The 72,089-nt window shown below is 38.3% G+C and overlaps 1 protein-coding gene and 2 pseudogenes across 1 annotated transcript; 1 reads left to right on the forward strand and 2 right to left on the reverse strand.

The window, feature by feature from the left end:
* Positions 1-14,153: 14,153 nt before the first annotated feature.
* Positions 14,154-50,724, reverse strand: DBX2 (developing brain homeobox 2). The gene is made up of 4 exons (XM_023231166.1): positions 49,922-50,724; positions 35,653-35,748; positions 22,312-22,499; positions 14,154-14,820 (listed from the first exon to the last, which is right to left on the reverse strand). The coding sequence occupies exons 1-4, from the start codon at positions 50,322-50,324 to the stop codon at positions 14,488-14,490; spliced, it is 1,020 nt and encodes a 339-aa protein (XP_023086934.1). The 5' UTR covers positions 50,325-50,724; the 3' UTR covers positions 14,154-14,487.
* Positions 50,725-62,956: 12,232 nt separating this feature from the next.
* On the reverse strand, positions 62,957-65,483 carry LOC111555298 (annotated as a pseudogene).
* Positions 65,484-66,520: 1,037 nt separating this feature from the next.
* On the forward strand, positions 66,521-67,692 carry LOC111555297 (annotated as a pseudogene).
* Positions 67,693-72,089: the final 4,397 nt, after the last annotated feature.

Raw genomic sequence — 72,089 nt, forward strand, 5'->3', positions numbered from 1 at the left:
ACTTCACATCAATTTGTTTACAGAAGCCTCCACTGTCTAGTTCCTGTCCTCTCTTTCAGCTGATGATTTCATTGCTATTGGCATTGAGAAATTTTAAGTATTAAGAACTTACCCAGGCTCCTTCTATCACATTTTCCCACTTGCCAACATGTGTACCCATACTCTGCCTCCCCACATGTACTGTAGATAACTACCTGTGCTCCTATGTAAAGCCAGTCCCTGTCCTTGTGCACTAGGTCCCATCATCCCTTCCAGTTTCTTTTCTCTAAGAGGCCTCCTTTCTCTTCTATATTATTCTGCTGGATCATTCCATCAGAATTACTATCAGCTTTTCCCCATCTCCTCTGCAAATATTGTTCATTTCTCTGTTACCCTTTGTAGTAAAAGTGCATGGCTATCCCCCAATACCTGTCTTCTGATGCTCTCAAATCTACTCTAGTTTGGCTTTCACAGCCATTATTCCACTGAAACTGTTCTAGTCAAAGTCTTCTGCACATTGCTAGATCCAGTGGTCATTTCTGAGTCCCCATCTTACAATACTATTATAAACATTGACCCAGTTGATTACTCCCTCCACTTTTATCCACTTTCTAGGATACAAATCCCCCTTGGATTTCTTCCCATCTCAAAGGTTGGTTCTTCTCAGTCTTTTACTGGTTCTTCATCTCTTCTTGGACCTCTTGAAACTGGAGACTCTTAGGGCTAAGCCATTAATCCTTTTCTCTTCTCTTCGCATACTCACTCCCTTGGCAACCTCATACAGTCTTGGGGCTTAAATGCCTCTTATTTGTTCCAAATGTATATCTCCAGACCAGGAATCTCTGGAAATCCAAGTTTGCATATACAACTACCTACTCAACATCTCCTTTTGAACAGCTCGTTGACATCACAAATTCAACTTGTCTAAAACTTAATTTCTAATCTCACGCCCTCCGCCCCTGAAAACCTAAGTCACCCACAAACCTCCCTGTCTCAATTATTGATGATTCTATACATGAACCCAGGCAGAAACTATGGAGTCATCCTTGACCCCTCTGTCTCATACCACCAATATTCTGTCAGGAAATGTTTAGGTCTATCTCTAAAATATATCAAGAATTTGCCCACTTCTCCCTACCTTCACTACTGTTACCATTATCCATGCAACCATTATCTCCTCAATGGATTGCCACAGTATCGTCCTAACTGGACTTCCTGCTTCCATCCTTACCCTTTTAGTCTATTCTAAGCACAATAGCCACAGTGACCCTTTGAAAATCTAAACACATCACATCACTTCACTGCTCTCCCTCTCACTGGGAGTAAAAGCCAAAGACCCTATAATGATCTGCGCCTCTTATTATCTCACCTTATCTCTTACTACACTCTTTTGTTTAACCCCTGCAGTCACACTGCCTCTTTGCTGTCCTATGAACACAACACATAAACTCCCACCTATCAGTATCTGCATCTTTATGCTCTTAGACGCTCTTCAATTCTTCACACTGTTTATTACCTCTGCCTGAAATGCTCTGGACTACTGAGGTGGGTGCAATGAGGGGGAATGAGGTTAGAGGGTTCTTGGCAGAATGAAAAAACATGAGCAAAGACCTTAAAGCAATAGAGAGGGTATAAAGAGCAAAATGTGCTTTAAAAAAAAAAGTTTAGAGGGAAGGGATGATGGTGAATGATGAAGTTGGACTGAGAATTAAGTGGTGACCATCTCATAAATATCCACGTAGTCTCTGTTAAAGAACTTAGACTTCATCATAAAAGCAATGGGATATCTTCCAGTTCCTTGACCTCTTTATCTCCAGTGACGTTTCTCTTATCCCTATCAGCCACCCATCGCCATGGTCCCATCCTAGACTTTAACAACACTAGACATTGCATTAATTCTGAAATATTAATTTCAAATGTTACACATTCTAACTATCAGATCACTTGCTTCTACATTCCCACAGCTAAAAACCTTCACCTTCACCAAGGCCCTCACTATACTAATCCCATCACTTTCTCACTAACAATAAGCCCCTGCCTCCCTCATCTCTTCCCTCATCCACTATACATCCCATGATCTACCACCACCATCACACTCTTTCCAAAGACCCTCAGCTCCATTACTCTTTTACCCCTCCACACTACTGTCCCAGCAAAACCCCAATTGTTAATCTGCCTTTCTCATATATGTACTGACAGCTGAACATTGATAGAGAAATATCATTCATGTAAACTTACTTGTTTCACTTTAAATTAACATCACAGACCACAAATGGGTACTCAATAAGATCCAGAAATCCTGCTCTGTTTTTCTAAGAGACTCACTCCCACACTGCCTCTTTCATTGTATCTCCTTCTTCTAACAACCCATGCCCCTCCTCAGCCTTCACCTTTACTTTCAGTTAATGACTTTGCTTCATACTTCATTGAGAAGCCATAAATGGGAAGACTCATCATCTCACCCTCCACCTACCAACGAACCTGCATTTGCACTGCATTTGTTCTCCAGGGGAGAACATGTTCACTCCTTCTAAGGAAGGTCCCTCCTCCAAACATGGCTTTTGATCCAATCCCTCTTGCTGTCACCAAAACTGGGTCATTCTCTCCCTTTCCTTCATTATCATCACTTCTCAATTAAATCATTCAATTGTTATCCTAATATTCCCTACTAGCTCCCAACATAAAAGAAAAGGTCTCACTTCTTTGCATAAACCTCTCCACATTCCACTCTATCTCTCCACTTTCTTTCACAAAAAAACTGCTTCCAACTTTTTCTATACTCAGCCCGTCCTCTTTCTTACTTTTCATTTTCTCTTCAGTCCACTCCAGTCTGGTTTTCCCTCCTGACCATTCCAATTAAGGCTGTTTTGGTCAATTGCTATCATCCTCTCTCCTGTCAAGTTCAAATAACTTCTCCCTGTCCTTATCTTACCTCTCAGCAGCATTACAGAAGAGACTAACTTCTTTCTTTTAAGAATCTTCTGTTTACTTCCCTGACACAATGTATTCTTACTTTTCCTCCTACCTCGCTTGCTACTCCTGACTCTCTTTTGATATCTCTTCTGCAAACTCTCTTTGTTGGTGCTCCTCAGAATCACTCAGGAGCTCTCTTCTACTCCTTTCTATTTACACTTAAAAAAAATCCCATCCAATAGTTTAAATTACCACCTATATTTTAATGATTCCGAAGTTGGTATCTCCAGCATGGATGTTTCTTCTCAACCCCAGATACCCACCACCAACCTTAACCAATGTCCAGTTGAAAGTTTTACCATCTGAATGAGTCTGAAATTGAATTTCCAATCCAAACCCCCCATACCTCCACCATCTCAGTAGATGCCCTCATTGCTCATCTGATTTGCCTAGCTCAAAAGCCTCAGGATCTTCTTGATCCCTTTATTTCTCTTATCCGTCACATTTATTCCATCAGAAAGACCTACTGAATCTAGCTTCAAAACCTACTTCAATTATGTCCACTTCTTTCCATCTACTATGCTACCAGCTTTGTCCAGGCCACCGTCATTTCCCTTTTTGGTCTCCCTTTTCTATCTTGCCCATCATTTCCCACTCTATTCTCTACATAGCATGTGATTTTTTAAATAAGATTATTCCTTCACCCATCCATGACTGCATAATTCACTTAGACTAAAATCCAACCCACTTACTATACCTTCTGCAGCTGGGCCTGATCTAGCCCTGCTCAAGTCTATATAGACTTAATTCCCCCTTGCTGACCAATACTCATCCCCATAGGTCTTGCCTTAGTTCCTCAGACACAGCATGCTCTTCTGCTTCAAGGCATTTGCACGTGATTTTTTCTCTGCTTGGAGTATTCCTCCCACCACTCTTTGCATATCTAGCTTCTTCTCGTCCTCCAGGATGGACCTGAAATGTTATCATCCAGAGTAAATTTTGCCCCAGTCCAACCTTGTTTTTTCGAGAGCTTGTTATAATTTATACTTTTTTGTGGACTGAGATTGTCTGTTTACTGAAATAGAATACAAGCCCCATGGGCAATGATCACATCCAACTTGTTCACCTTCATATTCCTGTGGTCTATCACAGAGCTGGGCACAGCACATACTTGGTGAATGAATTAAATAAGGAATTATTGAAATAGAAGGAGGGAAGTGACATTATGAAATCAATATTTCAAGGTAGTGATTCCCAACTTGGGGCAATCCTTACTCCCCCAGGGATATTTGACAATGTCTAAAAACATTTTTTCTTGTCACGACTGTGGTAAGGGAGGATTTGCTCGTGGGTAGAGGCCAAGGATGTTACTAAGGATCTAGTGAAGCACAGGACGGCCCTCCACAACAGAGAATTATCTGACCCCAAATGCCACTAAAGCCAAGGTTTAAAAACCTTGTTTTTAAAGTGAAACTCTATCTCTTTAAACAAAAACAAAAACAACCAACTTGCCATACCTCTCTCAGACTCGTTTTTCTCATCTGCAAATGGAGGTAATTATATCTACTTTATAGAGCTACTGTCAGGAATAAAGGAGATAATGTGTGTAAGCAGCTAGGGGGGCAGAATGGATTGTTCCCTACGGCCTCCAGAAGAAGCCAGCCCTGCCAATGGGATCCCTGGTTCTCAGGCCTTGGACTCAGACTGAATTACATTTATATATGTTTATAGAATCATAATATGAAAATATACTCTTGACCAAGGAAAAGTGCTGTTTAAGAAGAAGTCTTAATTGTAACAGACTAGTATATTTTAACTGTTTTTCTTATTATAACCACACTGGGATTGAAATCACTATGAAGAAAAATACTAAGAAAATACATGTTTAATTTCAGATTGAAGTTTATGACTACAGGTAAAGCTTAAACAACGTTTTTTAAATTAAACTATACCTTAGATTCAGCAGAACTCTCCCATCTGCATAAGAAGGTATTCATGGTGTTGAGAACAGCAGTTACATATCAGAGTGACACTTGCATTGATAAATCATCCCTTGCTGTTGCACTCTTCAAATTAGCAAATGAAATAGCATCATCTGGCAATGGGGCAATATTTATAAATTAAATTTATTAACACATGCACAGAAAAATCCCTATTTTAGAGAAATCAGGAGAGAATTTAAATAACAGACTATTGCTAGTTGGTCTCTTCTTTAACTGGCAATGGGGAGGCCAGTTAAAATGTTGTTCCCAGGTGAGAGATGATGGCCTGGAATGACGTAGTGCATGCAGTATAGAAATAAATGAATAAATATTTAGGATGTAGAGTCAACTGTACTTTGTGATAAACTATATAGAGGAGACAGAGAGACACAAATAGACAAAGATATTCAAGATTATTCCCAGGCTTCTGATTTAGATGTCTAGATTAAGGTAGTGCATTTATTGAGTCTAAATGTATAATAAGTGGAGCTCATTTGGAGAGGAAGATGCAATCGATTTTGAATGAAACATGAAGTTAATAAATGACTGTAGAAGTCACAATACAAGCTCAATAAACTCTAAACTTATTGCTAAAGTTAAAAAACTCGATATAAATTTGTAGAGGTAAATCAAGACAAATATTATAAAGGTAAAAACAACGTGGCATGGATAAATACCATACAGAGAGTTACTATAGATATTTCATCAAAGAGAAAAAAAGAATAACATGAAATAACATAAAGAGGAGTAAAATTTCAGAAATGTAATGATTAAAAACACCTATAGAAAATAATTGAAAGGATTAATGTACAATTCCTTTTAGCACAAGCAAGCCAATGAAATGCCCAGTTTCTACTATTTATATGAAAGGAATTTAAAGTTTTACAATATATAGAAAGAAGACAATAATATCTATTAAAACAATGGTATTAGGTCTTCTGGTTTTATTTCTTTATGACTTGATGTTCTTTATCATGAAGAAGATTTATATATGTTTATAGAATCATAATATAAAAATATACTTTTGACCAAGGAAAAGTGTTGTTTGAAAGGAAGTCTTAACTAGCATATTTTAAAACATTATACTAATTGTGGTAGGCTGAAAACATGGCTCCCGAAAGATACCAGGTTCTAATCCCTGAAACCTGTAAATCTTACCTCATTGGGAAAAAGACTCTCTTTACAGATGTGATCAAGTTAAGGATCTTGCGATGGAAATATTATTTTAGATTATCTAACAGGGTCCCAAAGGCAATCTTGTAAGAGGGAGATTTGACACAGAAGGAAGAGAAGGAGGCCATGTCATTGCAGAGACCAATATTGGAGTGATGCAGCCACAAATCAAGGAATACTGGAGCCAGCAAAATCTGGAAGAGGCAAGAAATGGATTGTTCCCTACAGCCTCCAGAAGAAGCCAGCCCTGTCAACGGGATCCCTGGTTCTCAGGCCTTGGACTCAGACTGAATTACATCACTGGCTTTCCTGGTTCTCCATCTTGCAGATGGCATATTGCTCTTCATAATCATGTGAGCCAATTCCCATAATAAATCTCCTCTCACATATCTATACATCTATAGATATAGATAGATCTAACTAGCTAGATAGATATAGACATGTAGATTCTATTGGTTCTGTTTCTCTGGAGAACCCTAATTCAATGAGATTTGCATTTTAGAAGAATCATTCTGACTACAGACTGGGGAAGGAGTTGGAAGGGAGCTAGAAGGAATGCAAGGAGATTTCTAGGAAACAAGAAGCAAGCATAATAATGGTGATCTGGAATGCATTAGTGGCTGTGGTGACAGAAAGAAGAAAATAGATTGAAGAGATGTTAAGGGAAATGCATAGATAAAGCTAAGTAATTCATTGCATATGAGGGGAGAGAGGGAGGAAAGAGTCAAGCTGACTCCCAAGTTTCTGAATTCAGCAACTAGTTGTTTTGCTATTTATTGAGAGAAGGAAATACTGGTGATGATTTAAGGTGAGAAAAGGGCTCATTTGAATTTGAGATGTCTGTGAGACATCCATGTCAAGACATGTTTTCTGATTTTTAAAAGCAATGTGCATTTATAGTGCATTATTCAGAAAACAGAGAACATGGAAAATAAAGCAAACATTACTTTAATTCCACTACCCAGAAATAGCTACAGTTAATATATGGGCCTACAGTCTTTTCTTTAAAGCTGTGTGCACGTGCCTCCACACACACACTCATAAACACACACATATACACATAGGCACGCACAAATATTAGGCTATTAACATTTTGTTGTCTACTTTCCCCTTAACAATGAATCATGACCATTTTTAAAGATATTATTCTTCTACATTATTTTCAATGGCCGCATAGTATTTCATTATATAATTTGCTAAATTTGATTTAACCAAAGCCCTATTGTTACCAAATTATATTATGAGAAGATTTTTGGACAATGAAACTATGCTGTATATTATACATTTGTCAAAACCAATAGAATGAACAACACCAACAGTGAACACTAATTGTAAACTATGGACTTTGGGTGATAATCATGTGTCATATGGGTTTGTTGATTGTGACAAATACACCAATCTGGTTTGAGATGTTGACAGTGAGGGAGGCTGTAAGTATACAGGGGTAAGGGATATACAAGAACTCTCTATGTCCACTCAGTTTTTCCAGGAACCTAAAATTGCTCTAAAAAGAAAATCTACTGTGTGTGTGTGTGTGTGTGTGTGTGCATAGAGAGCGAGCATCCTTGTATATAAAACTGCATATCTATTACTTTAAGATAAATTCCAGTAAATGGCGTTGTCTGTTCAAAGAATATGCTCATTTAACGTGCTTATTGGCCAAGCACATGTTCAATGAGGCATGGTGTCTCCTGCCTGTAATCCCAGCACTTTGAGAAGACTAGGCAGGAGGGTAGAGGATCACTTGAGCCCAGGAGTTCGAGACCAGCCTGGAAAACATAGTGGTATCCCATTTCTAAAAAATAAAAAAATTGTCCAGGCATGGTAGTGCATGCCTATAGTCCCAGCTACTCCAGAGGCTGAGGCAGGAGGATCGCTTGAGCCCGGGAGGTCAAAGCTTTAGTGAGCCATAATCACACCACACTACACTCTAGCCTGGGTGACAGAGTGAGACCCTGTCTCAAAAAAGGCCACATAGGCAAACTCAGGTTGCTTGTGTTGCCAAATTGCCCTCCAGAAAGTATTTAATAACTTACATTTTTACTAAGAGAGTACAGTTGAGTTGATTTTTGATCCCTGACTCAACACAGCCCATTATTGCATTTCACTCTATACTTCCATTTATGCCTTCCTCAAAATGGTAAACATTGTTGATGCTTCTGTCAACAACATCCCATTTTGTTAATCACAATGTAGTACCAAGTTCACCTTGTCTTTTGATTACCAGCTAGTTCCATCTCTGAGAAAACGTGTGCCATGCTGATTTGTCTTTATTTAAAATTTCAAAGAAATTCTCACATGGATCCCAGATGTTGACTTCTTAATGCAAGAAAGTGTTTCCTCATTATACAAATATGGTATGTGCTCAAAATATTGGCATTGTTTAATGAATCACTTAAAATAACTACATCAGAAAAAACAATGGTTCATGTGTGAGTCATAATTTAAACAATGCCAATTTTTTTATGTGTACCACATTTGTATAATAAGGAAACACCTTCTTGGATTAAATGGTCAGCATCTGGAATACATGTGAGGGCTTTGAAAAATTAGCATTGTATTTTCTTAAATTTTCCCAGTATAGAAAGAAATCCACACTGGAGGAAACTTTCACAACAATTTATGTATCCCAGATATTCTTGCAAGTAATGATCAAGTTAAGGATCTTGTTGCATGGTTGGTACAAAAGCCGAAGTCAAAGCAATATTAGTCAAGTTCCATGGCAAGGACTGCCAAGGAAGTCTAAGTCTTTTGCTTTTGTTCATTCTAAGCCTTCTCCTCTGATATTGTAGAATATGATTGTAGGAGGTTGAAGAGTGGTGCCCCCACAAAAAAAAAAAAAAAAAAAAAAAAAAAATATGTCATGTCCTGAGCCCTGGAAGATGTGAATGTAAGCTTATTTGAGAAAAGGGTCTTTGCAGGTGCTATTAAGTAAGCAATCCTGAGACATGATCATCTGGATTTAGGGTTGGTTGTAAATCCGATGCCAGGTGTCCTTTTAAGAGAAAGGCATAGGGACATTTGGGACACAGACACATAGGGAGAACACATAGGAGAGAAAACCATATGGAGACAGAGGTAGACAATGCAGTCATGCAACCCCAGGTCAAAGAATCCCCGGAGCTGGAGCTGGACCTATCAACAACTGGAAAAAGCAGCCTTCTGGATGCATCAGAGGGAGCACAGCCCTCCTGACACCTGATTTTAGGTGTCTTTCCTCTACCACTGTGAGAGAATAAATTACTGTTGTTTGTGGTAGTTGTTGCAACAGACCTAGGAAACTACAAGGCCTATTCAGTATTTGATGGGCATGGCATTCATAGTGAAAGAATTAGATATAGATTATGTATTAATTATATCACTGTATTTTATTCAAATTTGGCATGCCTGGTGTTTGGCTTTTGACTAACAGCAAGGAATGATGTTTCTGCTTTAGGTGTAAATAACATTAAAAGTTTCCCAGCTCCCTTTTAACCTTGGAATGTTCTGATCCTGAAAGACTCTCTCCTTCTGTTATTTAAGCAACTTGGAGAAAAAATCTATAAATTTATAACAAGTGGGAGATTCTAGACTAAATAGGCAAACCAGATTTATCACCTCAGGCTTTGGAGTGGTGACAGATGCCAGATCTCCATTAGTTTGCTTGACTCCTAACCACTTGGTAGACAATAATACATGCTCAAAAAGCTGAATAATGTATCGGTTTGACTACAAAGCACAATAAAACAGAAGAATATTATCCCATATTATTATGTTTGCTGCTGGCTATGGACTCAAATCCAAGTGTGTACACTCTCTTGAATTTTGAACGCATGGGATATGTTTTGATAAGCTTTATGGTGGCTTTTTGGAAGAGGCTCTCCCTTTGGTGTATTTGATACACTATATTTAACACCACTAAAAGTAGGTTTATTCAGTTTTCATTCTAAGTCTTATGTTTGTTGCAGTTTCATTTAGCTCAAATAAATGATAAACATCATATTACTTTTCTTAAGTGTATTATATGGTACAAAAGCCCATGATCATTCTTTATATCACCTGTCATCTCCTAGCCCCACACCCTGGTCCACCTCAAGAAGTGAAAGAGCTACAATGAGATATTACACAGCTATCATAGAGTTTCAAGTAATTTTTAATGACATGGGGCAATGTTCTGTGTACAAAACTGAGTAAAAAAATAGTAGAATCAACTGGATATACACTATGGTCCAAATTTGTTTAGACACACATAGTTACATATATATACATTCAAAAAATGACTGAAAATGTTTCACAAAAGAGTTAAGTTGGCTATCACCAGGTGGAATTATATATGAACTTTACTTTGTTAGCTATATTTTCAAGTGTGCTTCTTTATAACCAGAAATAATAATGTAACAGAACTGAAGTAGTAGCTGGAAGCTAAGGGCCATCTTTGTTAGACTATTGCTATGTCTTTAGGGTAGTTGCTTATTTCAGAAATTGTTTGTAATTAATTCTGCAAAATTTTCCATATGTATTCAAGAACATTCATTCTGACTTCCCCAACTGGCACTATTTGCTTTTTCTTCTCTCGTCCTACTTACCATAGGTATAGGCTGATCTGAGGCTGAGAAGGTGGAAAGAAAAATAGAAATAGGGTACACCTTGAACAAAAGGAAGCTACTGAATTCTTCCCTGGACTCTTTCTGGCTCCTCTTGGGTCCACTGTGGCCTGAAGGGAGGAGGGACAGCACAGAAAAGCAGCAGGGTCAAACAGCTTGCATTTTTCTGCAGGGTGGATCACGGAAGAACCTTGCATTGCAAATGGAAGATGACGTGTTGTAGGATGTCAGAAGCTTATTTTTTGCCCCAAATTCACTGGATCCCATCACCAGCGGAATGAAAAATGTCACAGAATTTCTTCTTGGCAAGAAGACTAGGTTAGAAGCTCCTTGAGGTCAAGAACCATGCTCTTCATCATACTTGTTTACATAGAGCTAGGATAAGGCTTCATACACAGTACTCGGTAAGTGCTTAAATTTAGAGAGAAAAAATATTTTGAGGAATTTCAGATAGCCAAAATGCAGTGTCTAACAAGCTTATGTACACAGTAGAATAGGCTTCATGGAACCATTAGTCATCAAGGGAGGGGTCATGGAGCACACTGGGGGGTATGTAGTTTTTAAAGGAATGTATCAGAAAGTGGAGTGAAGGGGGCCAAAAAAGAACATCTGTGGCTTGGACAAGCATATTTAATTGTGACTTGTATTTGAAAAGTGAACAAGAGTGTGTATTAATGATTCTTGAGAGGTGGGGTGGGTGGCAGGGATTTTGAAGCAGTATGTAAGAAGTGTATGCCCAAATCTGAGCACATATCCAAAACTGGTTGGAAGGTATAGCATGTTCATGGACATGTACTTTTAATGTTTGAGAACCACTGGACTGAATAATTGGGTTCCCCATTCAAACCACCATATTACTAAGAAAATAGAACTGTCCTTTAAACATTAATGATCATGGTTTTCGTTGTCTCAAGAGCCAGTGATCATCCCTAACCTGTTTATATATTTCCAACACTAAGTATTTATCTTTCTGAAAGCTTAGGGGATAATGCTCACCATTTTTTCTCATCTGCTTAAGATCTTTTTGATAATTTTTTTTTAAATTAAAATGTTTCAGCCTCCAGGCTTCTATGGCCCTGGCTCTCACTAGAGCACTATTTGTCTGGAAAGCAGACAACAAATCTACTAACATGTGATCAACTGAAGAAACGGAGTCTGCATCTAGATGGCAGAGAAAAATATATATTTACATGAGGGGAGGAAGGATGGTTAGCAAAGCACAAGAGAGAAGGGAGACCCTTCAACAGGATAGGGGGCTCAGCCACTCTCTCCAGCCATTCAGGCAAGTGAAGGCAAAGTGAAAGCACACCGGGCATATGTATGTGTACTGTGTGTGTGTTTCCTAAGTAGCGGTAATATATCCATCTAAAGCATACTTTTCCTAAGTGTTAACACATTCCAAACTGGAAAACAATTAAAAGCTTGATTTGTCTATTTGAATATCAAGCTAATTTTACAGTGAGATGCCTCTGCTGGGTCTTAGATGCCTCTGCTGGGTTAGGCCCTGAGGGAAGATTATTTAAGAACCAATTAGCCCTACCTGTGTTATCAGATGGCCATGACAGAGGTTTCTCTTATTTGACTTTCAAGTTATTCTCAAGAAACACTGACCACAGATAAGCATTTTATGATTTTAGCAGTGAGTGATATATATATATATGATATATATGTATATCATATATATATGTATATCATATATATATATATATGATAACAGTGATTATGCTTAAACACTCCTATGGGACTATTTTCTATAGAGGCTTCATAGTTAAATGATTTTGCAATTCCTTAATTTTCTTAAAGTTCAAAATCTAATAGAAAAGACAATACTGAAGATAAAATCATTACCCAAGTAAGATGGTAAAGCTTCTGAATTTCTTTAATAAATCTCACTGCAGTCCCCAAAATGTATCTCTTACAATGCATCCCATAGCTGTGTGAATACATAACACTGGTATGCAATCCCCACATGGTTGGTAAGATTCCAAGATTCAAAACTTGAGTGTCAGGGTTCAAATCCCATTTATTAACCTAATGACATTGGATAATTACCCCAACCATACTCTGCCTTAGTGTCCTTGTCTGGGTAACAGGAATCCTGATAGTAATTACCGTCTACATCATAGGGTTATTGCCATGAAGATTAGATGAGCTAATCCACCCTAAATGCTTAGCACAGTCTCTAGCACATAGGAAGTGCCCTATAAATGTAAATGAGGTTAACATTATAAGAATAGAAACCATACTATAAACCATTTTAAGACTGGTTTTAAATTTCAAATTTTTGTCAGCAGATCCGTGCTCCCACTCTCCACAATGAGGCACTGAGACATGCTTCTAAAATGACTTTTAAGTAAAAGATCATGTAGTAAAGACACGGGTTGACATACCAAGTCCAATTCTATTCGTATAAAATAATTTCCTGCTGTTGATTAAAACCATTATCTTCTGAAATATCTTTTCTAAACACTAAATCCTCAAAAGACATTAACTTCTCAGACTAGCGGAGTTCAGCAAATTAGAAGCCACCATCATTATGCAGCTTACTCACTAACAAAATGCCACTTAATGAACTTCTCAGAATGTTTCTTGTCCACAGATTGATAATAGTTCAAGGCAAAACCACATCATTTCCTATTTTTGTTTCATTTCCTTCAAAGTGAAACATAATTTCTTCTTGGTCCTGGAGTAAAAACTTCTGGATTAACTAAGTAGATCGTTACCAGAAATGCAATTTTAGAAAGATACAATTTCAGGGTAGTCATAAAACACAAAACATCTGTGTGGTGTTTGTTAATACATAAAAATAACCTAATATGTAAAGTGTATGCCACCTAAGTGGAAAACTGAGTCTCTAACTAGAAGCGCAAACAGAAATCATCGTTGATTCTATTAGTATTGTGGTTTTAAGTCCAGTTAGAAAAATTTTAAGAACTGTGACAACACAGCTTTCTTTAGTCTTGGCCAGAGATCACAAACTTCTTGGCATAGATATGCTGTTTGGCCAATACAGTATTTGAAAAATTACTTGACTCAAATATCTTTAGGTGAGCCATAGCTTTTATTTACCTGACAGGGTCTTAAAGGCATTTTATTTTACAAACCCTGGTCTAGGCCCATCTTTACAGAGAAAAGATAAAAAAAAACTTATTAGTTAAACGGGCCTCCCGATGGCCCGAGGGTCCAGAGACTTGGAGATTAAGGATACTAATAGTTATATATAGAAATTCTTCTAATTTGCTTGTTGGGTTCATTTTAAATATATATTTTCAGTGTATGTATCTAGCAGCGGCTCATTTGATGAGGACTGCTGAGCTAAGGCGTTAAAATTCACTTACAGCTGTATACCAAAAGGAGTCGGAAAATAGAGAATTTTTTAAAACATGTTTTTGGGGTATGAAAGTTTGCACCAAAGTCCAAATTTTACATTATTTTCAAAAAATTAAAAACATTCTGTCAATGGTATTTTTCTTCACATAAAAAGAAATGAATTTACTCAATGCAATAGTTAAAGAGAAACTAGTTTCTACTAACACATTTTAATGGATATTTATGTATATACACACATAGAGACACACACACATATACACATACTAAGAGCAGAGACAGAGCCAGCTGTTGCTGTCATTCTTTTCAGTTCCATCATACTTCCTGGGAGATTCTACTCCACTTACAAATTAAGCCTGAGCCTAGGGCCAAACAAGAGAACACCGGAGTGGGTTTCCTAAAGCATTAGTTTATATATCGCTCCAAAGTTGTTAGGCTATAAGCACTGATGAGGTACAGGCGAGCTGGCATTAGAGCCCAAATGTTACTATTAAGCGTTCTTTTAAATTAACACGGAGGAATGCTTCCATTCAGACGGCCCCAGTAAGTACACCCTTGCTTCCAGCTTCTTCTTCAGAACATAAATACAAGGCACCTTGCAGTGAATTTGCTTCTGGGGGTGGTGCCCCTGAACTCTCCTGGATTAGTCTTTCTGAGGGTTCTGGAGAATTCTTCCTCCATCTTGGACTTGAGCGCTGTTGGGGGACATCCCATATTGAAGGACACGGAGAAGGGAAACCCAGAGCAGACCGTGAGAGGGGATCCTCTTGAAGACCTACTTCTTGGATACACCTGTTGGAAAGCACTTCCTTTTCTTTGGAATTCCGCCATTTCATCCTTCTGTTCTGAAACCAAATTTTCACCTATTGACAAAATAATTGCACAAAATGATCACTTATTCCAGGTTATTTTACTTCAGCATTTTAAACTGCAATTGCTTCTACTATCCCTTCTATAGAACACCTTATTATGAGAGCCGACCTCAAAAAGTCCTTGTGGCTTTTCACATGAACTCCTTCAAAATATCTTTTTTTTTTTTTTTTTTTTTTTTTTTGACATGGGGTCTCTCTTTGTCACCCTGGTGCGATCTCAGCTCACTGCAACCTCCACCGCCCAGGCTCAAGCAATCCTCCCACCTCAGCTTCCTGAGTAGCTAGGATGACAGGCACACACCACCACAACAGGCTAATCTTTATATTTTTTTTGTAGAGACAGTGTTTTGCCATGTTGCCCAGGCTGGTCTTGAACTCCTGAGCTCAAAGAATCTGCCCACCTTGGCCTCCAAAAGTGGTGTGATTACAGGCATGAGCCACCACATCTTGCCAAAAAATCTTAATCTAATATCCCCATACACACATTTGAAACAAAACAACTGTGATAAATTGGTTACACCCTGTAAGTCTGATAGCTTTCAAAATTCATTTAACTCCTAGATATTTTAAAACATCATCTAGTCTGTGCTGAATTATTTATTCAAAGGAAATGGATGGGCTAGTATTAGCATCTGAGTGTTTATTTTATGCCAGGCATCAGGCTATGCACTCGGGATGGATTTTATAATTTGATCCTCAGAATGGCTGTAAGAAGTCTTCATTTCACATGTTTAAAAAAACTGAAGTTTGGAGAGATTAACTAGCTCATGGTCATACAGCTAGTGAAATGGAAGCACTGAGACTAGAATTCATGACTGTCTGACTCCAGGGCCCAGGCTCTTATAAACATTCAGACCTCATCAGGAGCTTTCTGAGACTAAATTAAGAATGCATTCTGTAATGCTTTGATAAATTGCAGGCTTTATACAGTTTCCAAGTCTTGATTACTCCCAGGATTTATCAAACTGTAAGAATTAGGCTCAATAAATAACAACTAATTGTAATTAAGCCAAAAGTGCTTATGATGGTGGTTCCTAATTTGAACCATACCTTCCCCCAACCCATGGCACTTGAGTCTTTATTACTAACCTCCCTCTTTATACACTGTGTAGTCAACTGTGCCTCAGCTGAAAACTTCACAACTGGTTTCCTGGAAGCTTAAAAGCCAATCACATTCTTTCCTGTGTATTGCATCACATCCTTACACTAACAATTTAGTTGCTTTCTATTTTTAAAACAAAAACTAGAAAATTTTTACCTAAAGAAATAATTATTATATCAACCAAGTATTTCTCTCAGTGAAGAAAAAAATTCTATCTGAGGCTCTCATTCCAGATTGGAAAAACAATTTCTTCTTTCTTTCAACTTGATTGGCAGTGTTCAAAATGGCAACCAAAGAAATCTACCCCAGGCAATTCAGTGCGAAAGACTCTCATCTCAGTTACAACACCATGATTAAGGCTTTTCATATGAAAACAGAACTAATGTGTATATACCACAGCACTTGGTTCTACTCATGAGCTCATTTATTATTTGCAGTGGGCATTTATTCCTAGAAAGCATGCCAAGTATTTCTAATGGGTTTTCACTGAGACAGTTTTTTGTTTTCAATAGTGATTCTTTCCTTTGTCATCACATTCATTATTTCCTCTTCTCTTAGCTTTTCTGTATATCTATAAATAGTTGTTGTTAAGTGATATCTCAAAGAAAAAAAGCATAAAACGAGTTTCCTCACAATCAATCGTGTTGAGACAAATGCATATATGGGGAGTAACACTGAAAGTTCTACCTCTCAAGAAATGCAAAAACAAATTCCAGATAGATTAAACAGCTAAATCTAAAAATAAAACTGCAAAAGTTTTAAAAGAAAATAGAGATTATCGTGATAGTCTTGGGGAGACTAATGTTTTCATAAGCATGACATAAAACAGAGGATACATGGAAAAGATAAAAAGGAGCTGAATACATAAAAATGAGAAATTTCTGTACAAACATATGAACAAGCCAGAAACTACCCAACAAAACTAAAAGCAAGAAATCTAAATGATATTTGTACATCCATGTTCATAGCAGCATTATTCACAATAACCAAAAATGGGAAGCAACCAAGCATCTAGGAACAGATAAATGGATAAATAAAATGTAGTACATACATACAAAGGAATACTATTCAGCCTTGAACAGGAAGGAAATTCTGGCACATGCTACAACAGAAATGAACCTTGAAGATACTATGCTAAGTAAAATAGGCCAGGCATAAAAGTACAAACGCCATATTATTCCACTCATATTAGAGCCTTAGAATAGTCATTAATAGAAACATAAAGTAGAATAGTGGGTGCCAGGAGGTGGGAGAGGGGGAAATGGTGAATTATTGTTTAATGGATACAGAGTTTCAGTTTTACAAGATGAAAAAGTTTCTGGAGATGAATGGTGGTGATGGTTTCACAACAATGTCAATGTACTTAATGTCATTGAACTGAACACTTAAAAAAGGTTAAAATGATAAATTCTGCTATGCATATTTTACCTCAATAAAAAAAGTCACAAACTTAGAAAGGACTTTTGCAACATCTGAAACAGGAAAAATTTCCTAACCATAATATTCCATAATTCTTGACTAACAGCCAAAGTATTGCTACATAACAATAAAAAGACAATATGATAGAAAAAAAAAGATGCAGCCATGAAAAGGCCAATTCACAGACTACAAATGGCCAATAAAACAATTAAAAGCCCCTCACGTTCTGGTAGTTAGAAAAATTCAAATTGAAAAATAACAAATAGCATTGCCCATGAGAGTGGCGACATTTTTCAAATCATAAATGGTAGAGGTTTTGCAAAATGGAACTATTTGTTAGTAAGAATGAAATTTTCATATGTCAGTATCTAATTTGATACAATGTTGTATTTGGAAAGGAATTTTTAATCTGCCACATTTTAAATGTACGTACACTTTTACACATAAATCTCACACTCTCTTCTTACAAAATATTTTTAAAGTGCATAAAAATTTGTGATAGCCGGGTGCGGTGGCTCAAGCCTGTAATCCCAGCACTTTGGGAGGCCGAGACGGGCGGATCACGAGGTCAGGAGATCGAGACCATCCTGGCGAACACGGTGAAACCCCGTCTCTACTAAAAATACAAAAAACTAGCCGGGTGAGGTGGCGGGCGCCTGTAGTCCCAGCTACTCTGGAGGCTGAGGCAGGAGCTTGCAGTGAGCTGAGATCCGGCCACAGCACTCCAGCCCGGGAGACAGAGCAAGACTCCGTCTCAAAAAAAAAAAAAAAAAAATTTGTGATAGTAAAAATTGGAAGTAACTTAAAATTGAGGATGGTGAAATGATGGTCTGTTACGAAACACAAAAAAAGAATGAAGTAGATCAGTATGTACTGACACGGAAGGAAGCAATCCATAATATTCAAAAAGGAAAAAAGCACCAAACAATACACATTATCAGTAGCATTATTCATAATAGCCCAAAACTGGGAACAATACACATGCCCACCATCAGTAAATGGATGAACTGTGGTATACTACATAATGGTAGTACTACACAGCAATGAATACACATGAGCTTTTACTACACACAACATGAAGATTCTCACAAACATACTGTTAAGTAAAAGAAGCATATATGATACTATTTTTTAAAATTTGTTGATAGCTCTATGAGCCCATAATTCACATACAATACAATTCGCCCATTTAAAATGTACAGTTCAAAGGTTTTCATGTATTCACAGATAACGCAACCATCACCAATTTTAGAACATTTTCATCACCTCAAAAGGAAATCCCACATCCTTTGGCTATCTCTTTTCTATTCCCTATTTCCCCCAGCCCTAAGTAGATTCATTTACTTCCTGTCTGTATAGATTTCCCCATTCTGGACCTTCAAATTAATGGAATCATATAATATGTGGTCCTTGTAACTGAGTTATTTCACTCAGTATAATATTTTCAAGGTTCATCCATGTTGTAGTATTATCAGTAAGTACTTCATTCTTTTTTACAGGTAAATAATATTCCACTATATGGATATACCACATTCTGTCTACACACTGAATACTACTACTCATATAAAAGTACAAAAAGAGGCAAAACTAAGAAGTTATAAGTTAGGATAGAGGATACCCTTGGAAGGAGCAAATAGTGAGTGGGAGGGGATACTTGGAGGATCTTCTGGCCTCTAGATCTGTGAGCTGGATATACAGGTGACTTGTAGTGTTCTTTAGAAAATGTCAAAATACATGCACAATATGATTAAATTTTTATGTAAGTATGTATATGTATATATATGTATATATATACACAAACACAATTATCAGCTTCTTCACTTGTAAAATAGAGGTAGTAAAAGTAGTTACTTTATAAAATTTTTGTAAGGATTAATTGACACAAAATGTAAGGGCACATGGTAAGCATGCAAGTGTTTGTGTTACTATATGTTCGTGCATATACAATACACATATACATTTATTTTTAAAATAATACATGATGTGTCAAAAATTCAAACAAGTGCCATTTGTAAATGACAGAAGTAACCAAGGAATTGAATTCGAGGAGAGTAAGATGAGTTTTCACTTTTATCCTTACAGGTTTCCTTTTTAATTGAATTTACCACAATAAATATATGTAATTGATATACTGTAATTGATATATTTACAAATAAGAAAATGTTAAATTACTTCTGCGATGCTGTAATTGATATACTGATATATTTACAAATAAGACTGGTATATTTACAAATTGTAATTGTAATGTTATCATTGATATAATTGTGTAATTCATACATTTGTGTAATGGATATATTTACAAACAAGAAAATGTTAAATTCTGAGATGCTATAACTGATATACTGATACATTTATAAATAAGACTGATATATTTACAAATTGTAATGCTATAATCGATATACTACAATTGTGTAATTGATACATTTGTGTAATGGATAGATTTACAAATAAGAAAATGTTAAATTACTTCTGTGATGCTCCACCAAATTCAGTAAGACAGAAAGTACTCACTCCTTAGGCACCAAATTTTAAACACAGTATAATTAACTGTGTAAAACCATATGCCTATGGATAAGAACAAGATAGCACACAAATAGGAAAATAGTTGTTTTTGAGGCAGGAGGAGAGATTGTGGTTATACCCCATAATTTTTATATATGTCCGTTGCATTCTCTTTTCAGAAGTCTCTTTTTGGGATCACAATATGTACTATCAGAGATTTTCACAATTTCTCAGAGCACTGTCAGATGGAACTTAGCTACTTTCCACTGCTTTCCATCTTTTAACACCTACTTCAAGTTTCAACTCAACCAGAGGCTCTCCAACCTCCCAAACCTGCCTGTTGTCTCCCCTCTGATAATAGGAGCTTCTTACACCAGTGAGATGCAGGCCAGGCCCACTGAGCTCCCCTGATATCCTCTCTCAGGCCCAACAGCTCCTCTGAGATCAGAGAGTTCCATCACTAGACTTTCCGGAAGTCGTATATGGACCCATCACACGGCTGTCCTTTGCAGAGATGGGGATCAACATAAGGCTTCAGAGAGATAAGTAACTCTGAGAACTGATCCCTTTATTGGGCAGTATATCTAACCTACCATGTGATACTGTCTATATTATTATATAGTTTTATCAAACTTTTTATGAGTTTCCATGGGGTGTGGAAGCTTCTGAGGTGCACAGACTGTGTCTTATTCAGTATTAATCAATATTCCCTGTTATTGCCTACCTAGTACAGTGTCTTGCACACAACAGACCATCAAGATCTGGCTGCTGATTTATCTGTTATATACACAAAACTGCTTTGTGACATAGACAGAATTCTTATATTTGTTTCTGTTTTTTTAAGTGAGAAACTGAGGCACAGAACAACCAATTAAGGTTATGGACTCATTAGTACCACACAGCTAGGAGAGCACAGACTGACTAATATAGGCCAATTACCCTCTACTACACCTCGTGCAGCTTCCTACTACTTGACAAAGTTGGGGCAAGCAGCTTGTGAAGACATTTCCCTAGGGTCAAGGAGAGTTTAGTCCAATAATAACTGTGTTTTTTTTTTTTTTTTTTTTTGAGATGGAGTCTCACACTGTCACCCAGGCTGGAGCGCAGTGGCGCGAACTTGATTCACTGCAAACTCTGTGTCCCGAGTTCACATCATTCTCCTGCTCAGCCTCCCAAGTAGCTGGGACTACAGAAGCCCACCACCTCACCCAGCTAATTTTTTTGGTATTTTTAGTAGAGTCAGGGTTTCACCGTGTTAGCCAGGATGGTTTCGATCTCCTGACCTCATGATCCACCAGCCTCAGCCTCCCAAAGTGCTGGGATTACAGGCGTGAGCCACCGCATCCAGCCAACAACTGGTTTTAATAAGATCCAAAATTAACCACCAAGTCATCAGTAGTGAGGAACAACTGTAGAGCATGGTGGTTAGACCAGAGCCTCCTCGAACTCTTTAGTCCCTTTATGTTAATTCAAAAACTCCAAGCAGATGTAGGCCTGCACCAGAAAACTCAACCTGGCAAACAGTGTTCGTGCTGCATTTCAGCTGCCACCATTCCTTTTGGCCAGACGCCTTTGTACAGTGAACTCTATGCACAACTGTACATGGTCTTTTTAGGTTAAAGAGAACACAAACCCCAGAGTTAGGTTGTCTAAGGTGGAAGCCTACCTCCAAAACCTCTTTACTACATGATATAGAACCTATATTCAGTTTCTTCTTTTTTCATTTAGAAAATAGGGATTATTATAGTGTGTATTTCACATGACAATTATAAGGAGGGTTAAATAGGAAACTTCTAGTGCCTTATGATATTGATTATTTGCAACAAGTAGGTCAAATGTTAAATGGAGTATTATACAACTCCAAAAGCCAGAAAGTCCCATTCACAATTATACGAAACCTCAATGAACAAGAAAGCTATGTAAGTGTTGCAAATGTGAAACTGCTTAATTATACTTGACATAAACCTAAAGAACAAAATCATGAAACCCATTAAGAAGTATTCATGAGTCACTCATTCATGCTTTGATTTTGGATTGGAAATGAAAAGAAAGATAGGAAAAGTGGTTCCTGCTTTTTGAAGAATAATTTAACCTGTTTCTCTGAGCACAGAGCAAACGATTTATAATGTAATTACCACATCCTTAGCATTTGTCTTCATTTGAAAAGAACTAAGCAGCCCAATGGCAAAAACCTAGACCTCTCAGCAAATGGATCTGTTTCCAAATAGGAAATGGGACATATATCTCCACCCACTAAAAAATTATGAAAAGCATTTCAAGAACACCTCAGGCTCTAGCACCATGCCTGGTATAAGAAATATTTGCCAAATGAATGGATTCCATTGTGTGCCTTAAGAAATCAGAAGCAGTTGCCTATGGCCCACCACCCTGAACACAACTGATTTCATCTGATCTCACAAGAAATCAGAGGCAGTAGACATCTTCCTGCTCATTAGTACCTGTGATTCCTTTAGTCCCAAGTTCATGGCAAGTTTCTTTCGGTCTGTTTTGCTGATATATTTCTGTTTCTGAAACATTTTCTCCAGAGCCTTTCTCTGGTCCTCAGAAAAGACAGCTCTTCTTAAAATGCCCCTCCGAGCCTTGGAATTAGAGTCCTGTGTCAGGAGAGGCAGCACGCTCTCTTCTCCTAGCGCCGAAGGAAAAAGATACAAAAGCCCAGTTAGCTTCAGAAAGAAGTCAGTCTTTTGTAGGACAATATGGTATCCTCCTACTCTGTACTATGGCCAAATGACCTCAATTCAACTCTGCTCACTTAAAGCAGTACTTCCTAATCTCTTTTTGGCTATGGACTCTGATATGGTCTGGCTCTGTGTCCCCACCCAAATCTCATCTTGAATTGTAATCCCCATGTGCTGAGGGAGGGACCTCGTGGGAGGTAACTGAATCATGGGGGTGGTTCCCCCGTGCTGTTCTCATGAAAGTGAATGAGGTCTCATGAGATCTGACGGTTTTGTGAGGGGCTTTTCCCCACTTTGCTCTGCACTTCTTTCATTCTTTGCCTTCCTGCTGCCATGTGAAGAAGGACATGCTTGCTTCTCCCTCTGCCATGATTGTAAGTTTCCTGAGGCCTTCCAGTCATGCTGAACTGTGAGTCAATTAAACTTCTTTCTTTTATAAATTACCCAGTCTCTGGTATGTCTTAATTAGCAGCATGAGAACAGACTAATATGGACTCCTTCGAGAATCTGATAAATACTCTTTGCTCCCCAGTGCAGGGGAAATGTACATTTGCTCATCCTTCCAATTTTGCATGCCACATCAGACAGCCCAAGGTCCCAGTTACAAAGCCCCAATGTAGATTAAGTAGTAGGTGATTTAAAAACTTCATTTTTCTCTAATTCTTCATTTGTTTATTTACTCATTTTTTCAACAAAATTTTGAACACTTACCATATGCCAGACACTCTGCTCAATATTACACAATGAGAAATAAGACAGATATGTTTAATTGCCCTCATTACCTGTAAAATATTGTAGAAGGGCATTTATTGAACTAGCATCACAAATGTGTTGTATTCCTAAAGAGGGAGATTTGGGAACACAAAACAAGGGGTCTAACATAAACCTGGGACAGGGAAAGCTTGCAAAAGTCAGAGATGTTTAATCTGAGAAGAGAAGAGAGAACTGAAGGGCTCTCAGTCACTCCCCTGCAATTCCACTGATCATCAACTCCTTGAGGTCAAAAAGGCAGAAACTCCTCTTTCAAAAAGGCACAATACTGGTTCCCATGCTCTGAGAGTTTATAGGCTTTCATGGTTCATTCACTCATTCTGCTTCCGAGGTGTGGCAGGCAGAGAAATGGCTCTCAGAGATGTCCATGTCCTAATCCCCAGAACCTGTGAATATGTTATGTTACACGGCAAGGAAAATTAAGGTTGCAAATTGATTAAAGTTGCTAATCAACTGACCTCGAGATGAAGTATCCTGTATTATCCAGGTGGGTCCAATGTAATCATAAGATTCCTTATAATTGGAAGAGGGAGCCAAATTAGGAGATCCTAGTCAGAGAGAGATTTCAAGATGCTACATTCTTGCTTTGAGGTTGGAGAAAGGGGCCAGAAGCCAAGGAATGCAGGCAACCTCAAGAAGCTGGAAAAGACAAGAAAACAGATTCTCCCCAGAGCCTACACAACGAACACAGCCCTGCTTGATTTTAGCCCTGTGAGACCCATTTCAGGGTCTGACCTCTATAACTATAAAATAATAAGTACTTGTTGCTTTAAGACACTCAGTTCATGGTAATTTGTTACAGCAACAATAGAAAACTAATACATTGGGTGTCAGGCTCACAGAGCCAATTGCTGAAGAAAGCAGACAAAGAGCACATGGTTCCCACCCTAAAGGAGCTCACCTTCTTATGGGAGGGGTGACTCATGAACATTAACTCTGTAACATAGCGCCAGGAAGGCAGGCTTACAGTTATAGCTACTATGCATTCTGGTGCTTAATAATTATTTACTGAATAAATAAGTAAATGAATGTCTTAAGTACTAGAATAGAAAGATCTGCAAAGTGCACTGGCATCACAGAGGAGGAAATGATGAATTCAGAGAAAAGAGTCAGGTCAAGTCAAGTCTAAAAGAACAATACCATTAAAGAGAGAAAGAACCAAAGCCAATTCAAACAGTTACTAGTATGTCTGAAAGCACAAGGAATAAAGTCTATGCAAGCAAAAGTAAGCAGTCATCAGGTCTGCAGAAAGGCATAAAGCAGAGGCTGCAAGAGGGCAACCATATCCAGTCTGCAAATGGGCTTTTTTTTGGTCTTAGCATGTTGGTTAAGAATTCTCATTTAGTTATACACATTTAAAAAGCAGGAAGTTCCACATAAAGTCCAGGTTTCTGACACCTCTTCAAAGGTAACCACACTGGGCTTAAAGTGAGTAGCAGGTGCCTCTTTTTTATATGGAACATGTGGCCCCACTTTGCCACAGTCTTGCTTAGCTTGTGTTTTACCTGCCAGGCCTTTGAAGACATTTGGACCTCTAAAGTGGAATGGAGTCAGATAATAGAGAACTGCAAGGGTTTGGGTAGGTAATGAAGATCAATAGAAGTAGGACAGGACATAATAATAAACATACACTGAACACCACCATTAATGACTACTTTGTGTTAAGCCACTGACATGCATTATTTCATTTAATTCTCACATTGAATCTATGGCATGAATGCTACTATTACTCTCTCCATTTTACAGAAATAAAATGAAACTTAGGAAGGTTAAGTAACTTTGTTCAAGGTCACAAAGCTAGGGTTTCAAACCCAGGAGACAGATACCACAATAAATGTACTAACCCTACATAATACTGGCATTATCTGATTCGTATTTTAGAAGGAAAATGACAACAAATCTTGTCAATTTGGCTTCTACAATGTGACAGCTTCCTTTTCTATTTGTCTAAAAGATAACAAACATCTCCTGGCTAAGCCCTAGGTTACATCTCATTACAATTCATCCTCACTCTGCAAAATGAACCACTAACTTCTCCCTCTTTCCTTCCAGCTCTGTAATTCTGTGTCTTCTTTGAATTGCCATAACCTTGAGATGTCATCAAGCCCAATTCTCTATAAAGGTCTACTTTCATTGATGCCCCTCCATTCATCTTCACATAGGATGTTGGTTATTTCCCCTGTTACATCACTAATTCTTTTGGCCTGTCTCATACCAAGATCATATCTTGAAGTCAGACTTTGACAACTAGATTCACTATTCTTTATCAGAGATTTAAGCAGTTTTATGAAATACTGATCAATAATAAAAATATTCTGAATATCTCAACATGTGCATCTTTTCCTAAGTGCGTTTCTTCTCTGAATATTCCTTGGTTTTGATCTCAGCCCTTACACATGTCTTAAAGCGAGTTATTCAGTCTCTTCCAGCTGATTTTATAAGGCTGCTCCCAAGATTCAATGAAATAAGATAGCAAAATTTCAGTGCTTAGCTCACATTAAGGATCCCACAAATCTACTTCGCTTCCCATTGTTGGATTTTATTTGATCTTTACAAGAATCATATGCCACAGATATCCCTCACTATAGATGAAAAGTGTTCAGAGCAGTCAAGGTCCAAAGACACACAAAGGACATGGAACAAAGCTGGCACCAAGATCTTCTGAATTCAAATCAGTGGCTCTTTCCTCTGCACTCTGGCATTCTTAATTTCTAAATGTATCCAACACATAATTATTACAGCAATAAGTATTAAAAATTAGGAGAAAAAATAACTATACACTGGTAAAGAAATGCATATGTAAATTATCCACTTGGTAAAATTTAAATGAATCATTAAAGATGAGAACTATGAAGATTAGGCAGCAGCAAAGAAAGTACCTACACTATGATTTTTAAAAGTATGATATTTAAGATACATATTATGTTCACAACTAAGCAAAAATGCAGAGAAAAAATGGAAAAGACAAAAGTAAACACAAAATTGTGTCATTGCATTATAGAATTCTGGACAAATAATTCATCTCCACTGTCCATGTTTTAAGTGTGGTTCTATTTTCTAATGAAAACAGGCAAGCATTGTAGCAACCTTTTTGGGAATAACCTGTCAGTTACCGAGTTGTTGTTGAGCAATAATCAAAGATGAATCCAAATCCATCCTTAAGGTGTTCACAGTTGATAAGGAAAAGTCCAAAAGGAATACAGCCTGTGGGATGAGACCACAGCACAGAAGGCATTAGTGCACCAGATAAGAAGCCACTGAATTAGGATGGTCAACAAAGTAGGTCCTAAGAGAGAGCAGCACCTAGAAGAACAGCAATTCCTCTTGCTGGCACATGAGGAAAAGGCAGGTAGAGGAATTAGCATTTGTAGAGGCATGAAACCAGGTGAAGACAAGTGTGAAACATGGCAGACCTAAGAATCTCACACAACCTAGTATTTCTGGATTGCAGGGTATGACTGGAAAGAACACAGGAGAAAGGCTGGAAAGACAGATTAGGGTCAAGGATGCCTGAAACAAGTTTAGGCTATAACTTGTCAAGGGAAGCCTTTCAAGAAGGACATAACCAACCTAGCATTTTAGAAAGGCAAATGTCCTCTGAGTTAAAAAAAAAACCTTTTGTGTCTATATACAGAGTCTAAAACAAATTTATGGTAATGGAAAAAATATGTACCCTTTTTTTTCTAAGTAGAATTTGTATAAGTAAGGCTCAAGATTCTATTCATTTTGGCTCTTCTTCACCAAGATCTACAAGTTAAAATAAAATAGCAAGGAAATAAAATTCATATAAATGCCCCTAAAACTTTTAGTAGCAATCCATACGTTTCCCTAACAAGTTGTTTTTAAGTAAAGAAAAAGATTTGTTGTGGGAAGTCAGGGACCCCAAATGGAGGGACTGGCTGGAGCCGTGGCAGAGGAACATAAAATGTGAAGATTTCATGGACATTTATCGGTTCCCAAAATTAATACTTTTATAATTTTTTAAGCCTGTCTTTACTTTAACCTATGAACATAAATTGTGAAGATTTCATAGACATTTATCAGTTCCCAAATAATACGCTTATAATTTCTTATGCCTGTCTTTACTTCAGTCTCTTAATTCTGTTATCTTTGTATGCTAAGAATGTAGGTCCCCTCAGGACCACAATTGTACAAATTGATTGTAAAACCTGTGTTTGAACAATATGCAATCAGTGCACTTTGAAAAAGAACAGAATAACAGCGATTTTCAGGGAACAAGGGAAGACAACCATAAGGTCTGACTGCTTGCAAGGTTGGGAAGAATACAGCCATATTTTTCTTCTTGCAGAGAGCTTATAAATGGATTGCAAGTAGGGAAGATATCGCTAAAATTCTTTTCCTAGCAAGAAATATTAATAATTAAGACCCTGGGAAAGGAATGCATTCCTGGGGGCAGGTCTATAAATGGCTGCTCTGGGAGTGTCTGTCTTCTGCAGTTGAGACAAGGACTGAAATACGCCCTGGTCTCCTGCACTATCCTCAGGTTTATTAGAGTGGGGAAAAAACCCCACCCTGGTGAATTTGAGGTCAGACCAGTTCTGTGCTCTCAAACCCTGTTTTCTGTTGTTTAAGATGTTTATCAAGACAATGCATGCACAGCTGAACATAGACCCTCTTCAGGAGTTTTTGGTTTCACCCTTTGCTTGTGATCTTTGCTTTGCGCTTTGCCTTGTGACCTTTATTGGCCTCAGAAGCATGTGATCTTTGTTCTCTCTTTTGCCCTTTGAAGCATGTGATCTTTGTGACCTACTCCCTGTTCATACATCCCCTCCCCTTTTAAAGTCCTTAATAAAAACCTGCTGGGTTTGCGGCTCAGGGAGGCATCACGGTCCTACCAATATGTGATGTCACCCCTGGAGGCCCAACTGTAAAATTCCTCTCTTTGTACTCTTTCTCTTTATTTCTCAGCCAGACGACACTTTGGGAAAATAGAAAGAATCTACATTGAAATATTGGGGGTGGGTTCCCCTGATAAAGATTCCCAACAAGAAAGCCTACAAATAAATTATTCTTACCATTGTAGTATATATTAACATTTGGGGCATCATCAACCCAAACTAGCCCTTGATCTTGAAAGGTGAGATCTGGAGTGGCTGTAAGGATCAAAGGGTTAACTACTGGGTTTGGTCCTCAAGTTTCAGTGCCCCATAACAAACAAGACCTCAACCAATAGACAAGCAAAAAATAACACCAAAAATAAAGAATATTATAATTTTTCCTTCTTTACTAGTTGTCTGGTTTCTTTTAGCACTGACCTCAATACACAAATCAAGCTTGTTCTCATAAAGTGATGTAATGTGGTTCCTACAAGAAGCATATGACAATGCTGCTATTCCAAAACCACCATTGATGCTCCTTCCCATGGCTCACCCATGTCTTTTATGGGCAATCTCTGGATCTAACCACAAACCACATTGATGAACCCATACCACTTTCATACCTTCTAAATATACATATAAGCCCCTAAATTTTATGTCTCCAAAACACATGTACAACTATTCATAAATGTATGACAAATGTCTGACTTTTATGGATACTTCCAGGTAAACAAAAATAAACAAACAATATAAAAAGAAACAGGCATGGAGAACAAGGCATGTAGCAGAAATGAGGCTTTAAAAGCTGGAGTCACCAATTTAAGGAGCTACAGTCTCTATCAGTTCGAGGATATTATTATTATGCAGCTTCCACATATATTTGGGCTTACATGTGCCGACATATTTGCCAACTACATGCATTATGTCATGTAATCTTTACAACAATCCCTGGAAGAAGAAATTACTTCCCCCATTGTTTACAGGAAAAACCTAGGTTCTAGAAAGTTAAGTTGTGCAATTAAAGTCACACATCAAAGCAGAGGAAGACAAATCAATGCCTTTGTCAAATTACATCAAAGATCATCAAAGGTACGAGTGGGCAAGGAAAGAAGTGGGGAAATGGGAAGAGTCACATTAAAATAGCAGAATGACTCAGGATAGGCTGGGTGCAGTGGCTCATGCATGTAATCCCAGTACTTCAGGAGGCCGAGGTAGGCAGATTGCCTGAGGTCAGGAGTTTGAGAACAGCCTGGCCAACATGGTGAAACCCTGTCTCTACTAAAAATACCAAAATTAGCCGGGCGTGGTGGTGTGTGCCCATAATCCCAGCTACTCAGGAGGCTGAGGCAGGGAGAAGTGCTTGAACCTGGGAGGCAGAGGTTGCAGTGAGCCACGATCATGCCACTACTGCACTCCAGGCTAGATGACAGAGCAAGACTCCATCTTAAAAAAAAAAAGAAAGAAAAAAGAAAAAAGAAAAAAAAGAATGACCCGGGATAGAAAACTTTTCAAAGGTATGATTCCCTGGATCCTGACATGCTCCCTAATCACCTCCTTCCCCAGCAGCCTTGTATGAAGGGCCCAGTGAAGGGTGCTACAAATGGAGGTATGCTGTGGAGGGGAGGTGGGGGGAGACAGAGAAACAGAAACACAGCATTGGACAATCTAGTGGTCATCATTGCCTCACTCTATTGCCTCAACTTCCAGAAAACATGACTTAACTCTGAAGACAGGGCAACGGTGTCTGTAGCAGCCAGCAAACACTACCAAACAAAGAGAGACCTTATCCAGTCACTTTCTAAACATCAGACCAAGAGCAAATAGCTGCAGCTCTGGCCTATCTACCATTGCAATTCAAAAGTATCTTGTACTGTGAACAGCTGGCCAGTAATGTGTGTAATGTTTAGACTCACAAAGAACTCATGTTAATCTCTGGACCATTGATCCCATTCGGGAACACTTCCTTTCTCCTGTATCTTTTCACCTATTGCTTCGAGAAGCTCTGAAAGGCTTCTGGATCATGCATGTCCAGTGCTGCTCTTTGCCCCAGTATAGTTTCCAACACCTGCCATGCCACTGGCCTTCTCTGTTTCCTGTTCTGTCCTAGCCTTTGCTTGCAACCTGGGCTACCCTGAGGTAGGCCAAGGAGTGCTATATAAAGGCCACTTCTAACAAGCCATGTTGTTTAATGTTTGCTTTCTAAGTTTACAGTTTTTCCATATTAAAAACTAATTCACAACCCGGTATCCCCTGACTTTGTAAGGAAAAAAACAGCATAAGTCTATGAAGCACCACTGAATCTAAACCTCTCAAGGCTTTTAGTAAAAAATAGGATTATTTCAGGATAACTCAAGCCGGGGGCTACCAATAACACTTTCAGAAACAGAATTCTTTCATCCTTTTATATAGATTCAACAGCTTTTCAGAACTGAAAGGGATAAGAGGTCATTTGTTTAATCCAGGCCTCTCCAACAGGCTAGCTACAACACCATCAGCCTCTATTAACTATTTCCTCAAAAGTAGCTCATTGCAAACCTTGAGTCTGTGTCTCTCCCTCCTGGAGTCAGTTTTCCTCAAATAGGGGATGTTTCTTGTCTGTGTGCTCACCTTTTCCTGCTGTAATATTCCTCACAGTTGAGACTTCCTACCTCCTACCTTTCAGGGGCTTCTCTTCCATGAAGAGCTTCCTTACCCTTCTTATTTTCAAGTGTGTGTGTGTGTGTGTGTGTGTGAGAGAGAGAGAGAGAGAGAGAAAGAGAGAGAGAGACAGAGAGATGTAATTTTTGCAGATTTGAAGTTTGGAGAAAAGACACAGCATTTGCCAAACCCGTGTGATTTAAATTAAGTCTATCCTTCTGTCTCTATATAATCTTGTATTTGGGGGTGCCACATGATAACACTTATCAAATAGCTTGATTTGCTAGAAATCATTCCCTTATAACAAGCCAAAAATTAACTTTCCCTAAACTCCACTCATTGGTCCCAATTCTACACTTCATATCTATATGAATACAGCAGACCTGAGTTAAAGAAAACTCTCATGTTCTCCCTAGCATTTCTCTTCTCCAGGACAAAAATACTCAAAATTCCTAACTAGTCATACAGAGTCTTCGCTATTTTAAGTTGCTGTATACCTCTTAACCTGGTTTTCATATGAGAGTTTGTTCAATGTACCTTTTAAAGTGGGCCTCCAGAACTGAACAGGTGCAGGCAGTCTGACCATTTCAGAGTCCAGTAGCACTCTGATGTCTCTTGTTCTGGATGGTCTATTTCCAAAAGCACAATCCAAAAACCCTGTATCATTTTGTAGACACATACTGAGCTGACAGTACAATGCTTTCCTGCTTTGTTCTATTCAGCCATTCTCCCCCTCCCCTATTCTTCACTTGTTTTTGGAAACCAAAAATCAGGACTTTATAAGTAGCCCTGTTAGGTTTCATGTTATGCTCAAACTAGGGCAAAATCAGAGTCAACCACCCCATATTGCTAAGCAGTTCCCCTCCCCCACCCATCACCCACCCTTTAACTGCTTAAGAACATTTGGGGAGAAAAGGAACTCCATTCCAGGAATGTTACTCCAATACTTTCACTGCCTCTCTAGAACTGCTGAATAGAGCCATCAATTTGGAAAATCCATTGTCTTTGAGTCTCTGACCCCTTTAAACATTGTTCTTGATTGACTGAATGCCACTTATCTATGGAACAGCCCTCCCTGTACTTTTGAGAAGTCAACACCTATTCAACTTACTGCACAAACTCGACTATGTTTTAGGCAATATAATTATCCTTCTTTTTATATTAGAAAAAAAATTCTGCATCCCTCTGAAGATCTTATAGTGCTAAGATTAATCCGTATTTAAAAATTGTATGCAACCTTTTGTAGATTTCCACAGATCCTGCTCAGTGTCCTCAGTCCACTGGCCACTCCAGCTGAGAGCAGTAAAAGAGAACACAGTCAGGACAGGTGGTAAGAATACTAATCAGAGCATTCCCCGTCTTTGACCATGAAACTCATAGACCCAACCTACATTCACAATTAGAAAAATAATGTCCCTTCCTTTCTGCTTTCAACACAATCCTAAAAATTCAAACTTGGAGAGTGTATTACATTTTTTAAGTTTTAACAAGAAGAAGAAGAAGATAGTACAATTATCTTAAAATGTAGAATATAAGTTCATCTCCCAAAAGGCAGAGCAGTTTGTCCCAGAAGAATACTTTCCTGGCTCAAATTTTTATGACGCTGCTCCAAATTTAAGCTTTGTCTTTTAAGGTGTAAAATTCAAAGGTCAAATTCAAGTTGGGTACTCAAAGACGAAACAAAACAATTATCTGATTAATTCAATTAGCTAGTCTACATCATTAAGATTCCTATACTCTAAGTAATTTTTTAAAAGTCATTATTTACATAATTTCCACAACTTTCCATTTCATGTTATTTGAGAAATATGTTATTTTGAAAAGAACCTTGTGGTTGTAATATCAAAGATTTTCCATACACTGCTTTGGGTGAGGGGAGAACTGTTAGCACTGCCTTTTAATTTTTCCCCACTGTAAGTGTTGTGCTTAAATAGCCTATTAAACTATTTACTATATGTGAGAAGGCCATTGAATGAATGATCGTTTTCACATTGCAACAAGAAGTTAGTCGTAAATCTAAGAAGTTCACAAGACAAACTAAATCAATATTAAATAAATGAATCATGCAAAGAGTCAAAATAATACTTCACTCGCCTAGTTAAAAATGTGCTGGTCTGATCCTACTCTTTTGGAAAGAGTGAAGCAATATTGTGAAACAATGATGAGGGCCATTGATTTAATCAATTATTACACTTTTCAATATAAACCTAATTTTGGCTGAGCTGAAACTTAATGCAAGTTTATTTGAACAGTCCACTTTCCTTTGTTTGTACAATGGAAAATAATATAAAGACCCTGGCATAAAAATCATTCTTATTATTTAAAAAAGAAGAAAAAAAGAAAAACTAGTAAATGTCTTATTAAAAATTGTTGTACAGATGTAAACCTTATTAACTGTACCTTATTTATGTAAAATTATTTATTGACAGCTTAATTCTACCATGTTATTATTTGCTGCCAATACAAATGAACATTATAAATAAGAAAATATGAAATTCATTTTAGACTTATAACTAATAATATGAGAAACTATCATTTATTAAAATCACTTGTGGGATCTCTAAACTGTTTTAAAATGCCAACTTTAGAAATGAAGCCAAATCAAGTGAATCATTTTCTATCCTTGATTAGAGCTGCACTGATTTTCAGATTGTATATTTATTTTTAAGAAAAAGATAGACACAGGACTTCATAAACCTCTAGGGTTAAACACTATAATTTACAAGAGTTATGCAAAAGGCACAAAGTAGGAAAAACTGGGAAGCAGACGGAGAAAAATAAGACCTGCTTAAAGTAATTTTTCAAGCAGCAGAGAAGATAAAGTCATCTAGAAAATGTCTTTAGCATTACTCTTACATGCTCTATTTATTGAACTGGCCCAGCCTTTCTTTTCTATCTAGTAAACTGCCCAAACTTTGATAGCTTGAGACTCTTCAAATGTCCCTATAAAATAAGTACACACACACACACACACACACACACATGAATGTCTGTCCACCTGTTAAATGGAATTTTTTGTCCATTTCCACTTACCTGAACTGCCAGAGAGTTTCTGAAGTAAAAACCCAGTATCATATCATGATGAAATAACTGAAGCTAAGTGTGGGACCTCTTTTGATCTCCACTCCCGAAATCTAACACTGAAGACTTAATTCCACAGAGATGCCACCATGATACGGTACCAGATATTTGGGTTTTATGTCTCTACTCCAGAAGTCTTTTCCTGATACTCTCATATATGGTGATAAATGTCTCCTTAATTTGCACAAGAGTTTTCAATTGTCCTCATAGGAGACCACCTTGAAGGAGCGAGTAAAAGGTTTAGTCATGGTTTCTATTTTTCTGTTTGAATTCAATACATTCTAGTTAAATGGACAATTAATAGGTCACTTCCAAAATAGTCGTGTATCAGTCCTGGTTAATAAACAATCCCCACAATTGATAATGGGCCCTATGTATTCAGCAAGTCCCTGTATACACTCAGCTCGTCCACTAAATCCCTTTTCAGGTAGACAGGGTTATATGGGAAGATGAGCTAGAATGAGTCTATAAAAGTCAGTTTCATTCACTGCTTTATTTTTCAGTCAAGTGTTTTAAATGGTGTCCAGAAATTCACTTGGAATGTGAGACAGGAGAAAAGACTGACACACAGAGCCTCGCTTTATGACCATACAAAAGGGCAACTGACCCTTGCCCAAGCCTTTTCCATGTGAAATGGTTCCTAAAGTTCATCTGCAGAGTGAAAAATCGTGGTGAGGTCGCGTGTGGATGAGTCGAGTGAAAGTGACGATTGGTCACGGGTCTGTCACCCATTGTGGCCGGGTCTCAGCCATGTAAAGTGCTCTGTGGGAAAGTATCAGCCCCCTAAAGAGATGCTCAGAGCCTGCAGCTCATTAAACCGCTAGCATTTGCTGCCTCACTTGTCAGGAATTATTCTGTCGAGCAACTGCTTTCCTGAACCATTCCCAAGACACTTGCACAGAGGCAGCAGGGATCTGAATTCAACCGTGATGGGGTTCGGCACAGGAGCCTGACTCAACTCTTATTTCACTTTTCACCTGACAGAGCTGTTAAGCTGAATAAGTGTTTTCTCTTGGGCAGCTGAAAGAAATGCACCCCTCCACTGGATCTCTTTATCATAAACTCAAATTCCCTGCCTAGAGATTCTCATCTGACCCAGAAATCTCAAGACCAAGGGGAACTTTACTTTTATGCCTGTGTTTTTCCTTTGCCTGTGAGAGTGTGTGTGTGCACGCTGCGAGATTTCGAAAGTCTGTCATTCCCACTCCACCCCCAGACTCTACTAAAATTTTGCGTTTATAATGTTGGGAGAAAAGAGTTCTCTTGAAAATATTTCCAACAGTTCTAGTTGGTTACCTTCAAGATGCCAAAAAGGAGAGATTTATCTCCTCTCATGATCTTGACAATTTTAAATTATTCTCCATAGATACTTAGTGACTTTCTGTGTTATATTTTAAGCGGAATGGAAATTTTACACAGCACAACTTTTTCGCCTTCCTTCCTTTTCTTTTTTCTCTTCTTTAAAGGAGTGTTGCTACACATTTCAGAAAAGCCAAACCGGTCCCTCCGAGATCTTTTATATCAAATGGAAAACAAGTTGCTTTTGGTGATGTGTCGGCCCTGGGTTTCAATGCCATTAGAACTGCTCACAATTGCTCAGTGTGCTGAGGTTTGATAAATCTCTGGAAAGCTCCTGAATAGGATTGCTGTGATTTTTAGTGAGGAATTAGCTCATTGCCATTGCATTACCAATTAGTTTTCCAGAGCACATTAAATCCTGCAGCTTTCGTTTACAGAGTAACTGAGGCATTGCTGATGAAGCATAAAAACTTACTTGCAAAAGCAGTGGAGGATGCAGTGCGCCGACAGGACCCACCACAGCACGCCGAGTAGAATGGTGGGGCGCTCAGAAGAAAAGGTTTGGAAGGTGCTGCGGAGAAAGTATTGATCTCATTGATTAGCCATTTCTTTAAGACAATATTCAAAACTCCAGTTTCCTAAAAGTCATTGAGTAAATACTTTGCTTAGTTTTAATTTGTTTTGAAATTAAAGTTGTTGTAAAGTAGCCTTTGTCTGTCAAAGAGCATGCTAAATAATATCAAGATTTGAGAGGTGTGGTGGAAAGATGCAAAGAGACTATGAAACACCAAGCTTCTTAGATCATTTTCTGTGCCGTCATCATTGTAAACAGTAAACATCAAATATTCCTTTATTTAAAATACCCTAGAGCAACACTGTCCAAGAAAACTATCTGTGATTATTGGAAATGTCTACATCTGCATTGTTCAAAATGGTATCTGCTACCCACATATAGCTACTGTACACTTAAAATGTAGCTAATACAATGAATAACTGAATATTTAATCTAAATTCACTTATATTTAAATAGACTCATACGAATAGGGGTTACATTAAATAGCACAGCTCTAGATATCCTACTTACCAAGAAACGATTTAAATCTTATGTGCTTACATTTAATTTTTAAAGTTTATATCACTTTGCTTATTTCAGATGGTTCTTTGAAACATATAGTTAGTTGGATTCCAAAGTTGGTAAGAGTAAATTTACTGAGCGATTCCATAAGAAAAAGTGGTGTTTCTGAACACATTTACATGACTTAAAGTATCTGAGAATAATCCCATCTTATCTCAAGAGAAATCTAGTCACCCTGAAGATATATGTGTTTCTAGTATAGTGAGTTGCCGTGTAATTCTGCTCTGCATAGTTTTATTAAAATAATCTATTCATAAAATTTTCAGGAGAGACGCATGAACTATTTATTACTCCTGTGCAAAAGTATGAAAAAGAGACCCATTTTGGTGACTAAAAACTTCTAAAAAATTTTTTTGAAGTCTCATTAGTATAAGTTGTTCTATTAGTTTGACTATAAAACCATCATAGAAATGATGAATCATCCCCTTTGAATTTAACATTTTAAGCTAAACTCTGTTCCTCAGTAGATGACAACAGTTATAAAGGATAAAACATGAATAACTCCTCTCCATTACTGAGCACTTACTGTATGCCATGCTTTGGTTACGTGCCTTAGACACACCATGTCCTTTCATAGAATGTGTTTAATACAATATAACTGTAGGTGGAGATTGCCTAAAGTGGGCACTTGCCCATACCATGACACACTCAACAGAATGCCTAGCACATTCTAAACAGTCAAAACTTTTTTAGTAATTGAGCAAATGGTCTTCCAAACTCACAAACAGAAAACTTCCCTGGTCTTAGGGAAAGAATGAGAGTCAAGAATTAATCCTTCCCTTGCTTCCTGACCCATCCTAAAACATGGTGTCTTTCATAATTGATGACCTTGAAATCTAAAACATGACTTGAAAATAAATATTTTTATGATTCTCCTTTCATATTCAAGTGACAACTTCTTTCCTTTTCTTAATCACATTCAGTGAATATTGTTTCCATATGACTACATACCTTTTTGAAGAACACAGTAATTTCAGACTTGTATTTTAACTAACTGATAAGTTGTTTATGTTCATGTTTATTTTCACAATTTCTGTGAAGGATGTATCAAAATAAGTATAGTTCCCAATAAGAATTATTATACTATTTCAGGGTCCTGGGTGCTTTCAAATTGCAGATTAATCATAAATGCAGTTTTCTTCCTAGCACACAATGGGAAGTTGTTAACATTAATGCTTTTAGACTTTTTTAAATATTTGGGCTTTTAAAGAATCAAGTGTTTGTTTTAATGATCAATTAAATCAAGTGTTTGTTTCAAATGATCAATTAAATTCTTAGTGATAAATGTGGTTTACAGATGTCTGATCTTAATGCTGAATTTAACCAGAAAAACCATTTTAACTGAACAGTCTATTATATCGCTCCACATTACCCTATCTTAATATATAAAAGCTGTAATCAAAATGACAGTATCAAAATCTGTAATTGCAAAAAAATTAATCATAATCTATAGTAACAATTCTAGTTTTGACTAAAGAACTGGACTTCTTCACATTTTGTGACATGACAGGCTTGAAATTCTATTGTGTACAATTTTTCACCATTTTAAATCATCTTTTTGACACACATATTTACACATGAGTTTAAGTCAATTCCTGATTGCTATACACAAATACATCTTGTTTAAGCTTGTTTATGTGAAAATCACTGTAAAATTCCAATGAAGTGCTTTTTTTTTTTTATGTGTTCCTATTTTGACCTAAGTCAAATGCTAATCCAGTGAGCATGTGATTGCAGGAGCACTGAATGGTCTTAAGAAATCACCATTTAAAACAATGCAACAATGCACTGCATTGAAGGTATACATATATACATACCATATATATGTAGCACTTTTAACTTTAGTGAACCGTATACATTTTTTAAGTAATGACCAAAACAGGAAACTCAGCTTTGAAGAAAACAAAGTGACAAGTTGATAGATGTGCCATAAACCCTTAAGAACTACTTGGAAGGTGCTCTGAAAAAGGTAGAAAAGGTAATTTGATCCTATATAAAATGCATTTCAAACCTGATCAGTGCCATCTAGATGCAGTTGCTTAATCATTTATCATGTTAGAAATGATTAACTGTAGGCTCACTGAACAATATTTATAATGATAATATTTAAGGAGTACTTACTATATATCAGGCACTGGACTAGCTACAAATTTAACACATGCTATCTCATTGATTCATTAACATTCAACACATCTGAAATGTGATTATGACCTCTCACAGCAAATTAAAAGAAAAAAGGATGAGAAAAACAATAAAGATTTAATATAATAATTAATTACTAGCCATGAGAGATAGAGATTTCATGCACCATGACTCTGCCAGTTAGTTATTCAATAAGAGCTTGACCCTGGATAACTGACACATCTCCCAAGATTTCCATGAGAAAGAAAAAAAATGGCCTTTCCTCTGGAAAAATATATAAACAGGTCAGGTTCTACAGCATGATGTCAGTTTATATTAACACAACATCTTGAGACACTCAAAATTTCATATCCTACTGTGATGGTTAATACTGAGTGTCAACTTGATTAGATTGAAGGATGCAAAGTATTGATCCTGGGTCTGTCTGCGAGGGTGTTTCAAGGGAGATTAACATTTGAGTTAGTAGGCTGGGAAAGGCTGGGTGGGCACCATCTAATCAGCTGCCAGAACACCTAGAATATAAAGCAGACAGAAAAAAGTGAAAAGACTAGACTGGCCTAGCCTACCAGCCTACATCTTTCTCCCATGCTTCCTTCCCTCAAACATTGGACTCCAAGTTCTTCAGTTACGGAACTCGAACTGACTCTCCTTGCTCCTCAGCTTGCATACGTCCTATTGTGGGACCTTGTGATCTTGTGTTAATATTTAATAAACTCCCCTTTATATATATGCCTATATATCCTATGAGTTCTGTTCCTCTAGAGAACCCTGACTGATACACCTACCAATCAAGCTTCCAATTTCTGTGTGAAACTGTTATGAGTGACAAATAAAATGACTTAAAATTTTTGGAACTAAACTGGGGCCTGTCTGAATCCAAATGACTAAAATTATGTATTCAGAGAAAATTTCATGAACTTTCTGTATGACTTATTTGAAGATACAGATTCAAGATACCTTTTATTTTGCATGTTTATTCAAGATGGGAACTTCTAGTCAACCTAATGGTGAACTGGACTGATTTTTTTAACTTAGCTGACTAGATGGTTCTGTGATACAAGTATCCCATAGCCAAGCAAGGTTACAAGTTTAGCTACTGAGAAATTATTCTGTTTTCTAGAAAACAATATTTTTTAAAATTGTTTTTTGTTCTTTTCATTCTCCTTTAGTAAAGCAGAAGAACATCAGGAATCTAAATGGTGTGAAACCACATTCTTATTGGCAATACAAACTATGGTACTAACCGACTTGAACTGACATTTCGAAGGAAGAGTACTAAAGACCACTAATAAAACTTTCAAATAAATTTCAGGAGTCTACTGCATTTAAGAAGGATGAGGAGAAATAACAGAAAGTTCCAAAGTATCTTACTAAGGCAACCACTGGGGGAAAAAAAAACCCTCTTAGGAAAGAATGACAGGGAAGTAAATAATTAAGAATATTATTATAATAAATAATATTAATAGTTAATTAAAATTAATAATTAATGAATAATTAATTAAAACAATTTAATAATAAATAATAAATGATTACAAATAATAATGACAGAGAAGAAAATAATTCCAAAAGGATGGTTTTAATGACCTCCTTCACATGCCAGGTACATGGCCACTGAGAAGTTAAAAATCTAAACTTCCGACTTGCAAATAATACACAATTGAACAGACAGTCTATGGTGGGGTGGACCCAAAACAAGACTCCAAAGAACAGCAAACATCTGTCTTGAGTAGTTAGAACAAAGAAATATCAATTAGCTAATGAGGTTTGATTTATTTTAATACTTAGTACATCTGAAAGTAATTCATTCACGTGATCTAATTGCAAACCTTGCCTTCAATCACCAGGCATAACAAGTTAGGTAAATTCATCCTTTACCTTTCTGTTTATCAGAAAACAAGAGAAGCCCACATTTTTTGCCTCAAAGGTGTTTAAAAGACAGAAAAACAAAGGGTCTTAATGTTTTGATACAGCTCATGAGAAGATAAATTGAATGCAGTGTCTACTTGTTTGCTTCTGTCCTTTCAACTTAGGGCAAATAGTATGTATTGTCTGTTTGTCAACTGCTGAGCACTGTACTGTGTGCCAGGACTACAAAGATTGAAAAAGGAGTTTTCCTTCCTGGAGTAATTTATATTTTTAAATATTCTTTAACTTACAGATTTGGGTCTGCTGGTTAATGAAATGAAATGTAAATTTCTCAGTTACACCAAATTCAATTTTGTTCAGTGAAACCTGACACACTCCCCAAGGAAATGCAATCTAACAAAATTCATACTGTGCACATCCAAAGCCAGTGGTTCTCAATCCTGAATACACATTAGAATTGTCTGGGCTGCTTCTCAAAGATACAGATGCCTAGCCCCCACACCAATTCTTTTAAATCAGGCTGGCTAGGATTGGACACCGGCACAGCATTTTTTCACTTTGTAGGTGATTATAACATAGAGCAAGGATGAGACCGTGAAAAGAACTAAAACAACACCTGACACATCGTAGACAATCAATAAATGTTAGCCTCTCCTCTTGCCATTAGTATGACAATCAATAAATGTTAGCCTCTCCTCTTGCCATTAGTATATGATCTGAGATCAAGACTAAAACAGCATATAAAAAAGCAGTATTGCCTGTAATCCCAGCACTTTGGGAGGCCGAGGCAGGCGGATCACAAGGTCAGGAGATCAAGACCACGGTGAAACCCCGTCTCTACTAAAAATACAAAAAGTTAGTCGGGCACGGTGGCGGGCGCCTGTAGTCCCAGCGACTCGTGATTCAGAGGCAGGAGAATGGCGTGAACCCGGGAAGCGGAGCTTGCAGTGAGCTGAGATTGCCTCACTGCCCTTCAGCCTGGGCGACAGAGCGAGACTCCGCTTCAAAAAAAAAAGCAGTATTATCCAGACTTCTACTGAAATACAGAATAAAAACAAAAAGATATTTTAAGAAAGGCTTGTTCAAAGAACGCTTTAAGCAGAAGAAACATCTTAATCAGGGTCTTGATTTGGAAAGTACTTGGAAGGGCAAAAGAAGAGAATAAAACCATTCCAAAAAGAAAAGGTTGTAGGGACAAGGGAAAAGAGGCAAGGATGGTGTTAACACATGGAGCAGGTGAAGGAGACCAGCCTGGCTACTGGGACAAGGTTCAAGGGGTGAACATTAAGCAATGTGGCTAGAAGAGTTAAATGCAGTTGATGGAATGAAGGTCTTAAAGGCCAAACTAGGTAATTTCATTTAATCTGTAGTCAAATTGGATAATTTGGGTTCTCCTGAGTAGCTTGGTGACATGATGAAAACTACATTTGAGAAAAGTTCACCTGGCAGTGGTGGATGGGATGCAGTGGAATAAAGAAGGGCCAGGCTGGGCGCAGTGGCTCAAGCCTGTAATCCCAGCACTTTGGGAGGCCGAGATGGGCGGATCACGAGGTCAGGAGATCGAGACCATCCTGGCTAACACGGTGAAACCCCGTCTCTACTAAAAATATACAAAAAACTAGCCGGGTGTGGTGGTGGGCGCCTGTAGTCCCAGCTACTCGGGAGGCTGAGGCAGGAGAATGGCGTAAACCTGGGAGGCAGAGCTTGCAGTGAGCTGAGATCCGGCCACTGCACTCCAGCCTGGGCGACAGAGTGAGACTCCATCTCAAAAAAAAAAAAAAAAAAAAAAAGAAGGGCCAAAGGGAAAGCTGCTATGCAGTAACAACGTGCTGTAGCAACAGGTGATGATAAGCATTTGTGTGAACACTTCCAGCAACATCTTATCTATCTCACAACACCAACAAGTTGACAGGGTCTGGCTTCCCTCCAGCTGTGGGACACTAGTTCATTGTGACCATCACCGGTGCCCAGGGTCATCACCTCTGCTGCCTTACCCTCAGGGAGTCTCAATTAGACCGCTCTGAAAAAATGATCTAAACTTGAGGAGATTCCTTGCTCTTTTTATTATAAAGTCTATGTCACAGAAGAGAATACTACAAGCCTTTGTGAAGGCTCCCTGAGCTCCTGGCTATAGTACTCTGTGTGATTAATTCCTGCACTGGTCTACTCCAGCAGAAGATAGACCTAGCAGGAAATGCATCTGATACTGGTTATCTTGATTTCATCCTGGGACAGATTTTAAATGATCACAAATTATTTGGTACTCCTCCCACTGAGAGGTGGGGTCTATTTCTTCTTCCCTTGAATTTGGAATGGCCTTGGTGACTTGCTTAACCAAGAGATATGGCAGATAAGACATTCTGAAACTTCTACAACTAAGTCTTATGAAGTTCCAGAATGTCACTTCCAAGACTAAGTCATAAGAAACTACAAGACTTCATATGGCCTAGTGTTGGAAGTACCAGAATGTCCAAAGTTCCAAAGCCACATGGGTTTTTGGAATGTGTGCTCTTGGTGTTCTCCCTTTCAGAACCCAGCCACTCTGCTATAAAAAGGCCAAGAAACTTGGAGAGCCCAGGTATGAATGCTGCAATAAACAGCTCCACTTGAGCACCCAGTAAACAGATGGCATCAGTGCCAGCCATGTGAGTAGCCATCTTGGACATCCAGCCCAGTCAAACCTTCCCATGACTTTAGTCCCAGCTGACATCTAACATCACTCAAGAGTCTAAGTGAGAACCACCCAACTGAGCCCAGTCAACCCACAAAACTGTAAGAGAAAATAACAAATTGTTCTTTAAGCCACTGAGTTTTGGGATGGCTTCTTATACAACAATATCCCTTTTACCAACATTTTGCTTATGGTGAAATGGTGGGAAGGAGTCCTGCACATCTTTTCCTGTATCTTACCAGTGGGTTTTTAAGGTATGTGCTTTAAAGTCAAATGCCGAGTCTACCACTGTTCACATTTTGAAATGAAGAAAGAGAGGCTCCGTGAGGTTATATGAATTCCTTATGGTTACAGAATCAGTAATCTGAAGACCTTGAATCTAGACTTAAATACAGGAATGTTCAGAGAGCTATAGGTAGTTTTAAATTTAACCAATTTGCCATTTACACGTCGGAACAAGCACTGGCGTACTTATATTATAAAAAGCATGGTAGTAAATACTTTACGGTTTGTGAGCTACACAGTCTCCATTATGACTATTCAATAGAAAAGCAGCTATAGGAAATATGTAAACAAATAGGTGTTATTCTGTTCTAGCTTTAAACAATCAGATGGTCTTTTTTGCTTCAGACCCGATATAACCACAAAACTTATTCAATACACCTAAACTCAATCCAGCCCTAGGTTATCTATTAAAAACTTGCCAGCAGTCACAGTTTTTATTCCTTTTGAATGTACATAAAATTTCTCAAAGAATGACTTATTAACTCCTTCCCATATTTTAATTTTTAAAATAATAGAGACAAAGTTTTAAAGAACAAGAAATTTTGAGTCTTTTCAAGAAGCCTTGTAGAAATCTATATATTGTATATTCTATTTCTGATGGTGCTTAGAGTTAACAAAAAATTAAGGTTGTTATGGCATGGTCCCTGAACATGTGAAAGAAAAGTGAAAAACCTGGTTCATCTGGGGAGTATTTATAAACAAGAAGGCATTAAAATAGTCAGCAATTTTTACAAAAAGACCCAAGTTTCTTTCTGTTTTCCTTTCCTTCTCCTGAATGCTTCGGTTCTAAAAGTCTAAAAACTCCTATAGGCTTTTTGATCTTTGACTTCAGAGAGAATTTTAGTACCTTAAGTTGACTGTTCACATACCTCACAAAACTGTGCCCCTGAAATATTCTCAACTAATAGCTGGTTGACAAAATGAATAATGCTATTAAAAACGAAATCAGCTAGGGTAACTTTATATAGAGTGATGAATCACTCAGCATTGCCAAGTTAAGTATTGACTGGAGGCTAAAAAGAATGAGAGAGAGAGATTTCATTAAAAGTGGAAACATTACTGAAAGTAAAATAAAATATTTTGGAATAAAATACAAGGGCCTGGTAAGTATGTTATATGTTAAGGCAAAAATCCAATTTCTTACTAAGAGAGTATAAAATAGAAACATGATCTAATGAAGTCTAAAATGAGGATTCTAACAAGCATTCCTAGATAAAAATCATAGTTTCATTTTACGACTTGCCTTTTTATTCCTGACAGACTCCAGGTGTATTTGAATGAAAACTTAGTTACTTAAACTGACTTAAAACTTGTGTCCTTTCATTGTACATATAAAGAAAAACTATTGTAATTAAGAAAAACTTTACTTAAAGCTTCTTCTAACCGAAAATTAAATAGACAAACACTATATTAAGGGTTGCAAAGCAAGATCCTCAAAAGATCTTCGCATTTAACGCCCACCCTAATATAAGCACACTTTCTTTAAATAGTTTAAATAACAATTTCATTTCTGTATAAACTTTCATAGCAAAGAATCTCAAAGGATTTTATGAACACAATGATTAAACAGAAATTATGCATGGATATTAGGTCCTTCACTTTTAAGTTGCTACCGTTTTTCTCATTGTTCAGCAGCAAATCTAACCATAAAATATCTTCTTACAGCAAAAAGACATCTAGTGGTCACCAAGAACAGGAAGGAGGTGGCACACCCAAAGAGGACTATCATGGAGTCTAAGCACAGCTTAGGTTCCAATATAAACCTTGGAAACACATCCATGGCAAACAAATATAAATAAAATCACCCTTGGCAATCCCTTTTTTTTTTTTTTTTTTTTTTTTTTTTTTGAGACAGAGTCTTGCTCTGTCACCCAGGCTGGAGTGCAGTGGTGCGATCTCGGCAATCCCTTTAAATTGCCCAAAACATATGGCATCCTTTCGACTTTATGTAGCGTAACCCTGAACACTCTAAATTCTATGTTTAATTCTACGTAAGTCCATACGTAGATTTACGGGCATTCAAACCATCGTACCTCTTAAAATAACCCTCAAATCCCTAAAGGAAGGGAGCTAAGTGGAAAGTTCTAAAACATTCTTATTTGCCCTGCTCCATGTACTCCTGTTTTACTATTAAACTTCAAGAGTTTCAGTTCATATTACCGGATTGAAATTTGCTTGTTGTTACAGCAAAGAAGAGAAGAGTAGCATGTGTTGGGGCAGAAGACAGATAGAGATATTGGTTCTAATAGTCTCTTTTATTTTATCCACTGCAAGAACTTCTCCTTGAACCTGAGGGTGTTTATTAACTTAGGGACCACAGAGCTGATTACTCACGAACTAGGTACAAGTTATTAATATGTTAATTTTAAATAAAAAGGTATGTTGAGCAGATTACAGAAAAATATACAGACATAGAAAGAATATGGTTCTGGCATTCTCAAAAAATTCCACGAAAGGATGACTGGAGTGATGGCCTCAGCAAAGAACCACTAGCATGGGTCACATCACTATCCCATTCGGAATCCCCTTTTGTCATCCTGGTTCTGAATCAGCATCATCAACACTCAAAATTCTATGATTTTAATTTGTCAAAATGAATCTAAATAATAGTGTCAGCAACAGAAAGCTCAAACTCAGGCTTAAAAAATAAGGTCACAAAGTCTTTACTTAGACTGAAATCCCCACCTTAAGCACAAATCCCTTTTCTCCCTCCCCTAGGTGCCTAAAATGTAAGAGAGGACATTTTATTTCACACTTTCAGTGTATCTCAGTGGAGGAAAAAACTACCATTTGCAGCACCAGACATAAGTGTGAATAGTTCCAGACAGTCAACAATCAATGGGTAAACAGTACCTGGGATTGGGAGACAAACAAGAAAACTAGAGTGCACATTAAGTATTGATGGTCAGAAACAATCCTAACTGGATGCCAGAAAAAAAAAGTACTAATGCTCTTTTATTTCTTTACTACACAGAATGACTTACTTGGCAAAACTACTTTTTGCAGTTCAACTCACCTATCCAGAATGAACATTTGCTTTCCAGTCCTTTCATATGCAGCACAAGAATAGATTTAATAAACAATAAAGGAAATTATATTCAGGAAATTATTTTTATGTCAAACATTTTCTAAAATGCTTAAAATAACAAATGTTATTAATAAGCAAGACTATTTGTTCCACTTATTTTGAAGAGAACTGATGGCATAGCCACCAATTGGAAAACTGATGTCATTCTGTAGCCCGGAGAATTTAAATATTTTGGCATTTTACATTTTCAGGCCCTCTTTTATACACAAAGACATGAATATTTTTATCAGGCATAATATTTTCCAAATATTGTCACAAATAATGGCATAGGCAAACTTCTGAGGAAGGATGTCTGATAATCAGAGTTTACTCCAAAAACCTCCTGGTTTCCACTAATAAACTATAATAGATTCATGACATTTTTTCTTTTTTCAGATATAAGCCCTGCAGGAGAACCTATTTGCTATCCAGTATTGACCTAAATGTTCCCCTCCCTAGCCCTGAGTCCTTTGATTTTTAAAGTTTTAAAACTATTCTACATAAACAACTCGACAACATATAGCTATGGAGTGTGACTTTTCTTGCTGAAAATACTCAAACTTAACAATTTTCAGGGATGAAGCACTGACAACTCTACTTTCATCCATGAGCTGTAAATTTGTGTTACCGTGTTTAACTGTCACCACCTTTCAAATATATTTCATAACAAGAGGAAAGGGAAAGCTAATTTCTTCCATTATGGGCTGAGGTACAAAATCACAATTTGATTTATTATTGTGATACTATGTAATTGGTGATCCAGTTGGCCCTCATTATTTTCTTCTAGTCAATGAAAGACTAACCTAAGGTAGGAGTCTGAAGATCTGGAGTAATTTTTTCTCTTTCACAAGTTCATAGATGATTAAAGTGGTATTTTGGACAAAAACAAAATGAGCAAATGAAATAATCATTGAGAAAAACAACTGGAATCCCCATAGCCATCTCATTAGCTTATTAGGAGGATTAAGGGAGCTGTTTTGAAAATGGCTGCTAACCTATAAAGCAGTACAGAACATGGAATGTAAGCTCTACAAGGGCCGAGACAGTCATCTGTTTTGTTAACTGATTATGCCAATGGCCTAGAACAGAGCCTGATACATGGGAGACACTCAGTAAGCATGTGCTGAATGAATGAAATATATGGTATATTTAAAGTAGGTAACAAAAATAACGAAAAATAATGAAACAAAAATGCATGCAGAAGCAGAAATCCCGCAGTTAAACGGTGGTATATTTCACCAATGAACTTAGAAATAACTCTGGGGCTTTCTTATTCAAATTTAGATGTGGTGCACTCAACAAATTAAGGCTGGGAAAAAAGCGGGCAGTCAACATGCAGAAATTACTAAAATCAGATTTTGTGGTCCACTCCCAAGTTAGTGTCTAAAGGATCAGAACTGGTTGTTCGACAACATTTCAGAAAAATATAGTATTATCTTTATTATCTTCCCAAAAACTCCAACTCTTATGCTCTCCCCCAGAACACCAAATCACTATTTCATCCTCACCTAATTTCCACCTGATAGAAAAAAAAAATTGTTGGCACTCCATTATAATTTTATAATTGTACACTCCATAAAATAATTCCCACATTTGGTAAGGCAAGAATCTGTAATTTAAATAAAACTGGGGCAATGTTCAGAAAACTACATTCTTTATCCAATTATAAAAATAAATCAATATAAATTCTGGTTTTAAGCAGCATATTTTGGGGTCAAATTCATGAGACTTTAGTTCTCTTCTTTAGATGTTTTTCTAGTTTCAGAACCTAATGTTTTCTTTACAAGAATAATTTTTTAAAAAACAAAGGTTGTTTGTTCAAATGAAAATTAATCTCAACATCATCTCTTCAATGAGTATTGAATAAAATATTTGGAAAAACACATGCTTAAACTCTATTAGAATACTTCAAAAGGGAATAAAAATTCTTACAACCCTCGTAATTATTCCAAAAACATTGTTTGCAATTGGACAGTTTAATACGTGTACAAGAATGAATATGTTCTTGAATATAAAAAATGTAGTTATGAAAACTTGTAACCTTTAGTTGCAATATTTTGAAATAAATAAATAGATATGGTAAATTATTTTTGAGGGTTATTGAAATAACTGCACTTGACTTGCATTTATTTTATTTAAATGTAATCTGTAAAATCTGCAAAGGTTAAAATTAAATACCTTTTCATGGCTGAGACAATTACGATTAGAAACAGCGTAGGAATCCTTGAAAGATAACTTCTATCAACACAAACAAGCCACCAAAAGTTATGCAAATCAACAAATTTTCTGGAAAATGTTATTTTTATGAAATATAATTTATTAACTCTTGTCCAAGTGAACCTGCTTTATGCCTAATTTTTCTAATACTTCAAAAAGAACAGAGAGGCCCAAATTTCCATAAACTTTGCCTTAACTGTTTGTTCCTCTTTCAGGGTGCAAAAAAGGCTCCCTAGCATTTAGGTTTTACACTAAGTGAATGAGACCGGTGTTCATATAGTTACATTTGTTCCATTCTGTTAGTAACCATTTCAAACTGAAAGACTAGGACAGGTTCTAAACATGTTAAATTCTATAAAGCCATTAGCAATAAATTTGATCCGGCAGTTTGCTGGGACAATGGAAACTGCTGAAAAAGCGTCTGTTAGTCATTCTGGACAAACCCATCGGGATTAAAAGAATGAGTTAAGATCGTTTAAGGACGCAGCCAAAAAAAAAAAAAAAAAAATCCAATTGGATCTCAGTTTCTGAGTCTCTAAGAGGCTTTTTCCCTTTTATCACTGACAATTTCAGGGAGCCCCACATAAGCTTTAGCTAATATTTGACTAAATTGTCAGCATCCTTCTTCCCAGTCCCACTAGTTAGGTTTAATATGGTGATTAAAATAAACCCAAACTGCCCTTCTTTCGGTAAATTCTTATTTATTGGTGAACTTCCTATTCCAGTTGCCAATTCAGCTGTTTTTCAGCTCAGCACGAAAAAAAAGCCGGCCTTCATTTCTTTGCGCCTAATGTGATCCAAAATTTAAGAGTGGAGAAAGCCAGAACTTTGTGCAACTCTCCTTCCAAAGATCATTGCGCGCGTTCCTGACCTATCCCGACAATCCTAACAGTTTGAGTGGCAAAATCTCCCCAAGTTGGGCCGCGCAAAGCTCTCCTTGTCAATAACTTTTCTGAGAGCTGGTGTCGTGCAGCCCGGGGCACAAGAGCGGGCGGGTTAGAAACGTTGAACTTGGTGAAACCTCTTGAGACTGATACAGGCAGGCCGAAGAACCTTCAGAGTTTCCCAGTTAAGGCCAAAAACTTAAGGAGCCCTACCACCTGTTGAAAGAAGGGAACGGCAAGGAAGCTGGTGGAATGGAATGAGTGGGATGAGGCCAAAAAGAATCACAGAAAGTGGTGCGCCTCCGCCTGGGCCCCCGACTCCTAAAGTGGCATCTCCACTAAAGCTTGAAATGCTCCACGAAGGTGCCAAACCGGCGCTCCCCGGGCACAGTGCGCACCGCCGGCGCTGCCAGATCCCGGGACCGCCCGGCCCGGGGACACGGTCGCGGCTGGGGAGGGAGGGGAGAGCTGGCTCACCTGGCGCTGAAGGCTGGAAGGTACAGTCTCGGTCCCCCGGAGCCCGGCCCGGCAGCCTGGCACTGTCCATAGAGGGACTGAGCACTTGAAAAGCCCACCGCGTACCGTAGGGCGCCCCGGCGGGGCTAACTTGTTCGGCTGCGGGGCACAGCTTTAAGGGAACCGGGCTGGCGGGCAGGGGCCGCAGTTGCGCGCCGGCGGTGGCCAGGGCGGTCGCCGGGCCGTGGGGCGAGGGCGGCTGCAGCCCGGGCGTCGGGGCACCCCCGACCCGCAGCAAGTTCTCAATCAGGAAACTCTTGCCCAGGTTGCCAAAGCCGGGCGCAGCGGGGAGGTTGAGGAGCGCGGAGGAAGCCACCACGTCCCAGTACGCACCGGCGTGGGCTGCCACCGCGCTGGGGAGCATAGTGCGGCGACGGCTGGCCTGCTGCGCGCCCGCCTCTCGCCCGCGCGCGCCGCACCGCACAAGGAGCCGCAGCTTCTCGTCGCCGCCTGTCGCAGGGCGGGAGCGTGCCGAGCCGGGCGGGGAGAAGAGGCCGCCCGGGACGGCGGCGGGCTTGGAACGATATTATTTATTTGCGTTGGGCGTTTTTTTAAGGGATGGGAGGAGTGAGTGTGGGAGGGGGAAGCTGTGAGTTTCTCTGGCCGACGGCTTAGGCTCTGGGAGCGTCGGGGGGAGTCTTTCCCCCTCTCTATGCAGATCTGGACGGTTTTTTCTGGTTTGTTTTTTTTCTGAAAGGACTGAAGGTGTGTCCAGCCCATCCATTCATGTCACCAGTCCCACAAAGTGACAGACGCGGCCAACAATCAGGGCAGTGCTGTGGCAAGGGGAGGGGACTCGTAGTGGGAGGAGGTGGTCATGGAAGCGACGTGAATCGGGAGCGCTCGCCTCCTCCCCGCGGCCGTGCAGAGCCTTGGCACTCTCGCTGGAGCCCGCGCAATCCCCCAGGCGCGGGGTCAGGTGGACGCCGGCGTGGAGCGCCCGGAGGGCGGGGTGGGGGTGGGGGTGGGGGTGGGGGGAACGCCCTGGCGTCTGGGGCTCCACCGCGTACTACCTGTTGGGCGAACCCTGGCATTCCGGTGTTGGTTGTCACTTCAGCAACTGATGGGTTTCAAGGGGAAGTAAACGGAGTCGCTAGTGGCTGGAAGGGCTGTTATCAGGGTCAGTGGAAGGGTATCACCGAGACTGTTGTAGCTGTGCCGCAGTTGAAAAGTTACCTCTCAAAGAGTGGGTTGTTTGCATATTAAATGAGGCCCTTATGTTGTAAGGGGGAAGGAGATGTGTTTTTCTCAGAGATCTTTTAAGAAATTTCTGTTTCCAGTGACTCATTTCCGGTCACCTTTTAATAAGATGTGTTTTAAGGATTGTGGTGAGAGGTGCCTACAGCTTCTTCACTCCAGAAGGGAGGAGCTAATACTTTTTGATCTAGAGAAAGAGCTCGTAGTCGGCATTGGTTAAATGCTAAATGACAGATGTTTGGGTCCAAAACCTAGAGGGAAAAAACCACCACCAGATCCTCCTAGACACTGGTAGTTGGGTATGTCTCTGCAGGGAGATGGGGATGAAAACATTGCGTTACTTAGGATTACAGCTGCTCTTTTTTTTTTTTTTTTTACTCTGAAAATTTAAGTATTTTAAGATGTATTAACAGTTTGCTAAGGGGGAACTGGACAGATGAAAAGCATGGGTGGGTGGGTAGGGGTGTGTGTGTGTGTGTGTGTGTGTAATTAAAGCTTGCTTTTTAACCACAAGACAACTTTGGGAAGGCTGCTCTTTTAGGAAACTCTGTGTAACATTGGAGTGTTAAAATTGTGAACTCTCTGCCAATTAACACTTACCATTGCTACTCTCCTGTCCAAATTTAGATGATTTTATTTAGAGTGAGATTTTTTAAGGATGTCTGTGAAGTTTGGAGTCACATTATATTTTCCCTCTTTATCCTAAGAATAATTTGGTCTGTGGCCTCAATTTAGTTAAAATCTGGCCAGAGTTGCCAGGCTAGTGAGATAAATATTCTTCATAAGTTCACCTTATGGTGAATTTAAATGCCCAGCTTCATCAAAGATGAGCATAGGTAACTAAATTAATAAAGTTTGGTTTTTTTTCCTAAGATGGTGGACAATTTTATGACCTGCTACTAAATGGGAGGAAAGTTTATTTGGAAGACTGATGTATACTACCAATGTTCGTTCACTCGTTGATTTAGTCAGCAGACCTTTGCTGAGCATTTCATATTTATTGAACACTTGTGGTGGTCCTGGGAATACATAGAAGAAAGATCTGGTCCTTGCCTCGTGGGAATTCACAGCCTACTGCAGGAAGAAAAACAAGTAAAATCTGAGGAAGGGCTTCTAATTTGAAAGGAAAAATGTGAGAGAAAACTTTCTAAAGACAGCCTGTATTGTCATTCAGTTCGAAGAATTTTTTAATTTCCATCTTGATTTCATTTTTGACCCAATGATCATTCAGAAGCAGGTTATTTAATTTCCACATATTTGCATGGTTTTGAAGATTCCCTTTGGAGTTGATTTTCAGTTTTATTCCACTGTGGTCTGAGAGAGTGCTTGATATAATTTCAATTTTCTTAAATTTATTGAGGCTATCTTGGAGAAAGTTCTATGCACTGATAAATAGAATGTATATTCTGCAGCTGTTGGATAGAATGTTCTGTAAATATCTGTTAAGTCCATTTGTTCCAGGATATAGTTTAAATCCATTGTTTCTTTGCTGTCCAGTGCTGTCAGTGGAGTATGAAGTCCCCCCACTACTATTGTGTTGCTATCTATCTCATTTCTTAGGTGTATTAGTAGTTGTTTTATGAAATTAGGAGCTCCAGTGTTAGGTGTCTATCAAAACCTCTGGGATACAACAAAGGCGTGCTAAGAGGAAAGTTCATAGCCCTAAACACCTACATCAGAAAGTATGAGAGAGCACAAACAGACAATCTAAGGTCACACCTCAAGGAACTAGAGAAAAAAGAACAAACAAAACCCAAACCCAGCAGAAGAAAGGAAATAACCAAGATCATAGCAGAACTAAATGAAATTAAAACAAAATACAAAAGATCAATGAAACAAAAAGCTGGTTCTTTGGAAAGATAAATAAAATTGATAGACCATTAGCAAGATTAACCAAGAAAAGAAGAGAGAAAATCCAAACAAGCTCAATTAGATATGTAATGGAAGATATTACAACTGACACTGCAGGAATACAAAAGATCATTCAAGGCTACTATGAACATCCTTATGCACACAAACTAGAAAACCTAGAGGAGATGGATAAATTCCTGGAAAGATACAAACCTCCTAGTATAAATCAGGAAGAATTAGATATCCTGAACAGACAAATAATAAGCAGTGAGATTAAAATGGCAATTTAAAATTTACTGACAAAAACAGTCTAGGACCAGACGGATTCACAGCAGAATTCGACCAGACATCCAAAGAATTGGTACCAATCCTGTTGACACTATTCCACAAGATAGATAAAGAGGGAATCCGCCCTAAATCATTCTGTGAAGCCAGGATTACCCTAATACCAAAACCACGGAAGGACATAACCAAAAAAGAAAACTATAGACCAATATCTCTGATTAACATAAATGCAAAAATCCTTAACAAAATGCTATCTAACCAAATCCAACAAGATAGCAAAAAAAAAAAAAATTCCACCATGATCAAGTGGGTTTCATACCAGGGATGCAGGAATGGTTTAACATATGTAAGTCAGTAAATGTGATACAACACATAAACAGAATTAAAAGCAAAAACTGCATGATCACCTTGGTAGACACAGAAAAGCATTCAAAAAAATCCAACATTCCTTTATGATTAAAATTCTCAGCAAAATCGGCATACAGGGAACATACTTCAACGTAACAAAAGCCATCCATCTCTGACAAACCCAGAGCCAACATAATACTGAATGGGGAAAAGTTGAAAGCATTCCTTCTGAGAACTGGAACAACTTAAGGATGCCCATTCTCCCCATTTCTCTTCAACGTAGTACTGGGAGTCCTAGCCAGAGCAATCAGACAACAGAAAGAAATAAATGGCATCCAGCGCAGCAAAGAGGAAGTCAAACTGTCGCTGTTTGCTGATGATATGATTGTTTCCCTAGAAATCCCTAAAGACTCCTCCAGAAAGCTCTCAGAACTGATAATTTAAAAAAAAATTCAGCAAAGATTCCAGATACAAAATTAATGTACACAAATCAGTAGCTCTTCTATATATCAACAGCGACCAAGCTGAGAATCAAATCAAGAATTCAACCCCTTCTACAATAGCTGCAAAAACATAAAATAAAATACTTAGGAATGTATCTAACCAGTGAGGTGAAAGACCTCTACAAGGAAAACTACAAAACGCTGCTGGAAAAAATCATAGACAACACAAACAAATGGAAACACATCTCGTGCTTATGGATGGGTAGAATCAATATTGTGAAAATGATTATACTGCCACAAGCAATCTACAAATTCAACACAATTCCCACCAAAATACCACCATCATTCTTCACAAAATTAGAAAAAACAATCCTAAAATGCATATGGAACTAAAAAAGAGCCCACATAGCCAAAGCAAGACTACGCAAAATGAACAAATCTGGAGGCATCACATTACCTGACTTCGAACTCTATAAGACCACAGTCACCAAAACAGCATGGTACTGGTATAAAAATAGGCACGTAGACCAATGGAACAGAATAGAGAACCCAAATACTTACAGCCAACTGATCTTTGACAAAGCAAACAAAAACATAAAGTGGGGATAGGACTCCCTATTCAACAAATGGTGATGAGATAATTGGCTAGCCACATGTAGGAGAATGAAACTTGATTCTCATCTCTCACCTTATATAAAAATCACCTCAAGATTGATCAAGGACTTAAATCTAAAACCTGAAACTATAAAAATTCTAAAAGATAACATTGGAAAACCCCTTCTAGACATTGCCTTAGGCAAGGATTTTATGACCGAGAAGCCAAAAGCAAATGCAACAAAAACAAAGATAAATAGCTGGGACTTAATTAAACTAAAGAGCTTTTGCACAGCGAAGGCACAGTCAGCAGAGTAAACAGACAATCCACAGAGTGGGAGAAAAATCTTCACAAAGTACATCTGACAAAGGTCTAATATCCAGAATATACAATGAGCTCAAACAAATTAGCAAGAAAAAAAAATCTCATCAAAAAGTGGGCTAAGGACATAAATAGAAAATTCTCAAAAGAAGATATACAAATGGCCAACAAACATATGAAAAAGTGTACAACATCACTAATAATCAGGGAAATGCAAATCAAAACCATGATGCGATACCACCTTACTCCTGCAAAAACGGCCATAATCAAAAAATAAAAAGTAAAAATAATAGATGTTGGCACGGATGTGGTGAACAGGGAACACTTCTACACAGCTAGTGGGAATGTAAACTAGTACAGCCACTATGGAAAACAGTGTGAACATTCCTTACAGAACTAAAAGTAGAACTACCATTTGATCCAGCAGTCTCACTACTGGGTATCTACCCAGAGGAAAACCAGTCATTATACGAACATGCATGGTCATAGCAGCACAATTTGCAATTGCAAAAATGTGGAACCAACCTAAATACCCATCAATCAACGAATGGATAAAGAAACTGTGGTGTGTATACACACACACACACACACACATATATATTCCATATATATTCCATCATATATATATATGATGGAATACTACTCAGTCATAAAAAGGAAGGAATGAATGACATTTGCAGTGACCTGGATGAGATTGGAGACTATTCTAAGTGAAGTAACTCAGGAATGGAAAACCAAACGTTCTATGTTCTCACTCATATATGGAAGCTAAGTTATGAGGATGCAAAGGCATACGAATGACACAATGGACTTTGGGGACTCAGGGGAAAGTCTTGAGTAGGGAGTGAGGGATAAAAGACTACAAATTGGGTGCCATGTTTACTGTTCGGGTGATGGGTGCACCAAACTCTCACAAATCACCACTAGAGAACTTATGTAACCAAACACCACCTGTTCCCCAATAACTATGGAAATTTAAAAAAAAAAAAAAAGACAGAAATAAAGGCAGTTTCACTGAACTGAGTTTGCTTGTTGTTGTTTGTTTGTTTGTTTGTTTTTTTAAGACAGAATCTGACTTTGTCACCCAGGCTGGAGTGCAGACACAATTCTCCAACTCCTGGAACTCCTGGCCTCGGTCAAGTAATCCTCCCACCTGGGTCTCCCCAAGTGCTGGGATTACAAGCATGAGCTGGGCCCTGAACTGAATATTAAAGGTGAATAGTGGTTGGTGATAGGATGTGAAGTGGTAAAATTTGAGATTGAGCAGGGAAAAGAGTGATTACATGATTATTGTCATCACTATATCATAGTGACCATGCAGGCAGGCACAGTACAGGCATACCTCAGAGATACTGTGAATTCAGTTCGAGACCACCACCATAAAGTGAATATCAAAAAAAAACCAAATCACACAATTTTTTTGTTTTCCAGAGCATATAAAAGTTATGTTTACACTCTATTAAGTGTGCAATATCATTATGTCTTTTAAAAAGTACGTACCTTAATTTAAAAATACTTTTTTGCTAAAAAGTGCTAACATTCCTTTGATCCTTTAGCGAGTTACAATCTTTTTGCTGGTGGAAGGTCTTGCCTCAATGTTGATGGTTGCTGACTGACCAGGGTGGCTAAGGATTGAGGTAGCTGTGGCAATTTCTTAACATAAGACAACAATGAAATTTGCCACACCAATGGACTCTTTCTTTCAGGAAAGATTTGTTTGTAGCATAAAATGCTGGTTGATAGCATAGCATTTTACCCATTGTAGAACTTATTTCAAAATTGGAGTCAATCCTTTTAAACCTTGCCACTACTTTACCAAATGAGTTTATGCAGTGTTCTAAATCCTTTGTGGCCATTTCAAAAATGTTCACAGTATCTTCACCAAGAGTAGGTTTAATCTCAAGAACCCACTTTCTTTGCATATCACGGAGAAGCAACTCCCCATCTGTTCAAGTTTGATCATGAGATTGGGGCAATTCAGTCACGTCTTTGAGCTCCATTTGTAAATTCTAGTTCTCTTGCTTCTTATAGCACATTTGCAGTTACTTCCTCCACTAATGTGTTGAACCCCTCAAAGTAATGCATGAAGGTTGGAATTAACTTCTGCTAAACTCCTGTTAATGTTATTTTGACCTCTTCCCGTGAATCATGAATGTTCTTAATGGAATCTAGAATGGTGAATCCTTTCCAGCATGTTTCAATTTACTTTTCCCTGATCTATCAGAGGAATCACCTTTATGGCAGCTATAGCCTTACAAATTTTTTTTAAAGAATAAAACTTAAAAGTTGAAATGACTCCTTGATCCATGGGCTACAGAAGGGATATTGTGTTAGCAGCATGGAAACAACATTAATCTGTTTATATAGTTCCATGAGAGCTCTTCGATGATGAGGTGCATTGTCAATGAGCAATAATATTTTGAAAGAAATCTGAAGGGCCCTAGGATTTTCATAAGAGTAAATGACCATTGGCTTCAACTTAAAGTCACCGGCTGCATTACCCCCTAGCAAGAGAGTCAGCCTGTCTTTTGAAGCTTCAAAGCCAGGCACTGACTTCTCCTCTCTAGCTATGAAAGAAAGTCCTACCTGGCATCTTCTTCTAACAGGAGACTGTTTCATTTACATTGAAAACCTGTTGTTTAGTGTAGCCACCTCCATCGATGATCTCAGCTAGATCTTCTGGAACACATGCTTCAGCTTCTCCATCAGCACTTGGCACTTCACTTTTGCACTCTTATGTTATGGAGATGGCTTCTCTCCTTAAACCGCATGAATCAACTTCTGTTAGTTTCACATTTTATTCTGTAGCTTCCTCACCTCCCACAACCTTCATAGAATTGAAGAAAATTGGGGCCTTTCTCTGGCTAAGGCTTTGGCTTAAGGAAATACTGTAGTTGGTTCGGTCTTCTATCCAGACCACTTAAACTTTCTCTATATTAGCAATAAGGCTGTTTTATTTCCTTATCATGTGTGGGTTCCCTAGAGTAGCACTTTTAATTCCCTTCAATAACTTTCCTTTTGCATTCACAACTTAGCTGTTTGGTGCAAGAGGCCTAACTTTTGGCCTGTCTTGACTTTTGACATGCCTTCCTCACTAAGCTTAATCATTTTTAGCTTTTGATTTAAAGTGAGAGTTGTGTGACTTTTCCTTTCACCTGCACACCTACAAACTAGGCTTATTAATTGGCTGAATCTTGTTATGTCTCAGGGAATTGGAAAGCCTGAGGAGAGGCAGAGAGGTGGGAAAACAGCCAACAGCCAGTTGGTGGAGTGGTCAGAACACATAGAACATTTATTAAGTTTACTGTCATATATGGGCACAGTTCTTGGTGCCCCCAAACAATTACAATAATCATGTCAAAGATCACAGATCACCATAACAGATATAATAATAATGAAAACTTTCAAAATATTGCAAGAATTACCAAAATGTGACACAGAGACACAAAGTGAACACATGCTGTTGGAAAAATTGTACTGATAGCCTTGCTCAGTGATAGCCTTGCAGGGTTGACACAAATCTTCAATTGTAAAATATGCAATTTCTGTGAAGCACAATGAAGCAAAGTGGAATGAAACAATAAAACAAGAAATGCCTATACTAAACACTTTATACATATTAACTCATTTATCTTCACAATAATACTATAAGGTTGGGTAGTACCTTATAATAGTAGTATATTATCCCAGTTTTACTGATGGGACACATAGAATTTAAATAACTTTCCTAAGGTGGCACAATTGTCAGAGTGATGAGGCTGAGATGCAATGATCCAAGCTGGATGATTCCAAAGCTTTGCTGTTAACCTTTAGGTTCAACTAGCTTCCCTTCATGAACCTAATATTCCATGCTACATTGTGTCACCTGGTTATCCTTAGATGCAAATGAGGCTGAAAAACAAGTATTCCATTTTTCTTAAGTTCATGGTAGCAAGGAATATTTGAGTCAAGAATTACTGTTGGTTCAGCAAACTTGCTTGCCACAGCCAGAGAGGAGGCAATTGGAAACATCTAGAGGTGAAATCATGTGAAATTTAATGAAATGGGTCAGGCGAGTGGCTCATACCTGTAATTCTAGCACTTTGGGAGGCCGAGGTGGGAGGATTGCTTGAGCTCAGGAGTTTGAGACCAGCCTGGGCAACATAGGGAGACCCCATCTGTACAAAAAAAATCAAAATCATTATTTGGGTGTGGTAGCATGCTCCTGTGGTCCCAGCTTCTTGAGAGGCTGAGGCCGAAGGATCACTTTAGCCCAGAAGGTCAAGGCTGCAGTGAGCTATTATTGTGCCACTGCACTCCAGCCTGGGTGACAGAGTGAAACTTTGTCTCAAAAAAAAAAAAAAAAAAATAGAAAAGAAAAAAGAAATGAATAACAAAAAGATTTAAATGAAGAAAGAAAATGTTGCCAGGGTTGAATCTGTAGGACTGGATGATTTTATAGGGCAGTTCTTAACTGGAGATAACTGGAGACAGTCTCTCCCTCCCCAGGGGACATTTGGCAATGTCTGGATGTTTCTGGGGATTGTCACAACATGGGAAGGGGTTCCCTACTGGTATCTAGGAGGTAAAGGCCAAAGATGCTGCTAAACATCCTACAATGTGTAGAACCTCTCCCAAAACAATGATCTGGCCCAAAATGTCAGTAGTGCTGAGACTGAGACCCTCAGTTACAGAGGATAAAAGAAGAATGTAGGATCACTTCATTTTCTGGTTTGGTGACCGGGAAAGATGCCCACTTACCAAAATGGAGACTTAAAGGAAGAAGAGCAGGTTTTACATCGGGGTCTGAACAAAAAGATGGAAATAGATCTGCTACTTATTTATGGAATGTTCCAGGAAGAATATTTAGTGAGAAGAGAAATGACTTAAGAACAAAATGCAGCAGGATGCCAACATTTAAGGAAATGAATAAAAGAGGACCTGTGAGAGACTGAAAATAAACAGCCAGGATTTGAAGACAAACCAAGAGAAAATGGTGTCATGGAAGACACAGGAGAGAGTTTCAGAAAGAAACGATGGCAGACTTTGGTAAAGAACTGCTGTATACTCAACAGTTTAATTTTCCAACTGGAAGACAGCTGCAATGCATGTTCCAGCCTTCCTTGCAGGCTGTGTTATGGCCGATGGAATAAAGGTAGAAGTGCTAAATTTCTCCCTGGCCCTGTCCCCTTCCAACAACTCAAACAATCTTCCACACTCTTCGCTCCTCAGCTGCCAGATGCAGCGCTCCAGTGGAGGGCCTTAAGTCCATAGGAGATGGTGGAGCCACAAGATGAAAGGAGCCTAAGGCCCCAGGTCACCACAGGGAATGCCAACAAGCAAATACATGAGGAGATCGTGACCTAAATGAACACTAAACTTTTATTGGTAATCCCATTAAGATTTAGGAATTGGTTTCCACAGCTTATCCTCACCGACCTTAATATACTAACTCTAAAAATGCCTCAGACCAAAAAATAAATAACTTGATTATGAGTGACTTGGGCAAGAGCCTCTTTTCATAGGGGCAAGGGAGCCAGAAACTAGTTTGTGGACTGCTGAATGCCAATAGAAGGTAAAAAGATGGAGATGGGGAGGTTGAAGAAACACAAAGGGAAAGCTAAAGGAAATCATGTGGTTAAAAGAAGAGTCAAGGATATTTATATGATGAGAGAACAGGGGCACTGCAGAGGAGAGGCTGAAGGTTAAGGATAGATGGGGGTGTTTGAGGAAGCAAAGTTCTTGAGGAGGAAGGAGGAAATAGGATCCGTAGTCCTAGTGGGGCAATTAAAATTGAACAAAGAAGGGGCAACACTTTTCCTCACATGAGAGAAAAGAGATAAAAATGGATTCAGAGAGACTTTGTGGGAAGGGGGAAGAAAAACATTAGAATTCTTGCCTCATGATTTCTGGATTTTTTTCTGGTGAAGCAGCTGTGAGTATAGAGGAAAGAAAATGGGCTCTGTGTTAAGAGATGTGGGTTTGAAATTCATCTGTACAACTGACTAGCTATGTGTGGTAGATCCATTTCATTTATAGTCAAAATTTATGAGTTTCTTCCCCACTACAGTTTTGTAGTTCACTCCCATTCTGACTCTGGGCTTAATCATGGGACTTATTTCATCCCATGGGATAGCAAGCAGAGGCTTGAAGGACACTTGTGTGTTTCTACTTCCTTTCATGGACTCTTGTGATTTCTGTGAAAATAGACCTGGTGTAGCCCATGGGAGGAGATAAGAGACCACATGGAGCAAAGCGGGATTGTCCCCAGATCCCAGCTGACCTGCCAGCTGACAGCAGATGCATGACTGAGTCCAGTCCAGAGCAGCAGAACCAGCCAATGGACTCAGTACTCAAAAGAAATTACTCTAATTATTTTAAGCCAATAAATTGGGGTGATTTGTTATACAAGTATACTTGACACTCATGGGACAGTTGTTTAACCTCTCTTAGAATCCATTTTCTCTTAGGTGAAATGGGATATTTATCCCTAACTCATAGCACTATTTTGATGTGTAAATACGATAATGCATTCAAAACATCTTGCTCAGTGTCTGACACTTAAAAGCAAATCAGAGTAATTGTTAACAGAAAGTTTAAAATGAGGTCATCAGCTGAGATTGAGGGCAAGAGAATAGAGTCTGCTGTAGTAAGGAGAGGAGCTAGGGGAAGGTCTGGAATAGCCATCTGAGAAGTAAGAGAATGTATGAATACATTAGTCTGTTTTCACACGGCTGTAAAGAACTGCCCAATGCTGGATAATTTATAAAGAAAAGGCATTTAATTGATTCATAGTTCTGCAGGGTTGGGAAGGCCTCAGGAAACTTAAAACAATCATGGCGGGAGGGGAAGAGGCACATGTTTTTTTTTTTTTCCATTTTGAAAAAGCTATTTACTTTTTTCCAAATATTATTCTAAATAGGTGTTTTACAGATAAGGGTCAATATGAAGTTAAACATTCTATAGAAGGAAATCATTTTTACAGAAATTAAGAATAATTTTAACAGAAGAAAACCCTAACATCTGTCTAGATGTGGTTGTGTTCCATGGAAAATTTCAGCATCCAAAGTGCAAAGAAATAATGACTGTGGCTTTTCTTACCACATAAAATATTGACCATCTTCCTTGTAGCCTATTCTTTATTGTTAGTTGGGAGGCCAAAGGACGACATATTGATCTTTAGAAGTTGGGCTCCACTGGACAAGATTGGGAGCATGGGGGTCAAGCATCAGAATGAATTCAATCTTAAAAGAAAAACTGACTTTGACCCCAAGTTAACCCAAAGTTCAGCCAATGGCATATTAGAGATAAATACAAGTTGTACTTTCACATTTACAAGGTTGTGCCACTCAACACTATTAAAGACCTAATCATCCAAATTAAAGCTACGCATACTCCCATCACTAGTTCTGTCCTCAATGCATCCCATTTTTATGAAAGCTCCATATTATAGCTCTGTTCATAATGGGGAATGAGAATTTCCAGTTCTTAGAAGGAGGCATCCTAAATCTTCTGGTGTAATCCTTTCTTTGCCCCACCCTCCCACTTCCCACCCTGAGACAAGCCAATCTTATCAGATAGGTAGGGTTTTTGTCATTGTCTCATGGAAATCAGTTATAAATGAAACTAGAGAAAGATCATTCATTCCATGAGCAGCATTTGACTTTAAGCCAAAGGGATAATAACCCCTCTTCCCCCAAAAGAATCACAATTCCATACTAACCCTGCTACCCTTGGAAAGATCTCTCATCTAAAAGCTCCCAACAATGACTGGAACAAGGTACTGATATTATGTGACTCGAGGAGAAGGAAGGGGAGAGACATGTAATTTTAGTAAAACCCTCATGCAAAATTAAACTTGAATAAAAGCCTGGAGAATGCTAAAAGTAGTAATGAGTACAGGAGGTTGCAGAGCAGAGAGTACAAGTGTCCTTTCTTATAGTCAGTCAGTGCTGGGAGTAATAGGCAGATGTGACTTCACTCGAACATTGAAGAAGTAAAACAGTTGCCTTGTCGTCCTAGGTTGGTGGCATACTTGTTTTTGCTTCCAAATCTGGGATTGTTCTTTGTGAGGGTGGAACTGACTCTCTGTGACAGGGAACTAGATGAAGGAGTCTTGAGAAGCTGATGTTCAGGAGTGGTCACAGATCCCAGTAAACTCACTTTAATATCTGGTGTCTGTGATGTTGAAAAGGCATTTGAGTTTTCAATGACATGTAGGGGGTCAATGTTCTCTTGCTCCACTATCGTGAACTGACTCCAATACTCCAGGGGCAAGGAAAGCAGGCGCTTGACCACCTTGAGTTGACACTTGATATCCTGTAACATTGTAACTGGGTCTGGATTGGGCACAGCATGGACCACTATTATAGGGCAAAGACTTTAGCCAGATTGGCAGCATTCATTTTAGTATGTGGACTCTGAGCTACTCTCTGCAAGTGAATCGTGAGGAAAGCCAGTGTGTCCTGTTGACCTGGGGCAGTTCACCAACAGCCTGGTACATGGCAGCTATGCTGTTGTCTTCATCTGTGATTTCTGCTGCTTCCATAAAGGCTTTGTTTAGGCAAAAAGTTCTTTGAGGTTTCGAAGAAAGTCTTTTAGAAGGCTGCAGATAGCATGGATATCATCCACTTTGCTGAGGAGGGGTACAGTTTTCACTCTGAGGAATTTCTCTTTCAGCTTTTACTGTGCGGTCACCGCCTGAGATCCTATACAGGCCTGTCTCAGTAAGACCTCTCTGCTCAATCTCATTTACACAATGCACAACAATGGAGGGGATCATTGGAGAGGTCTGGGATACAAAGTAAGCCAGCATTCCCTCTCCAATCTTGACAGATGTTCCTATCAGAGTACGAATGCAGGTAAGGGAACAGTGGTCCTGACATTCTGGATGAAAGACCACACAACAGTCTCGACACTTCAGAGATAGTTTCCCAAATTTTATCTGCTTTCCACATGGAACATAGAATTCAGGTTTAATAACTGTCTTAGAGACAAAGTCATGCAGGTGCATCCCTCTGTTACTCTGTGGCGTGCCCACATTGTCTCAGTTCTTGGCTCCAGCTGCCTGCTGTTCAGGGTGGGGTCACTGTTCCAAGGTTGTAAAGTACCTGTTTTCCTTTGGCTCCTGATCCAATATGGCACAGTCTCAATAGTGGACACAGCTTTGATGGGACCGCCATCTCTGGGAACAGTCACGGTAATTTTTGCAACTATGGATTCATTCAGCTCCTCATTATACAAATTTCAGCTGGCTTGAATTTCTCCCCAGAAAATGAGGTTTTCTTTTCTAGTGCATCATCAGGCTGCAAATTTTTCAAACTTTTATGCTCTGCTTTCTCTTGAAGGCTTTGCCACTTAAAAATTTTTTTCACCAGATACCCTAAATTGCCTCTCTCAAGTTCAAAATTCTTCAGATATCTAGGGCAGGGGGAAAATGCCACTAGTCTCTTTTCTAAAGCATAGCAAGAGTCACCTTTACTCCATGATATGGTTTGGCTCTGTGTCCCCACCCAAATCTCAACTTGAACTGTACTCCAATAATTCCCATGTATTGTGGGAGGGACCCGATGGGACATAATTTGAATCATGGGGGCAGTTTCTCCCATAATGTTATGGTAGTGAATCAGTTTCATGAGATCTGATGGTTTTATCAGGGGTTTCCACTTTTGCATCTCTCTCATTTTCTCTTGCCTCCACCATGTAAGAAGTGCCTTTTGCCTCCTACCATGATTCTGAGGCCTCCCCAGCCATGTGGAACTATAAGTCCAATTAAACCTCTTTTTCTTCCCAGTACTGGGCATGTCTTTATCAGCAGCATGAAAACAGAATAATACACTCCAGTTACCAAGAAGTTCCTCATCTCCGTGTGAGACCACTTCAGCCTGGACTTCATTGTCCATATCACTATTAGCATTTGGTTAAAGAAGTCTCTAGGAAGTTCCAAAGTTTCCCACATTTTCCTCTCTTCTGAGCCCTTCAAACTGTTCCAACTTTTGCCTGTTACCAAGTTTTAAAGTTGCTTCCACATTTTGGGGTATCTTTACAGCAGCACCCCACTACTCAGTACCAATTTACAGTATTAGTCCATTCTCACACTGCTATAAAGAACTGTCCAAAATGGGGTAATTTATAAAGGAAAGAAATTTAATTGACTCACAGTTCTGCAGGACTGGGGAGTCCGCAGGAAACTTAAAATCATGGTGGAAGGGGAAGCAAACACATCCTTCTTCACATGATGGCAGTAAGGAGAAGTGCCAAGCAAAGGGGAAAAGCCCTTTATAAAACCATTAGATCTTTTGGGAACTCACTATCATGAAAACAGCATGAGAGTAACTAAACAATATCAGCCTTCCTTGAACACCCTGCAATCTCTATGGGAATAAACCTAGGGTCACCCCCTGAAAGAGGAGAGACAACATGGAGTAGAGCTCAATTGATCCAACTGAGACCATTCTAGACTAACCAGATCCCAACCTCTGAAATATATTTTGCCAGAAAACATTGAAATAAATCTTTAATCTAGCTGGGCGCAGTGGCTCACCCCTGTAATCCCTTTGGGAGGCCGAGGGGGGAAATCACTTGAGTCCAGGAGTTCAACACCAGCCTGGGCAACATGGCAAAACCCCATATCTACTAAAAAATACAAAAATTAGCCTGGCATGATGGTACATGATGGAGTAGTAGATCCCGGCTACTTGGGAGGCTGAGGTGGGAGGATCGCTTGAGCCCGGGAGGTGGAGGTTGCAGTGAGCCAAGATTGTGCCACTACATTCCAGCCTGGGTGACAGAATGAGACCCCACCCAAAAAAAATATATATATATATATATACACACACACACACACACACATACACACACAAATTTCTTGGCAGTTATATATTTTGATCATATATATCAACATACATCGTTATATATATATATCATATGTATGATATATATATGATCATATATCAACATATATCAAGTTTTATATATATATATGTATATATAACTTGAATCTGATCAAACCTCTACAGGAAATGGAGAAACATATTAACATATTAAGTAACTCGTCAGGTATACAATCTCTAAAATCCAGAATGTGAGACATTCTACACAGCAAATAACTGACTTCATTGTTAAATAAATGAAAAAAAAAAAAGAGGGAACTGTTACAGATTAAAAAGAGATCTAAATCAATTAAATGCAACAGATAGACTTGGCTTGGATCACGATTAGAATAAAATAATGATAAAAAGGCATGAGGTAATTGGGGAAATTTGAACATCAATTAAGTATTTGATGATATGGAGAAGTTGTTGAATATTTTATTTTATTTATATAGAGAGACTGGGTCTCACTTAAGCAGACTGGTCTCAAACTCCTGGCCACAAGTGACCCTCCTTCCTTAGACTCCCAAAGTGCTAGGATTACAGGCATGAGCCACTGCACTCGGCCCTGGCATATTTTGTTCTATGGTGAACATCTATAGCCCCAACTACTACAGAGGCTGAGGTGGGAGGATTTCTTCACCCCAGGAGTTTGAGGCTACAGTGCACTATGATTGAAAGCTGGGTACCTTTGAAGATAATGAAATTCAACAGGTTAAGTCATCTAATAATAGACTTTACTGTAACTGCAGAAGCATTAGAAAATCCAAGGCAGAACTCATGGAAATCAGTTAAGTCATCTAATAATAGACTTTACTGTAACTGAAGAAGCATTAGAAAATCCAAGGCAGAACTCATGGAAATCAGTGAAGATAAAACTAAATTCAGAAGGTCTTCAAGCAAGCCCTTCCCAGAAATGACTGATGAGTCTAAAACTGATGTAAAAACAGATCTGTTTATATCAACAGTTTCCCAACTGATGCAACTCTTGATGACATAAAAGAATGGCTAAAAGATAAAGGTCAAGTACAATATTCAGATGAGAGGAACATTGCATAAAGCATTTAAGGGATCAGTTTTTGTTATGTTTGGTAGCATTGGATCTGCCAAGAAATTTGTAGAGACCCCTGGCCAGAAATATAAAAGCACAGACCTGCTAATACTTTTCAAGGAAGATTACTTTGCCACAAAAAAAAAAAAAAAAAAAAAAAAGAAGAAGAAGAAGAAAGAGAACAAAATGAAGTGGAAGCTAAATTAAGAGCTAACCAAGAGTAAGAAGAAAAACAAAAGTTAGAAGAAGATGCTGAAATGAAATATCTAGAAGATTGGATGCTTGCTGAAATTTTCAGGTGACTTAGATGATCAGACCTGTAGAGTTACACATTCTTTTCTCAAATCATGGTGAAATAAAATGAATAGACCTTGTCAGAGGAGCAGAACAGGGGATGGGATAATTCTAATTAAAGTAAATGTCAAGGAAGTATTGGGTAAAGCCAAAGACACGAGTAATGGTAACCCACAATTAAGGAACAAAGAAGTGAATTGGGAAGTACTAGAAGGAGAGGTGGAAAAAGAAGCATTGAAAAAATCTTAGAAGACCAACACAAGAATCCCTAAACAAATAGAAGTCAAAAGGTTGCAGATTTAAAGGAAGAGGAACAGGTAATTAAGTCTGGCCTGGGTCTGCTAAAGGAAAAGTACGTTTCAAGTTTAAAAAAACTAAATCTGCTAATGATGGTGAACAGGATGAAAATGGTGCAACTAGACTAGTGAAACGAGCAAGAGAAGAAACAGACAGAAGAACCTGCATTAAAACAACAGCAAATGGTGTCAGCAGCTTAGTAAACCAGTAGTTTAGTAAACACATTTTTTATTTATTTTAATTAGGTTTTAAGCTGCTTTTGTTTTGGGGAGCTTTTAAAATGAAAAACAAATTAGGTCCACTTCAATGTCCATATGTGAGAAAGGAGAAGTTATTTTGTTGTTTAACTTGTCTTTTTTTATTATCCAAATGAGGATTTTTTAAAATGCATAGTTCTGTATGTGTTGTTTCAGATTATTCAAGTATTGAAAGGAGCAGTCTTCCCCTAAATTGCCTTTGTAATATGATAATGTTAGTACAAGCTAATAAAATATATTCTTTATTAAAAAACAAAACAAAAACAAAATAATCCACAGGGTTTGGCAAGTGATAAATGAAACAGAACAAGAACAATAAGGAATGCATGATTGCTGAAGCTGGATAATGGTAGGTTGGCTCATTAAACTATTCTCTCACATTCATATATATTTGTCTAATTTCCAAAATAAAAATAGGCAAAACAAAGTCCTTCATCACCTACAAATTATTTCCCGAAAGTAACTTCCACTAACGGTTTTTTATATTGTTTTCCAGACATCTTCCATGTATATGGAGGCAAGTTCATGTCTATCTATATATGTATATGTATATGCAAGTGTATATAAATTTTAAAGCAATGGAAATCATTCTGTATAAGACAAATAAAATGAAATGAAATAAATTAAAGCCCCCAGGTATTTGTCTACATAATAGCAAACATCTGAATATTTACATAAATATATGTATGTGTAATGGTTTTGGAGCAGGAGAGAGTCAACATCTATAAGTCTAGCCTGTCAGATTTGACTGTTTTTTAATGTGATATTAAAAATGTAATAGTTATTTTTACATTAATAAAAATCCTCCTCATTAATACATACACTTTTTTGAATTAAATAATACATATTTTGGAGTCATGAATAGACAGTTCTTGCATACACTTGCCCTCTTCACCAAATGATTGCTTAATGCAGATTGTGTATAAGAGTCTTAGGAAACATTTGCTTAAGGAAGCAAAATTTAAATTTACTTTTACTAAAAGATCCTCAAAGTTCATATTTTTGACACATTCTGTAAATCCCTACAATCTAATACATAGCTTTATACCTAGAAATCATTTGATAAATACGTCATTGCATATGATGTGCTGTCAATGTTGAAGTTGATAATGATAAAATGTAGGCCCTAAGTAACTTCTGTAATAACCAGAATAATTTCTGTAATAATTCTGCAAAAATCAACTTGATAGCAAATTGTCCAATTGGAAGTAATGTTCAAAATAAGACATTCTAAGCAAACTTCTTTTCTCATCAAGACCAAGCAAGAGCGTTTATCCTTAAAATATCCCAGGCCAAAACTGTCAGATGTCTGTGCTGCCTTGAGCAGTATCAACCCTCTACTCTAGGAAAGTCTTGCAACTTACAATTCAGTGCTCTTTTCAACCAAAAGCACAAGTCATTCTCCCAGATTTTTATAGTTAAATATCAACTTTTCTACCAGTATATTTGGTGTACAAAGCAAACTGATCATTTTTTTAGCCTACATAGGAAAATATCTGCTTGAGAATTCAGTCTTGAACTGATGTCTCTCTGACTTCTGTCAAAAATATAGGTGAGAAAAAATTATACTTGATAGCATGTATAAGAGATGTAAAAATCCATTTTTCTGTATTTTCTATGTTCTACTTTAGTTATCTTTTAGTATTACTGTAGTTCTTCGGAATGGTATGTATCTGTAATGTGGTTAGTATTTTACTTTAAATACTTTAGCCTAAGAAATGGATCTATAAAGACGCATAATTTAGTTTTAGGTTATACATACCTCAGGGCTGGTTAGTTGGTATTTAACCAAAAGCCAGTAATCCAGAAGAGGCTACCAAAAGCACTTTGGTTATCTTTAACCTCAATTAACACCAGAGGGTTTTTTAGTTACCACTACTGACATAATAAATTATTTTTTCCCACTGGATAAATAAGTGGTATTAGAGATGTGAAGAAAAACATTTTTATTTTTACATGAAAGCTTATACCTTCCCGAATGGAAAAGAAGGCTTAATTCTGAATCAGTCCTGTGTTCAATCACTGACTTAGAGAATTGTCTAAACTGAGCTATGATGTTAGCATCTCATGTTGGAACATTGTCACATTTCCTCAAGTGAACCTTTTATACAGGGTAGAAACTTGGAATGACCAAGAGCTGAACCTCACGGAGTTTACAAAACGTTATATAACTGTTTCTTTGCCTGCTAGCACATAAAATGTTTAAATGTATCATAAAATTCAGTTTGACCCTTGTTTTCATGCCTGGTAGTAGAGTTATGGGGCTAGCTCTATATCCCCTAATCAGCTTAATTAGATATTAGAGGCTACTCATGTTTAAGAAAACGAGCATAGTAATTGAGAATGCCTAAACAGGCTCAGGCTATTTTGCTGAAGTTCCATGAAGAACCACTTTGGAAGGCTGGGAGCGGTGGCTCATCCCTCTAACCCCAGCACTTTGGGAGGCGGAGGCCGGCGGATCACCTGAGGTCGGGATTTCGAGACCAGCCTGTCCAACATGGAGAAACCCCGTCTCTACTAAAAGAAAAAAAAAAAAAAAAAGAAAGAAATTAGGCCAGCATGCCTGTAATCCCAGCTACTCGGGAAGCTGAGGCAGGAGAATTGCTTGAACCTGGGAGGCGGAGGTTGCGGTGAGCCGAAATCGCACCATTGCACTCCAGCCTGGGCAACAAGAGCAAAACTCCGTCTCAAACAAAAACAAAAAACACTTTGGCCTGTGCTGAAATCTGGCCGCCAAAAAAGAACAACCTCAAAAAGTCAAACGACTTCAGGGTCAGATGGGTAAAACCTGTGCGTCGGGTGTAAAATAATAGCGAAGGTGAGTTAGCAATTAAAGGGGAGACGATAAGGAAATGATCCTGCCAAGCAGAGCATTTGCCTAAGTGTTTGTTGTCACTAGGGTGGAAAAGTAGGCTGGAACCAGATCATGCTGGGTCTTGCATGCAGCACTCAGGATTTTGGATTTTGTCTTCACAGCAATGAGGTATGATCATATTTGCATTTTAAAAGGACCACTCTTGTGGTGGTGTGGAGACTATGCCAGGATCTGAAGACACTGATTGGACATTGCCAAAGTAATCTAGATAAGAGCTGCTGGTGTTTTGGACTGGATCTGTGACACTGAGGATAGGAGCAGGAGAATTTGAGAGTTATCTAGGAGGTGGAGTCTATTCTACTGTGAATTTAGAGTCTGAGGAAATCTTCTCTTTCCTGAGGAACTAATGTGCTTAATTTTATCAGGCCATGATGAGAATGACATAGCCCATCGTGTTTTGGCTGCCAAGAAGTTGAGCTAATTTAAGAGCTCTATCGTAACAATTCTTAGTTTGTATTTCTCTCATTTTCACCCTCTCTCTATTTGACTTTAGATATTTTATGTTATTTTGATGGTTCTGTAATGTGGTAATATGTGTATCCACTTAGTGTGCCTCCTCAAATCTGTAAGTGACAAATCAACACAATGTATACCCCATAAATATATACCATTAGTATGTATCAACAAAAATTTTTATTAAAAATTTAAATAACAACAGGCAGGCTTTTTTTTATAAAACAGCCTGTACTTACAATAGTTCCACTAAGAATTGGACTTCTGCAATGGAGTCTAAAGAAGTTCTTCCCTGTTGCTCCATAGTCAGCTAAATTCTTCCCTTTGGCAGGAGACATCTTTGTGCTTGGTGGAGAGCAACAGCTCCTGTAGTATGAACTCAGGCTGGTGAACTCCAGGAGTGAATAGCTGACCTCCCACTGCTGCAATCAGCTGTAATCTGAGATCCTGCTTCAACATTCAGACACCTTTAAAAAGGAGATGGTGAGGAGCTAGGTTCTTTTCTCAACTGAAAGGAGAAGACTCTAGAGAATCATTGCAGCCTTTGTAGTAACCTGCTGGAAATCTGGCTGGTGCATGATTACTCAGGGAGAAATAAATATTTCCCAATAGCTGCTAACTCTGTGGATTCCCTCTGCAGCCTAACACCCACTCACAACTCAGAGCCTTGGGCAGATTATATCTTAATCCTTGAGTTATTTTCTCTTCAAAGAGAAAAAACATTTTATTTTTTAAAGAAAGTACAATAACATGTTAAGAAATTTATTCTACCACTTCAATAATCATTGCTTAATTATATTTCTATAATTCTGTACTTTCTTAAATATTCTTATATTCCCTCCACCCCACCCCATCCCCCAAATACTCTTGGGTCTTCAAAACAAATTCTAAAAATCTGGCTCACCTCTGAAAGACATGTATAAATATGTTTTCCATTTCAATCTGGCAGAACTCATGCTCTTATTGTCCTACTTTTCTTGCACATGCCTTTTCTGGCTGGCCCTATTTGACT

The sequence above is a fragment of the Piliocolobus tephrosceles genome, chromosome 10 (assembly GCF_002776525.5).
Source record: "Piliocolobus tephrosceles isolate RC106 chromosome 10, ASM277652v3, whole genome shotgun sequence".
Lineage (NCBI taxonomy): Eukaryota > Metazoa > Chordata > Mammalia > Primates > Cercopithecidae > Piliocolobus > Piliocolobus tephrosceles.

Bases quoted from the DNA above. Each gene is read 5' to 3' on its own strand.
- DBX2 (XM_023231166.1), bottom strand. From the start codon at position 50,324: ATGCTCCCCAGCGCGGTGGCAGCCCACGCCGGTGCGTACTGGGACGTG. The intron at 35,749-49,921 runs GTGAGCCAGCTC...CTTTCTCCGCAG, and splicing joins CTTCCAGCCTTCAGCGCCAG to CACCTTCCAAACCTTTTCTT. The intron at 14,821-22,311 runs GTACTAATGAGC...TTTTGTCAATAG, and splicing joins TGGGACTAAAGGAATCACAG to GTGAAAATTTGGTTTCAGAA.